Source organism: Antechinus flavipes, chromosome 4 (assembly GCF_016432865.1).
Source record: "Antechinus flavipes isolate AdamAnt ecotype Samford, QLD, Australia chromosome 4, AdamAnt_v2, whole genome shotgun sequence".
NCBI classification, from domain to species: Eukaryota; Metazoa; Chordata; class Mammalia; order Dasyuromorphia; family Dasyuridae; genus Antechinus; species Antechinus flavipes.
This window is the reverse complement of record NC_067401.1, coordinates 428,195,340-428,267,428: the sequence shown is the minus strand read 5'-3', so window position 1 is coordinate 428,267,428 and position 72,089 is coordinate 428,195,340. Positions and strand designations below refer to the sequence as shown.

Below are 72,089 nucleotides of genomic sequence, written 5' to 3'. Positions count from 1 at the left end.
GAGGAAGCTGGTAACCTCCTGTCTCTGAAGGCAGACCCTACAGGCTTCAACAAAATGAGTAAAAAAATCAAAAGGACAATTGATAGTTTCTATACAGAAAGAGACCAGCTTTTCAATCCTGAAGAGACTAACAGCAGACAGTCTTGAGACAATTATTGGTCCCCAATACAAAAGGCTCTCCTAAAAAAGACTATTAAAAACCTTAAAAGAGAACTAGAAGAAAAATGGGGAAAGGAAAGAGAAGCTATGCAAGAGAGTACAGAAAAGGCATATAACTCACTAAAAGAAAAATTTGATAAAGTGGAAAAGAAAACAACTTCCTGAAATGTGAATTGGAAAAGGTAAAAAACTTCCAAGAAGTGCAGGGAAACAGAATTTATGAACTGGAAAAAGAAAATAACTCACTAACAACAACAAAAAAAAAAATTAGTGAAATGGAAAAAAATTCCACGGAGCAAAACAATTCAATTGGACATATACAAAAAAAAAGTTAAAAAAAGCTAATGAAGAAAATAACTCACTAAAAATCAGAACTGAACAAACAGAAATGACTCACTAAAAATCAGAACTGAACAAACAGAAATGACTGATTCATCGAGACATCAAGGATCAGTCAAGCAAAATCAAAAAAATGAAAGATTGGAAAAAAATGTCAAATATTTACTTGGAAAAACAACAGACGTGGAAAATAGATCTAGGAGAGATAACCTGAGGATCATTGGACTACCCGAAAATTATGATGAAAAAAAGAGCCTAGATACTATTTTACAGGAAATCATTAAAGAGAATTGCCCAGAAGTAATAGAACCAGAAGGTAAAATAGGCGTTGAAAGAATTTACTGAACACTTTCTGAAAAAGACCCTAAAATAAAGACTCCAAGGAATATTGTGGCCAAACTTCAGAATTTTCAGACTAAAGAAAAAATTTTACAAGCAGCCAGGAAAAACCAGTTCAAATATCGAGGTGCCACAATAAAGGTCACACAAAATCTGGCTGCCTCAACATTAAAGGATTGAAGGGCCTGGAATCTGATATTCTGAAAGGCAAAAGTACTTGGAATGCAGCCAAGAATAAACTACCCAGCTAAGCTGAGCATTTTTTTCCATGGAAGAAGATGGACATTTAATGAAACAGAGGAATTCCATTTATTTCTAAGGAAAAAACCAGACTTAAACAAAAACTTTGATCTCCGACAACAGGACTCAAGAGAAGTAGAAAAAGATAAAAGGAACTCTTGAGAACTGTGTTTCTGTTGTATATATACACAAAAACCACATGTATAATTTGATTTTACTGATATAACATAAAAAAGGGAAATAGAAAAGGAAAGGGAATAATGTCAGAAAAAGGGAAAAGAGGAGATAAAAAGAGGGAAACTACATGTGACGATGAGGCAAAGGAAAGCTATCATCTGAGGAAACTTAGAGGGAGGAACATTGTGTGAATCCTACTCTCATCAGAGTTGGCTCAAAGAGGAAATAATTGACATATTTGTTTTACAGAGAATCTTCTCTCACCTCATTAAAAAGTGGGAGAGGAAAAGGGAAAAGGAAAAAGAGTAATAAGGGAAGAGTACAAGAAAGGGAAAGGCATTCAAAGGGAGGAGAGAGGGATGCTAAAGAGGGAGAGCTGCGTGATGCAAGTGGGAACAATAGGTTTAATACTAGGGAAGGGGGGAAGGAGGGCAAGAAAAAAAAAAGCATAATCTGGGGATGTTAGGATGGCAGGAAATACAGAATTAGTAATTTTAACCGTAAATGTGAATGGGATGAACTCTCCCATAAAGAGAAGGCAGATAGCAGACTGGATCAAAAGTCAAAACCCTACAATATGTTGTTTACAGGAAACACATTTAAAACAGGGAGATACATATAAAGTAAAGGTAAAAGGCTGGAGCAGAATCTATTATGCTTCAGGTGAAGTCAAAAAAGCAGGGGTAGCCATCTTTATCTCAGATCAAGCAAAAGCAAAAATTGATCTAATCAAAAGAGATAAGCAAGGAAACTATATCTTGCTAAAGGGTACTATAGACAATGAAGCAATATCAGTATTAAACATATATGCATCAAGTGGTATAACATCTAACTTCCTAAAGGAGAAGTTAAGAGAGTTGGGAGAAGAAATAGACAGCAAAACTATAATAGTGGGAGATCTCAATCTTGTACTTTCAGATTTAGATAAATCAAATTGCAAAACAAATAAGAAAGAAATTAAAGAGATAAATAGAATATTAGAAAAATTAGGTATGATAGACCTCTGGAGAAAATTGAATGGTGACAGAAAAGAATATACTTTCTTCTCAGCAGTTCATTGAACCTACACAAAAATTGAGCATATATTAGACATGAACACCTCAAAATTAAATGCAGGAAGGCAGAAATAGTAAATGCTTTCTTCTCAAATCACAATGCAATAAAAAAACACATTCAACAAAAAGTTAGGTATAAATAGACCAAAAAGTAATTGGAAACTAAATAATCTCATCTTAAAGAATGATTGGGTAAAATAGCAAATTATAGACACAATTAATAATTTCACTCAAGATAATTACAACGGTGAGACATCATACCAAAATTTATGGAATGCAGCCAAAATGGTAATAAGGGGAAATTTTATATCCTTAGAGGCTTACTTGAATAAAATAGAGAAAGAGGTCAATGAATTGGGCTTGCAACTTAAAAAGCTAGAAAAAGATCAAATTAAAAACCCCCAATCAATTACTAAACTTGAAATTCTAAAATTAAAAGGAGAAATTAATAATGTAGAAAGTAAAAAAAAAACAATTGAACTAATAAATAAATAAGACTTGGTTTTATGAAAAAAATAATAAAATTGATAAACCTTTGGTAAATCTGATTAGAAAGAGGAGAGAGGAAAATCAAATTAGTAGTCTTAAAAATGAAAAGGGAGAACTTTCCACCAATGTAGAGGAAATTAAAGAAATAATAAGGGGTTACTTTGCCCAACTTTATGCCAGTAAATTTGATACCCTAAGTGAAATGGACAACTACCTCCAAAAATATAGGCTTCCCAGATTATCAGAGGAGGAAGTAAATTGCTTAAACAGTCCCATTTCAGAAAAAGAAATAGAACAAGCTCTTAATCAACTCCCTAAAAAAAAAAATCCCCAGGACCAGATGGATTTACATATGAATTCTACCAAATATTCAAAGAACAATTAGCCCCAATGCTTTATAAACTATTTGAAAAAATAGGGAATGAAGGAGTCCTACCAAATTCTTTTTATGACACAGACATGGTACTGATACCTAAACCAGATAGGTTGAAAACAGAGAAAGAAAATTATAGACCAATCTCCCTAATGAATATTGGTGCTAAAATCTTAAATAAGATATTAGCAAAAAGACTACAGAAAATCATTCCCAGAATAATACACCACGATCAAATAGGATTTATACCAGGGATGCAGGGCTGGTTCAGTATTAGCAAAAACTATCAGTATAATTGGCCATATTAATAACCAAATTAACAAAAACCATATGATCATCTCAATATATGCAGAAAAAGCATTTGATAAAATCCAACATCCATTCCTATTAAAAACACTTGAGAGTATAGGAATAAATGGACTTTTCATTAAAATAATCAGTAGCATCTATTTAAAACCATCAGTAAGCATCATATGTAATGGGGACAAACTGCAACCATTCCCAATAAGATCAGGAGTGAAACAAGGTTGCCCACTATCACCATTACTATTTAATATTGTATTAGAAATGCTAGCTTCAGCAATAAGAGTTGAGAAAGAGATTAAAGGAATAAGAATAGGCAATGAGAAAACCAAATTACCTTGGTAATTTGCAGATGATATGATGGTATACTTAGAGAACCCCAGAGATTATACTAAAAAATTATTAGAAACAATCCACACCTTTAGCAAAGTTGCAGGATACAAAATAAACCCACATAAGTCATCAGCATTCTTATATATCACTAACAAAACCCAACAGTTAGAGTTACAAAGAGAAATTCCATTTAAATTAACTACTGATTGTATAAAATATTTAGGAATCTATCTGCAAGGGAAAATCAGAAACTTTATGAGCAAAACTACAAAACACTTTCCACCAAATTAAATCTGATCTGACCAACTGAAAAAATATTAAATACTCTTGGATTGGGCAAACAAATATAATAAAGATGACAATACTACCTAAACTAATCTATTTATTTAGCACTATACCAATCAGACTCCCAAAAAACTATTTTGATTACCTAGAAAAAATAACAACAAAGTTCATATGGAAAAACAAAAGGTCAAGAATTTCAAGGAATTATTGAAAAAAATAACACCAAATGAAGGTGGCCTAGCTGTGCCAGGTCTAAAATTATATTATAAAGCAGCAGTTACTAAAACCGTTTGGTATTGGCTAAGAAATAGACTAGTTGATCAATGGAATAGGTTAGGTTCAAAGGACAAAACAGCCAATAACTTTAACAATCTAGTATTTGACAAATCCAAAGACCCCAGTTTTGGGGATAAGAATGCATTATTTGACAAAAATTGCTGGAAAAATTGGAAATTAGTATGGCAGAAACTAGGCATAGACACACACTTAACACTGTATACACCAAGATAAGGTCAAAATGGGTTCATGACCTAGATATAAAGAATGAGATTATAAATAAATTGGAAGAGCATAGGATAGTTTACCTCTCAGACCTGTGGAAGAGAAAGGAATTTATGACCAAAGAAGAACTAGAGATCACTATTGACTACAAAATAGAACATTTTGATTATATCAAATTGAAAAGTTTTTGTACAAACAAAACAAATGCAGACAAGATTAGAAGGAAAACAATAAACTGGGAAAACATTTTTACAGTCAAAGGTTCTGATAAAGGTCTCATTTCCAAAATATAGAGAGAATTGACTCTATTTTAAAGAAGTCAAGCCATTCTCCAATTGATAAATGGTCAAAGGATATGAACAGACAATTCTCAGATGAAGATATTAAAACTATTTCTAGCTATGTGAAAATATGCTCCAAATCATTATTAATCAGAGAAATGCAAATTAAGACAACTCTGAGATACCACTACATACCTGTCTGATTGGTTAGAATGACAGGGAAAGATAATGCAGAATGTTGGAGGGGATGTGGGAAAACAGGGACACTGATACATTGTTGGTAGAATTGTGAGCACATCCAGCCATTCTGGAGAGCAATTTGGAACTATGCTCAGGAAGTTATCAAATTGTGCATACCCTTTGATCCAGCAGTGTTTCTACTGGGCTTATACCCCAAAGAGATACTAAAGAAAGGAAAGGGACCTGTATGTGCCAAAATGTTTGTGGCAGCCCTGTTTGTAGTGGCTAGAAGCTGGAAAATGAATGGATGCCCATCAATTGGAGAATGGTTGAATAAACTGTGGTATGTGAATGTTATGGAATATTATTGTTCTGTAAGAAATGACCAGCAAGATGAATACAGAGAGGATTGGCGAGACCTACATGAACTGCTGCTAAGTGAAATGAGCAGAACCAGGAGATCATTATATACCTCAACAACGATACTGTATGAGAATGTATTCTGACGGAAGTGGATTTCTTTGACAAAGAGACCTAACTCAGTTTCAATTGATCAAGGATGGACAGAAGCAGTTACACCCAAAGAAAGAACACTGGGAAATGAATATAAACTGCCTTTTTGTTTTTCTTCCAGGATTATTTATACCTTCTGAATTCAATTCTCCCTCTGCAACAAGAAAACTGTTCGGTTCTGCACACATATATTGTATCTAGAATATACTGTAACCTATTTAACATGTAAAGAACTGCTTGCCATCTGGGGGAGAGTGTGGGGGGAGGGAGAGGAAAAGTCAGAACAGAAGTGAATGCAAGGGATAATGTTGTAAAAAATTACCCTGGCATGGGTTCTGTCAATAAAAAGTTATTTAAAAAAAAAAAAAGCTATAGGAGGGTCAGGTGGGAGGCAGAGAATTTAAATCAAAATTTCAAAAAATGAAAGTTAAAATCTTTTTTATAAATATTTGGAGAATGTTTAATAAATAATATATATTAAAAATAAAAATAAATTCATTCAAGGTCAACATATCCCAAATTGATTTTTTTTATCTGACCCTCACCCTGTCCCTCCGTTCTAGTTCCTTGTTTCTGCCAGCTGTGAAATATTGACCATAATCTTTGACTCTAATCCACATCCAATAAGTTGCTGAGTCTTACTGATTTTGCCTCCATGACTTTTCTTATGTGCCCTCTTTCCTGCTCTCACTCTCTGCCTGCTCAGTCTAAACCCTCAGATCAGATTGGATTATTGATCATCAGATTGTTGTAATTCTAATAGTGGAATTAGTAAACTAACTTTTCTGTTTTACTTTAGAGTTAGCAAAGTGCTTTATCACATTGTTTCATTTGAATCTCAGTCTGTATAAGGTGACTGACAGATGGAAGCTTTGAGATTTGAAGGAGGTTGCCCTTAGTCATAGCATTTTAAGGTGATGGATTTAGAATGTGAAGGAATTTCAGACCAATATGTTCAACTCTCATTTTACAGATGAGAAAACTGAGGCAGTAGGGTTAAGTGGCTTGCCCAGGGTCATGCAGCTAGTAAGTGCCAAAGGTAGAATTTGAATCCAAATTTTTCTGATGTCAAGATTAGTTTCCTTTTTTTTTTTTGCTGAAGTGTGTGTGTGTGTGTGTGTGTGTGTGTGTGTGTGTGTGTGTGAAATTTCTTTCCATTAAAAGGGGAGATTTCATGCTTGAAGAGGTTAGCAATTAGTGGCCTGTAATGGTAACATTAACCCTTTAAGTTGGCATTTAAGGCTCTATTTCCTCTGAATTTTAAGGCCCCACTTTCTCTCATGCTTCAGTTAAGCCAAAAAGACTGTTAGCCAACTCACTCTGTTATCCCTCATTCAGTGTTTTCACAAGGGCCACTCCTTTTTCTTGAGGTGCGACCTTTCTTTTTCTGTTGATGAAATCTTTCTCTTCCTATAAAGCCTATTCTAACTGCTACCTCCTCTGAGAAGCCTTCCTTGATTAAATACCTTGCTTAACTGAAAGTCTTCTCTCCTTGAAATTTCCTTAAAGCAGTTTGGATTCTTCCTCTGCCCCAACATATTCTACCTCATTATATATTATTTAGCATACATATAGTGTCCTCCCAATTGCCTGAAATGGCCTGAAGGCACGGACTATAAAATTTTAAATAATGAGATATTTATAAACATTTTATTTTTTATAAAGGCTTATACATTATCATTTCATTCTTATAATAACCCTTTGAGGTTATTATTATTATTATATTATAGATGAGAAAACAGAGTCAGAGGGGCAAGGGTCCTCAAACTACGGCCCATGGGCCAGATGCAGCAGCTGAGGATGTTTATCCCCCTCACCCAGGATTATGAAGTTTCTTTATTTAAAGGCCCACAAAACAAAGTTTTTGTTTTTACTATAGTTCGGTTCTCCAATAGTCTGAGGGACAGTGAACTGGCCCCCTATTTAAAAAGTTTGAGGACCCCTGGATCCTTTAGAGGTATTCATGGCATTATACTCTTATTTACTGGCTAAAAAATGTCAATGGTCATTGGGGAAGGAGAGCAGTTTTCCCAATAATAAACATAATGGAAAAGTCAGGTAAGTGGCAGAGTATTAGTGCCAAGTGAGAAATGAGATGACGTCTGAATGGCATGCCTTCCTTACATGGAGGATTGATGTTCATGGACTTGGATAGGAGGCAGAGAATTTGGAAATCAAAATAAAAAAAATTAAAAAAAAACCCTTTTATATGTATTTAGAGGATATTTAATTAATATGTTAAAAATAAAAATAAATTCAAAGGCTACATATCCCAAAGTGACTTTTTCACCCGACCCTCAATCTATTCCTCTGTTCTTGTTCCCTATTTCTGCCAGCTATGAAATATTGGCCATCATTTTTTATTTTTCCTTGTTTCTGATCCATATCCAATCCTTTGCTCAGTCTTACTGATTTTACCTCCATGACATTTCTTATATGTGCAGAAAGCAGTGATGAGGTAGAGTATCAAGGCTGATGAGATCTTACAGGATGATGAGGTTTTTTTTTTTTTTTTTTTCCAATAATGAGCTTTCTGGGGCACAATGGAAATGTCAGGGAATTCTTAGGGTAGGTCATCCAGGTGAGAAATAAGGACCCAGGTATTCCTGACTCTTAAGTCTAAAGTCTATCCACTGTCTCTATTCTCTTTTCTATGGGGAAGTCATGAGGAAATTTTTAGGCTCACAACTGATGTTAAGCTCTTTTAGGTAGTCAGTTGCTGAGCTGATGGAAATAAACCGTAAGCAAATCTCACAGATGTGTGAATCACAACAAAGGTACAAATGATTAAGGTTAGGAGAAAATAACTGAGACTTGCTTTGAAGACACTGAGTTTGAATCACCAGATGAAAGTCAGGGAAGGAACTTCAGAGCCTCTTTTAACTGTTTCTTGAAATCACTTGGCCAAGGTGCAGGTGATGTCTGATGGCAATAAATCACCTTATCCTTGAGTACCATGTGGAGAAATACTAATAGACATACATTTGGTGTCTTATGATTTACAAACTCTATTATATTAGGGAGGTAAGAAATACAACCAGTTTCATCCCCATATTACAGATGAGGTAAATGAGATATAAAAGAATGAACAGACTAGCCTGTGACTACACTGGTTGTAATTGCCTGTCAAGATTCAAGTTTTCTCATTTCAGTCCAGAGTCTTGGTATCTCTTCCAAACAGATCCTGGAGATTCTATTAGGCAAAACTGCAAAGAAGCATGGGTGAAAAGATTTCTTTTAACCCTTAAACAATACTCTGGTTGCCAAGCAGATCAACATTGGAACCAGACTGGAAAGACTTTGGGCAAGTCCCTTAATCCTATTTGCCTCAATTTCCTAATTTATACAGTGAGCTGGAGAAGGAAATGGCAAACTCCTTAAGCATCTTTGCCAAGAAAATCCCAAATGGGATCCTAAAGAATTGGACCTGGCTGAATGAAGGAATAACAACAAAGTTTAGCACCTGGAGCTGGTGACATTTGTTTCTTTTTCTAGCAATTACCAAGATTACTGTTTCTAATGTACTCAGTAGATATTTATTGAATTAATGAATATGGATGAAGTTTCTAAAAATCATGTAAGAGTGATCTCCAAAGTGAGAGCCCCTCTAAATTGTATTCCATTTACCTCTTTCCTTATTTAGACATAATCACACCTTCCCTTCACCCTTCATAGACCAACTCTTCTTTTTTCAGCCCCTTTTTGCTTGCTGTGAAAACCTCCAACCTCCTTTTTGCTCTGAGCATCTGCTCTTCAAGGCAGTTTGAAGTCACCATGGCTAAAGCTCCCATTATAGCAGCTGCATGAATATCATTGGGAAATTCCCACACCCAGTATGGGTCTCCCAAATCATCTTGGGGCTGGGGCATGCACCTCTGGGAGAATGGGTTCTATGCTTCAGGACTTACGTAGGTTAATAAAAACGTCTTCCCTCTGCATTGCTGAACTCATTCCATGTCTTGTCCCCCTAACTTCTGAACTTCCCTTGTTTCTGTCTGTCAAGAGCACCACTGTACTTTGTCACCCACTCTGACAATCCTAGGATCACTCTCTTGCCCTCCCTTCCTCCCTCTACATGTTCAGTCAGGCACAGATTTTATTATTTCTACTTCCACAACATTTTTCACATCCATTTCCTTCTCTCCACTCCCACAGTCACCATTCTCATTCAGGCCCTTGTCACCTCTGGCCCACATTGACTGTGTTGGTCTCCTATTGGTCTCCTTGTCTCAAGTTTCTCCAATCCATCTTCCTTACATCTGCTAAGGTGATTTTCCTTGAGAACATGTCTGACTGTGCCATCTTCTTGCTCAATAAACTAGCAATTTCCTGTAACCTTTAGGATCAAATGTCGAATATTCCTTTTGGCATTTAGAGCTTTTCACAACTGATCTTAACATCTTTCTAGCCTTATTATACAAAATATCCTTCCTTTATTCTGTGATCTCCAAATTCTTGCTGTTCTTCACACAAATACAAAAACACAACTAAAATGTAGAAGTAAGAAGAAGCTATTAAGATATGTCCCAAAGAGCCAAATGGCACTATATTGGTGAAAGTGCAAGGTATAGAATCAGGAAGACTCATCTGCATGAGATTAAATCCAGCCTCAGATACTTCCCACCTGGGAGACCCTGGACAAGTCCCTTAACCCTGTTTGCCTCAGTTTCCTAAACTATGCAGTGATCTGGAAAAAGGAAATGGCAAACCACTTCAGCATCTTTGCCAAGAAGATCCCAAATGGGATCATAAAGAATCAGACATGGCTGAATGAAGGAATAACAACAAACTTTAATATATATAGTACTGATAAATAGCACATAGATGCTAGTAAATATTTATTGACTGATTAGGAAGTGATGATATAATTAACTTATACTGGGAAGAATAAGCAATTTATTCTGAAAACTCTGATATAAATCAGAAACAATTAACTTCTGCTTATTGTCTCCTGGGATAGCTTCCTGACTAGAAATACAAACCACTTTTTATGTCCTAGGCACAACTTGGCCAGATTCTGCTTGGGCAGTGGCAGGGTTCCTGACCAGAACAAACTATTCCTCTCTCCTCCTTTCCATAGACTTTTCATAGCAACATGGCAGACTGGACACTTTAGGGCTATGCTGGCACAATTCATCCACCTTGAAACTGGTAAAGGAGGACTGACTATTAAGAGTCAGTTCTTATGACTATAATGTGCCCTTTATTTATGTAAGAACCCTCATGAAAAGGTGTCCTATGATTGTTTCTTGCTTCTTACTCTGTGACAAAGAGGAAAGGCTTTTTGATTGGCTGTCAAAGCAGCAAAGAGAATGCAGACAAAAATTCTTTTGGGGGCAACTTGATGATCACCCTTTCGTTCCTAGCTGTGTTCAGTGAGGAGGATGAATTGTCACTGGTCTGTGGGAGGAAGAGGAGCCAGGGACCATGAATGGATAGTCTTGCTCTTGTTTCTGTCTCTGTTGTTTCTATTCGACAAAGCTGTAATCTTGTGAACTTAAAAAGATTTGAAGGAATAAAGAAAAGAGAGTCCATAGCAGAGTTTGCTGGGAGTGAGCCCTGTGAAAAGCAACAAGAGGGATCCAGTCCAGGAATATGTGGAAGCTGAGATACTGCTTTCTAGAATGAATTATATATTAGTCATGTTGCATTTGAAAATGGAATGGGTGAAGAAAATGCTTTGTAACATTCCTATTCTATTCATGGCTAATATACTTATATCCCTTCTCATTCTCCCCATCTGTGTGATACTGAAATTCTGGATCTTATATCCTTCTGTCCTTCGGAACTTTACCAGATCATCCCTCCTGCTCTGGTTATATTATCCTTTTTTCTTTCTTGACTTGATGAACCAGTTCAATTCTCCATTGTATTCTTGACTCCCTTATTTATTTGTCCTCATGATGATCATGATTTGCTAACTAAGGAGTAAATCCTGGATTACTCTCCCTATTCTTCTGCTGAATGGAATTGGGTGAAATCATGAAACCCTGATGATGAGACCCACTAAAATTTTATGCTAGCTAATATCAACAGACTATTAGCAAAGTAATCCTATGAACTGATTCCCCTAATTGATTCCAATAGCAGCTGTTCCAAAACTTTTCTTCTCTTTACAATTGTAATCCCCCACCCTCTTTTCTGAGGATTTTTGAGACTTTAGTGTCTCTCTTCATCTCAAATCCCTCAATTTTCTTCACTCCAGTCTCTGATGATGCTGTGGCCATTCTGCTTGCCCACGCCCTCTTGATCTGATCTCCTTTTGTCTTCTATAGTAGTTTGCCAATCTCATCCCTTTTCTTTCTAATATTTAACTTCTGCCTGTTGATTAGCTCTTTTCCTTAGGCCTACAAAGATGGACGTGTTTTCTCCTTATTTTAAGAATTCTGGCAAGTTCTAGCTCTTGTCCTGCCAACCAAATACCATTCTATATCTTTCTTCTCATTTCGACTTCTTAGAAAAGTCATCTAACGCTGATGACTTCTCTTTCTCTTCTCTCACTTTTTTTTCCTAAACTCTCAGTCTTCTGACTTCTGACCTTATCAATCAATAGAAATTGCTTTCTTCAAAGTCATCAGTGTTCTCTGAATTGCTGAATCTAATGGTCTTTTCCATCCTCATCATTCTTTACTTCTCTGCAGATTTCTCCTGAATACTCTTTCCTCTCCAGGGAGATTTTCCTTCTTGCTATCTCTCAGTTCTCCCATCTGTCTTATTGCTTCTCATTCCTTTTTCTGGCTCTATGTCATCTCTGTCATGAAAACTAATGGTAGATGGACTCCAAAGTTCTATCCTGGGACCTCTTCTCTTCTTTCTATCTCCATTCTCTATCTCTATTCATAGCTATTTTCTCATTTATTGTTCTAATCAGCTCCCATTGATCCTAAATCCTTCACCTTCATTTTCTTTATGGGCCCTCCTTTCTTTAAAAATACCTCCTCAACCATATTTTCTCTCTCTAATTTTCAATTTCCCCTTATTCCTTAGCTCATTTTTAAAATTGTTTTCAAACATGCCTAAATATTCTCCATCTTTCAAAAAACCTTCATACCCTCTATCATCTTCTTAAATTATCAGCTATGTCTGTCCTCCTTTTACTAGAAAAAGTAATAAAAAAAAAAGCCAACTGTGTACATTCATTACCTGTACTTCCTTTCTTTTTACTCACAACTTAAACCTTTGCAGATTGTCTTCCAACTTTATCCCTCAACTGGAACTGGTCTCTTCGAAGTAACCACAATGGGGGCAGCTAGATGGTATAGTAAATAGAATACCTCAGTTCAAATCTGCTCTCACACATTTAGACACTTATTAGCTATGTGACCCTGGGCAAGTCATTTAATTCTGATTGCCTTGCCAAACAAACAAACAAACAAAACCCCTCAAACTCAACAACAACAAACAAACAGAACTTCCTAAATCATCCCCAAGCCCAAGTAATCAGTGGTGTTTTAATGTTCAGATCTGCCTTTCCCCCCCATTCCTTTCTGTTGAATTTGTCATGTTGACCACTATCTCTTTGTGGCTATTCTCTCTTCTATGGGTTTTCATGACCTCTCTTTCCTCATTCACTTTTTACTTATCTGATCTCTTTTTCTCAGTTTCCTTTGTTATCTTATTTTTTTATATCATTACTTCCCAGTTTTAGCAATTAACTTTAGCTACTAACATCAGCAGTTTTCATTCTGAAAGTGTATAAATAAGTATGTTTATAAATTATGTTATTCCATCTACTAGCTACAAAATCTCAAGTTAAAAAAAAAAGTGATTATGTTTGTGTGTGTTTTGAAGGCTTTAAAAAAAAAATTCTCATCCAATCATTAAACTCCAGCAAAATGGCTGTGCTGTTTCTTGTACTCAATGTTCTTAGTCACTGCTTGATATTTTTCCTACCTATTTCCTCTGCCTGGAATGCTCTTCCTCCTCATTGCTACCTCCTATTTTTCCTGGCTTCCTCCAAGACTCAGCTCCAAGCCCACATTCTGCAGGGTTCCCTTTCCCTCTTCCATTGCTAAATGCCCTCTCAGATTATTTTCTATTTACACTGTATCTATATTTTGTATATAAAAATTTTTACATTGTATCTCACCCATTAGAATGTGAACTCCTTGAAGGCAGGCACCAAATTTTTTGCCTTGTTTTGATTTCCCAGTGTACTAAGGTACCATTCTACTACTTAGTAAATTCTTAATTGTGTGTTGACTGAGAGGAATATTTGGAGACTGCTGATATGAATAGTGATAATGCAGACTTGTTTACCAAATCAAGAAAACAGTGGAATTTAAGAGTTACCCTCTGGAACTTAAAAGAGTTAATTTAAAAATGAAATTACAACTGTACACCATGGCAACCAAAAAGGACTTCTGACTTTGGGAGCTTGGTTGTATATGTTGAAAATATCAATAAATTAGAAAAGGAGTTTAAGATAAAATTTAAGATAAACTTTGATGATACAACTAGGTGTCATGATGTCTAGAACATTGAATCAGTTGTTTTTGTTTAGTTGGTTTTCAATCATTTTTAACTCTTTGTGACCGCATTTGGGATTTTCTTGGCAAAGCTACAAGAGTGATTTGCCATTTCCTTCTCCAGCTTATTTTACAGATGAGGAAACTAAAGCAAAAGAATTAAGTGACTTGCCCAGGATTACATAGCTAATAAGTGTCTGAGGTCAGATTTGAACGCAGAAAGATGAGTCTTGACTCCAGGTCCAGTACTCTATCATACCATCCAGCTACCTGGAGTCAGGAAGAACTTAGTTCATATATTTAACTATTGTGTCTCTGGGCAAGTCATTAAACCTCTAGTTCGTTTTCTCTAACTGTAAAGTAAGGATAATAATAGCTCTTCTTCTAGAAGTGATATTCCAATAATAGAACCATCTTTTAGGGTTGTTGTAAGGATCAAATAAAAGATCTGTGAAAGTACTTTGCAAATCTTAAAGAGCTAGTTAAATGCTAGCTATTATTATTGCTTTTATTATTAATTATTATGCTGAGTTAGCATCCAGGGTAACCCAGAATAGAGTTTTTAATATCATGGGTTCCAGGAATTTGGTTACCAGGGATGCACAATGCATAGCCACCAGCTTCATAAAATCTAGTCTGTCACAAGTGGGAGAGGCAGATGGGGGGAGTGCTGCCTTAAAAAGGTTTTTATGACATTATGTTGGAACTGACCTCTGACAGTAATGAAAGATTAATCTCCCCTAAATCACCCCAAATCCAATAATCTCCCAGGGCGGAGTGTTGGTGATTAAAAGAAAGAGGATGGGAGCAGCTGTCTTTTTGTTCTGTCTGATTATGAACAAGTCCTTGGGCTCAGGTTGATTACCTGGTGGGGTGCTTGGGGGCGGTGGAGAAAGGTGTTGGGTTTCCTAGAACCACAGGGACTGCTTCTGCACAGCAGGTTTGTGTTGAATGCTCCTGCCCATGCAGGTTCAGCTTAAGGGAGATGAGACAGGTTGAATCCATTTCAATTTCTGCCCTTTAATTCTGAGCTGTGGGCTGCTATATATCAGAGGACAAAACACAACTATCAGATGTCATTCTGATCAGGGAGCCATTTTTTCCTTTAAAAAATAGTTATGTTTTTAAATGGACTTTACAATATGAAGTAAATTTGCATATTTAAGTGTATATACAAGTGTATATTCAACTGCCTTCTTCCTGATATTATGACTTCTTCTAATCCTGGGAGAACAAATTATATAGTCAAAGACAGACAAATTTTTACTTCATTGTAGCCAATGTTTAAATGTATCATTTTTAGTTCTTTTTTTTTTTTAAATTGCAGTATTCCATATAGATCCCCTTCCCTAGACTTCTTTTTATTCTTTGTATTTGTCATCCTTTGTGGCAATATTCCATTTCATTGAGTTGATGGATGACAATCTATTGTCAACATGATAATCTATTCCAAATTGTTGAGTATTTAAGTAGCTTCCAATTATTTTTTCTATTATACAGTATGTTCCTATTGCATATTACATAGTTCAAAGTATCTGTAATTTCATTTTTATGGATAGTCCTTCTACCAATGTTGATGGCAATATTATAACACTATAATAATGATGATAAGACTAATTTTATATAACACTTTAATGTTTGCAAAATGCTACTCAACTATTATCTTATTTAATTCTTATAGTAATGTTGTGAAGTAAATGCTATTATTAACATCATTTCTATTTTATAAATGAAACTGAGGCTGAGAGACTTTAAGAGTTGTCCAAGGTCACTAGAACTATGACAACAAAGCAAAACTTTCTGGCAAGCTCTAACAAATTAGAAAGGTTACTACTAGCCTGAGCCAAGCATCAGAGGACCTCCCATAACTCCCACCTAAAGACAACCAAAGACAAGTTTAGGGGGGCTCCACAGTAGATGATTGGTCATTAGGTGATGAATTTTTGGGTCATGGCCACTCATTATGGAAGTATGGAAAGCTTGATGGCAGGATAAAGAGAGTGATGAGTGAATAAAGTCAGGAAGACCTTAGTTTGAATCTTGCTTTAGATATTTAATTACTGGACACATGTTCTACCCATGAGCCATTTCTATATATTTTAATTATATATTGATTCTCTTTATATCATACACACACACACACACACACACACACACACACATATATAATATACTATTTAGTCCTATATATAGAACCCACTGACACACCTATCTTATATGGCTCTCTCTATATATCTATATGCATATATATATTTTTTCACTGTTCTTCTAGAGGCTATCTTAGTTATTCCTTTCAGACTCCATCTCTACATGACTCTATCACCTCTCTCAAATCCCATACACATCTCTGATGATACCCTTCTCCTTACTTTCCCTTCCTGAACAACTCTTTTGATAATATATTGTTGCTACCTCATGTGTACCATTTATTTCTCTCTGGGCTTTTGGGTAACCACATCTCAAGCTTTTCAGAGATTGGTATTGCATGATTCAATAGCCATACTGCATCCCTGAAAGAATATTAAAATTATGTAGACTTTTGTTTCAGGAAGCAAATTGGAGTCACTGGAATTTTTGAAAATGACCCAGTCTGTTCTTCCCATGTTCAGTTCAGGGCCTAGTTCATTGTCCAATGGCAGTATCAATCTGAGATATGTATGCTAATGCATTAGTTGTATATATTTTTTCTTCGACCATATGTCAAGAGTCTACTTGTGAATGGTAGGCATGGATGGGAAGGAAATAGAATCAAAAGAGAGAAACTTCTAAGCTATACTCTAAAAACAAAACAAAACAAAACAAATTCAACCACAATTAGATGAAAAATGCCCATTGACTAGTTCATGATGTGAAATGGGATGGTCAATCCATTCAATTAGTGGTTTGTAGCATGCACCTTCCACTGAATTTTGTGGGTAATGAACTTTTTCAGCCATTTTCTAAGGACAAAGAACTATATAGACATTGTTTTAAATTAAACTTTTTAAATTATTAATGAGCTTGGACATTTTGTCAAGTTTAAATTTGCTATTTTCATTTTTTCTGTGATTGGAGGCAGATTATTCTTATTGCAAAAGAACTGTAGTGATAACAAATAGAAAAGAGACCAGGAAACTATATATCTATATCTATATCTATCTATCTATCTAGATTCCTGCCACCACATTTTGCTCCTACTATGTGCCAAGCACTATATGAAATGCTTTACATATATCTTATTGAATATTTACAACAATCCTGTGAGGTCGAAGCTATTATCTTCATTTTACAATTGAGGAAACTGAGGCAAATAGAGGTTAAGTGACTTGCCCAGGGTCACATGGCTAGTATCTGAGGCAGGTTTTAATTCAGATTTTTCTGATTCCTGAATCAGTACTCTACCTACTGTGCTACTTGGATCTCTATCGATTATTAGATTGCAAACTCCCTTCTCCTCCTCCTTCTCTTCCTTGCTTCTTTCTTTTTGTTAAAATTTTCTTCTCTTCCTTTGTTTCTTTGTTTCTTTCTCTTCCTTCCTTCCTTCCTTTCTTCCTTCCTTCCTTCCTTCCTTCCTTCCTTCCTTTCTTCCTTCCTTCCTTCCTTCCTTCCTTCCTTCCTTCCTTCCTTCCTTCCTTCCTTCCTTCCTTCCTTCCTTCCTTCCTTCTTTTCTCCTCTTCTTTCTCCTCTCTCCTCTTCCTCCTCCTCCTCTTTTTTTCTTCTCCTCCTCCTCTTCTTCTCCCCACCCCAATGTCCAGCACATAGCAAGTACTTAAAAAACTTTATTGAGTGATTGGTTGTCTTCTCTGCACTCATACAGCTGTCATCCTGCTGCAGGCTCTCATCACTTAACTTTTAGTGATGAAATGGCCTCATCAGTCTCTTTGACTCAACTCTCTTCCCTTTCCATTCTATCCTGCACTCAATTCCCAAAGTGACTTACCCAAAGTAAAAGTCTAACTATGTCATCTCCTTATTCAGTAAATTCCAGTGGTTCCCTATTACTTCCAAGATTAAATATAAAATTCTGTATTTCACTTTTAAAGCCCTTGCCTGTTCTGAGTTTCTCAGTATTCTTACACTTTGCTCTCTTCCACATCCTTTAAGATTCAGTAACAGTGATCTTTTTGCACTTCACTTTATTGTGCTTCAGATAATTTTTAAAAAACAAATTGAAAGTTTGTATCAACCCTACATCAAGCAAGTTTATTGGTGACATTTTCCTACTATTGAACATTTAATAGATCACAGTATAGTAGGAAACACAACTTTTATATGAGATGGGAAACAAAAAAAAAGTGTGTATCACATTTTGGTAATTCTCACAATATTTCCAACTTTTTCATTATTGTTGTGTGAATGGGGCTTTTCCCCAGGGTACTGAAGTTTGGAGAGGTTTTCAATCCTTAGACTGTAGCTGGGCAGTTGGGAAACAATCTTTGATTTGTAAAAAATACAGTATTTGTGAAATACAATAAAGTGAACCTCAATAAAAGGAGGTATGCCTATAATTAAAATAGGAAGCTGCTCCTCTGATGAGCCTAACCTTTCTTATGAAACTATGTCCCAGGGTCTGTCTGTTTCCATCTCTTGCAACTGAATTTGTCTTTCAAAGTTAATTTTTGGTCATATTTTGTTTTGGTTATGTATTTTGAGTTATATGTGATTATATGTTTTGAAGCTTATCTGAGGAAAAGTTAGTTTCAACTCTGCTTAGGAGATATTCTTAGTCCTGTCCAAAATCTTTAAATAAAATTGTATTTTTTTCTAATTTCAGGTAAATATAGTTTTTAACATTCATTTTTATAGTATTTTGAGTTCCATATTTTTCTCCCTTCCTCCTTCCTCCCCCCCAATTCATCAAGCAAACAATTTGAAATAGGTTATACATGTGCAGTTAAATTAAACATATTATACATTATTCATGTTGTGAGAGAAAAAAAACAGAATGAAAGAGGAAAACTACAAAGAAAAAAATGAAAATAGTATGTTTTAATCTACATTCAGACTCTATAGTTCTTTCTCTGGATATAGATAGCATTTTCCATCATGAGCCTTTTGGAATTTTCTTGCATCATCACAGTGCTGAAAATTAGATCATTGCACAATGTTGCTATAACTGTGTACAATGTTCTCCTGGTTCTGCTCACTTCATTCATCATCAATTCATGTAAGTCAATCTACTTATCATTTCTTTTAGCGCAATAATACTCCATTACATTCATATACCACAATTGTTCAGCCATTCCTCATTTGATGGACATTCGTTTTCTCAATTTCCATTCCTTTGGCACCACAAAAAGTTAGTATATTTTTGTACTTGTGGGTCCTTTCCCCCTTTTTTATGATCTCTTTGGGATACAGGTCTAATAGTGATATTGATGGATCAAAAATTGCTCACAATTTGATTGTCCTTTGGGCTTAGTTCCAAATTATTCTCCAGAGTGGTTGGATTAGTTCACAATTCCACAAATAATGCATTAATTACCTAGGTTTTCCATGTCTTCAACATTTATCATTTTCCTTTTCTGTCATTTTAACCAATCTGTTAGGTGTGAGGTGATACCAACCCTGATCCAATTCTTAGGAATTACATGACATTGGCTAGGTCTTTCTGCCTAATCAGAAGGGGAACATACATTGACATTCTTCTAGGAAGGTAAGTTTTGAAATACTTGGAATATAGTCAGTATAAGACTCATACGTGGCTTATTGAGAAAGACTAATTCCTACTGGCTTTAATCTTGGATAACTTAATTATGCCAGGATTTTTTTTTCCTCTTAGTTTACAGAGAATGAATGACAGATCACTCACTCCTTAGACTCCTGGACATAGGAGTCTTTTTTTAAAAAATAGTAATTTATTGAGTATATCCTATTTTAAATAACCTTATAGATGAATCTCTTAGGTTGGCACAAAAGATATATTCTGCTTGTTGAACAGAATGATTTTTTTTTATAAAATCATTTTACTAGATAGAACTTCTTTAAATAGCAGAATCAGAGCCAATAATTAATAACCATTTCTTGAATGATGATGTGCTAATCACTGTGTTAAATGCTGGATGTACAAAGAAAGCTTGCCAGATCCCACCTTTAAGGAGCTCAAAATTCAATGAGGGAAAACAATACATTAAAAAGAAGCTTGTGGAAGGGGGGAGGTCGGGCACAGGGACTTGATGAAGCCTTGTAGCCTGGGTAGGAAAATGATCTGAGGAGGTTTGATTTATAAAGTTGAAGTCATCTTTCCAAATGGTGAGTTTCTGGTATCTTACAAAATCCAGGAGGTTACTGGTGTGGGAAATAATGATAGCACATTCCTATAATAGTACAATCCTATAAGTAATTCCATTTACCAAAATTCAATTAATATTGAATACTAATTTTTCAGAATACCTCCATGAGGTACTGGCACTCATATTCCTTTGTGATGGGTGTTAGAGCTCAGTTTTTATTGAGCTCTGTTTGAAAAGATTAGTTAAAAGTAGGGAACAATTAGTAAATTAGTAGAAAGTAATTAGTAAATTATTAGTAAATAAAAGAGGGAACAATGATTGAGATACTTGATGAGAGATATGATTTTTAAGAGTAAAAGAGGGGAAGTAATTCACTGTTAGTCAATAGAGGCTGATTTGTGTTTTTTATTATCTGATGCTATAATCTTAGCAGGTGTAAGCTTCTTTACAAGGCAGGCTTGGCCAAGAGAGTGTTGGACTTGGAGTAAGGAAAGTCTGAGTATAATTCCTCCCTCTGCTATTTACTGGGTGACTGTCTATGGTAAATTAATTTCACTTAATCTCAATGTTTTTATCTGCAATATGGGTATAATACTGCAATATTATTAGATTTAAATGAAACTATGTATGTGAGTTGCTTTTTAAATTGTCAGTTATTGCTTGTACCCTTCAACTCTGAGTTCCTACTGCTAGACTTGTAATTCAAGAAAGTCAATGATAAAAAGAAACCAAAATATTTACATCCCTCTGTGTAGTAATAAAAAACTGGAAAGAAAGTGAATGCCCGTTGCTTGGAGAATCACCAAACAAGTTGTGGTACATTAAAGTCATGCAATATCACTACTATAAGAAATGATGAATAGGATGGATAGAGAAGCATGGGAAGATATGGGAACTGATGCAAGGTGAAACTGGAAGAACCAGGAAAACAATATTCATTATTATTATAATGGTGTTAACAAGAAAGAATAACCACAATAGTAAAATAAGCAAAATTGATATGATAAAATATAAGCCAAGATTGGCTCCAAATAAGATATGAGAAAATACCTTTTATTCTCTTTTTTTTGCAACATCAAGGGACTGTATATAGAATGTTACATATTATGTGGGACTTGATTTTTATGTTTGTTAATATTGTTTAAATGTTTTTTTCCCTCTGCTTTTATTTTGTTATAAGGTATGATTCTGTGAGAGGGTATGGTAGCAACAATATTTTAAACTCCCACTCTTATGTGTTAGATGAGAGTTTTCTTAAAAAATATTGAAGCCTTCCTTGAGACTTGATTGGCCCAGGAAACTAAAGGCTCAAGTTCCCGACCTCGCTTACTAGAGGTTTGAGTATGAAGAACCCGAAAGGACTCTATGCCCGCTTTGTTACTTGTCTAGTAGAGGCATTGTGTACAGCTCAGGCAAGGGACCATGGCTTAAGCTGAATCAACTATGGCTTAGTTAATATCCTTCTCATGTCATTATGGCCAAGTAAAATTTTTCTGTTAATTATTAATGACCTGTGAAAGTCTCATTTTGTCCCAATAAAATGAATTAAAATGAAAAAAGATAAATTATTATTAATCATTAAAATATTCATCAGATTGCTTGGTGTCAGCTGTTTATTATGCCTTTTGACCCTGAGTTCCTACTGCTAGCCTTTTACCCCGAGAAAGTCAATGATAAAAAGAAAGGTTCATATACACCAAAATATTTATAGTGGCACTCTTTGAAGTAATAAAGTAGCAAGTTAAGTAAATATCCATTGCCTGGAGAATGGCCAAACAAATTTATTGTAAATAAATGTCCTAGGTTAGTTCTAATGATCTGGGTTAGATCTAATGATCTTGTGTTTGACTGAAACTTGAATAGGGATTATTTGAATCATTGGTAAGGTCCAGGAAGTTTGTTCAGAAACTGTTCTTATGAGTCAAGATTAAAAAAATTTAAGAGAAAGTCATTTTCTCACAGTGACAGACTTAGTTTTGGTCTCTTCATTTGAGAAGACCTTCATTCTCAAGAGCAAAATTTGCTTTTAAATCAAATGCTGATGACAGTCAGTAAGAAGTAAGGTCAATGAAATATCTGAGTCAGACAATTAAGAACCTTTTTTCCTATCAACCTTTTAGAGGAGGCTATCATCCTATCCCAGAGTTGAATAAATAAACTGGAGTTTTTTGAGCTCAGAGCACTAGGGAACTTTGTCTTCTATGGAAGACATTTTCTCTTTCCTTTCCCACTGTAAAACTTATGTAAATCAGGATTTTTTTTTTTTTTTTTTTCACAAAGAGAATTCTCAGGAGAATTAAATTCTTCCCTGGCTCTTCTCAGTAACTGGGTCAACATGACAGCTTAGCTGGGCCACTTTTTCTTGTATCCATGATTATTTTGCTTACTTATCATCACAAGCTCTATACCAGGAAAGTGTCTTTGATAGGATCATAGAATCATAGATTTGGAACTTGGTGGAATTGTAGTGGCCATTGCATCCAATACTTTTCCTCCCCCATTTTATAGCTGAAGAAACAGGACTGGAAAAATGATGCCATTTCTTCAAGATCAAATAACTACTAAGTGCCTGTTGTAGAGAATCTGTAGCCAGATTTTCCAAGTTCCGATCCATCATGTGATGATGCCTTTCATTTTCCTAGGATTTACTTAAAAGTGACAAAAAAATATACAAATTCAGGAAAAACAGACTAGGAATTTGTTTAAAGAAATTGCCCATTCTTCAAACAAGTATTGTTTTAACTTCATCTTTCAATTAAGTTGCTCATGCTGAGTTTAGCACATCCTAATTCTCTCTAGGTTGAAACCCCTATTTTTCTACTTTCCCCTAGGTCCCAATCCTCTGTGGAGAATGATTTATCTTCCCCATCAGAATATTCCCAAGCTGAATTTGGGACTTGACCACTAAGATCTATTGATTCAGCTCATTTATTCCCAATTCACTTTCAGTCAATCAAAAATCATTGCATTTTCCATATCGGGGGTTATGAGTATTTTGCTCATATTATTTTGTGATCATTTAATTTACAAGTTATCTTCCTTCCTTCTTTCCTTCCTTTCCCCAACAACGAGAAAAGGACAGAGAGAATCAATAATTTTTGTATCAATAAATTAATAATTCTTGATATTAGCAAAATATCAAGAAGAGGCTCAATAATTCTTTATCAATAATAATCAATAATCGTATCAAGGTTTTCCCCCAAGTCTCTATAAGAAAATTCCTTTCATTTCAATTAAATTCAAGAAATGGTTAGTACGGGTCCATCATGTGCAAAGTATTATGTTAGGTGCTAGGGATGCAAAAACAAAAATTTTAAATGGTCCTTGCTTTCAAAGAATTTACATTCTATGGGGACATAGGACATATAAATAGATAAGCAAAAATATATAGTTTTAGCGAGGAGAAGGCAGTACTAACAACAGAGATCAGAAAGACTTGTAGTAGGAAGTAATAACTTCACTAAGTTTGGAAGAAAGCTTAGAAATGAGCATGAGAAGGTTGGGAGGGTATATCAACATATGGAGTAGAAAGCCTGTGCAGAGACATGAAGGTAGGAAATGGGATATGAAGTATGGGAAATAATAAAGAGACCAGTTTGGCTGGCACATAAAGTACATGAAAGGACTAATGCAAAATAAATCCGGAAAGGCAGGCTGTCTTCAGATATGAAGGGTTTCATTGCCAGGCTGAGAAATTGGTATTTTATCTAAGGAACAATAGGGAACACTTGAAGATTTTTAAGGAGAAAAATGACATGGTCAGCTCTATGCTTTAGGAAAATTATTTTGACATCAATTCCTACAAGGGGCTGACTTCTTTAAACTTTATTACATAGGTCCCACATGCCAGTAGGCTTACACAAACATGATTTTCCTGTATTGTTTCAATCTGGGCTGGGAACAATTTTCATTAATGGAAAAATGGTCCTCAAACACACCGATTAGCCCTCTTCAGGTACAAGAAGATAAAAGCCTGATAATTTGAATGGAGTACTCTTCTTAAATGTCTACTCTATCTGTGGCAGCCAATGGGAAAGTCAGGCTCTCTCCCACCTGATCCAATGAGTAATTAAGAGAGTTTAAAAAAAAAAAAAACTGAACCCTTAACATACTAGTGGTGTATTGTGCGGACTTTAAGGGGCATCAGGCAAGGAGATCAAGACATAGCAAGGGGCACAGCCTGACCAGCTGGCCAGCTACTTCTGCTTAGGTTTCATTGGTGAGGGAAGGCGAGGCAGAAGTGGAAGTATTAGTTAGCCTGCCCAAAGAAGTTGGTCAGGAGCAAAGCCATCATGAGCGACCAGAGTTGCAAAAATGTCAGTGATTGCACAGTTTCCCGCCTGCTCAATGTGGTGGAAAGTGAGCTCCAGGCAGGGAGGGAGAAAGGAGACCCCACAGAAAAGCAGCTTCAGATAATCCTGGAGGATGCAGCCCTTTGGCAGAGATTCAAGGAAGTCACTAATGAAATGATTGTGACCAAGAATGGCAGGTGAGTTAGTTGATCCTCTGCCTTGTCCGGGCTGGGCTGGGATTTAGAATACACCTTGAATATTGAATAGGGTCCTTGCAGCCTTTCAAATAGGAACAGTGTGTGAGCTGATTAACCATGGTCATGAGAACTATATCAAAGTGTTCCCCGCCTTCCTTTCCAGCCCCAGGCTAACATAATTAATTTCTCAGACAGCATTGTTAGAAACCTGGGAGAAGACAGTAGTCTGAGTCACCTGTTTGAGCCATGTCAGGTAGGTTTGAGGAAATTGGACAAGGCTATCTATATTAGAAAGAATACTATTTATACTCTGGACAAATTGCTGGAAATCTTAGGGAAAAAATATTCATTTTTTAATACACTCTGAGCAACCTATGCTATTCTGGTTGAGAGAGATAGTTGACTAGATGTAAGTTGAAAGTCAACTTGGTTTTGAACCTGAAGTGTTACCATCTGAGCAACACAAGTTTGTTAAATTTGTTTTTTTTTTTTTTTTTACTTCTTGAGATTGGGAAGTAAAGGACAAGAAGAATTATCTCTATACTTATCCTGTGAGTTTGAGGTAAGTGTTCACTGGAGTTATTTCGGAGGGTATAGTTCTTTGTGACAGCATGGTTCTTGTGATATTTGACCACATTTTAAAATTCCAAATTTTATTAGTTAACAAAATTGGCAATGGTTCTTTATGGCATAGTTCAAGAAAGACCCATTGCTTCTTGAATTGTATCAGAACCAATCTTCATAGGGGATTTCAAGTGAGAATAAGAAGCTTTCACTTCATGAAGATGAAAGCATTATGAAGGCAAATAACTGTCTTGTTCAAATAGCAAAATTGGCACCCATTTTTTAGCTGATGACCCATGGGTCTACTTCTGGACTCAAGGGCTTCAGACATTAGGAAGCATCTGTATTTGTAATAGTTTGGCACTTCCTGGAGTCAGGATGTATGTATGTTTGTGTGTGTGTGTGTGTGTGTGTCTGTGTGTGTGTGTGAGAGAGAGAGAGAGAGAGAGAGAGAGAGAGAGAGAGAGAGAGAGAGACAGAGAGAGAGAGACAGAGAGACAGAGACAGAGACAGACAGAGACAAAGATAGAAACATAGAGAGAAGTAGTATGGGCTAACAGAGAAAAATTAAAGTCAACTAAATACCCAATAGACTATTTTTCCTTGATTGAGATACCTACATTTTAAACCTTTACTTTATATTATGTATATATGTATGTGTATTTATTTATGTAGATACATATATAAATAAAATGGTTTCTTCCTTCTGCCACAGTGGAATTTTGGAACTCAAATATTATTTGTGACTTCTTCAGGAAAAGGAATGAGCTACCTTTGTCATTGGGAATAATGCAATCAGGAGCAAAAGGAATAACAGTCAGGAGTTTAATCTTGCATTTTTGCTCTCTGAACATGGTTAGAAACTTCCCTGGCTCTCTTTCCTCATTTAACTATTGAATTATTTTAAATATTTGCATTTAAGTTGATTTTAATAACCTCTTTTCCTCTTTGTTGATCTGAGTTTATGCATTGTGTTCAACACGTCAAACATTTACTAGCTATGCGTCTCTGTCTAAATCTCTTAATATCTCTCAGCATCAATTTTCTGATTTGTAAAGTATAGAATTGTGAGGATCAAATGAGATAACAAGATAATTTTGTTTTCTCATATTGGAAAGAAATAGAGGACTGGGGAGAACTAGGGAGTTCTTATTCTAATGGTATAGATTCCTGCCCTCCCCCCTCCCCAAGGTATTATATATGACAAATATTGTATCTTTTGATCTTCACAATGTCCCTGTGAGGTTGTTGTTCAAATGATAATGATGACAGTTGGTAAAGTTTGCAAAGTTTGCAAAATACTTTATAAATATTTAGTTTAACCTAATTTTCAGTCGTGTTTCAATCCAGTTTTAGATCTGAGGAAACTGAGACTCAGAGAGATTTGAGTGGTGATCAAGGTGTCACAGAGGATACAGGATTCCAAATCTTTTAAAATTTTAATTCCAAGTCTTTTAATTCCAAGTGTTTCTGGGACACTTCCACTGAATGGGTCTCCCAGAGGGAAAGAATGGTTAATTCATATGTTTCATCAGAAATGAATAAAAACATTTCATAAACTGCTGCAAATAATTTAAATGTTGAATTCTCTATTGGCATTAACTTTTCAGCAGTCTTGTGGCCTTTGTTCTTTCTTTCTCCCTCCTATCAATCATGTCTTTTTTTTTTTTTTTTTTTTGGTAGCCAGGACCTGAAGTAGATGGATTCCTGTGGCCTTTTTTTTTTTTTTTTTTTAATCAATGAGGATTTATGTAGTTAATTACATATAGCTGACATTTATATAGTACTTTAAGGTTTGTAGTTGATGAGTCATTTTAGTCATGTCCAATTCTCCTTGACCCTATTTGAAGTTTTCTTGGCCAAAATACTGGAATAGTTTCCCATTTCCTTCTTCAACTCACTTTACAGATAAAAAACTGAGACAAACAGGGTTAGGTGACTTGCCACGTATCTGATGCCAGATTTGAAATAAGGAAGATGAAAATTCCTGATTCCTTCCCTAGTGCGCTATTCATTGTATCACCCAGCTGCTCTTAGTTTGCAAATCACTTTTTCAAAAATGATCTCATTTTATTCTCATAATAAACCTGGGGGGTAAATACTATTATTAGCCCCCTTTTAGAGATGAGGAAACTGAGGCTAAATGTCTAGTCCAGAACACAGCTCATAAGTCTCTGAAAGTGAATTTGAATTTAGCATCTTCTTGACTCCTGATAAAAGGGGGAAAAATCAACTTCAGGCATTAGTGGCTCAGTGAATAGAGTGCTAGGCTTCTAGACAGGAAGACCTGAATTCAAATTTGGCTTCAGATATTTATCAGCTGTGCAACCCTGGCGCCAAGTCACTTAATCCCTGCCTCATCTCTAAAATGGGTCTAATATAAGATTTACCTTGCAGGGGTGTTGTGAGAATCAAATGAGGTAATATTTATAAAATGTTTTGAGATCCTTACAATGCTATGTAAGTGTTAGTTATTATGCTTGTAATTATTTCCTTTAAGTAGATGGCCTTTTAAAATCAATAAATGGTTTGATTCTACAGGAAAAAAGGTAGTTTTGTTATAAGGGTCAATTTGACTCATATACTAAGAATTAAAATTTTCATGCTTCTGGACTGTTGTTTTTTAATCCCAGCTTTGAAGTCCTTGGCAATTTATTTTACTCTTCCATATCTGTTCTCTCACTTGCTAAAATAGGATAATTCCCATTTTATATTCTATAAAGATTGGAATAAAGATAGGGACTAGACCTAGGACCGAATTAATTTAGGTAATTTCCAGGTGGGCAAACTCAGTCTTCCCCCGCGGGCTAGCATCTTCTCTAAATTTATAGCCTTGGAGAATTGCTTGAGTAGTAGGAAGGTAAAGGACTAGCCCAGAGTGTATTTTAGAAGCAGGACTTGAATCCAAATCTTCTTGACTTGGATGCAGCCTCTTTACCCACTCTTTATTGATTCTCTTTTCTCTGAGGAATAACTAATCAAAACAATCATAAAGTGCTTGGCAAATGAAAGAAAACAGCCCCTTAGCTAGAGGGAAGAATACTGGTTTGGGAGACAAAACAACTGGGCCAGACTTCTGGTTCCAACTTGTGACCCTAGACAAGTCACTCACCTTATCAAGCTCCATTTTCTTCACCTGTAAAATGGATGAAGTCATATTTGTGCTCCTGCCTGCCTTCTAGACATGACTGGGATAAAGGGGCTTGTCAGCCTTGAAGTATTATGTAAATACAAGTAAATCTATTTTGCAGATGTTTTCTTACATGTAGGTTTTAGGGTAGTTTTCCAAATTCCAGATGTATCCTTTGAGCAAGTGGAATAGAAAACAAATAGAATGGAAATAAATAGAATTTATTTTTGTTAAAGGGAATGCTATCTCCTTGAAAACACTGGATTTTTTGGCATGAAGATATATTAAAGGTTTAAAAAAAACAGCAATATGCTGAGGCGAATATTTTAACATCGAAATTAGCCAGAATTTATTTTTAATCTTCATTTTTTGAAAATGTCGAATTGCAAATTTTCTCCCACTCTCCCCCACCCCCTGAGAAAGGAAGCAATATATCATTAATACATGTGAAGTCATGCAAAATATATTTCCATATTAACAATGTTGCAAATAAAATAAAATAAAAAAGAAACATAAAGAAAGTGAAAAAAAGTGAATCATTGTGTTAATCAAGTTGTTAACCAGTTATATCTGACTCTTTGGAACTCCATTTGGGGTTTTCTTGGTGAACATATTGTAATGATTTGCCATTTACTTCTTCAGATCATTGACAGATAAGGAAACTGAGGCAAACAGAATTAAGTAACTTGTTCAAGGTCACACAGCTAGTAAGTGCCAAATTTGAGCTCATCTTCCAGATCCCAGACCCATTATCCTCTAAAAATGATGAAAGAAATGGAACCACGAGAACTATCCACTACACCATCTCTTGCTAAGTCATAGTAGCTGAGTCTTTCCCAGTTGATGGCAATATTATTCTTACTGAAAATTTGATATTTTATAACAGGGTTTCATCATCCCATGGGCTGCCCAAGGCAAACTATTAAATGTTTGTTCCACAAACATTAAATTCTTGCTTTGTGAGAGGGAACTGTGACCTGGTAAAGAGAGAGCAAGTCTCCCATTACACATGGAAAGTTTAAAAAAAGAATAATGTGACTTTTCTTTTAAGTGTGATGCAATTGGATTGATTCTCGAGAAAATTTACAAATAGAACTGAAAGAATAGAAAACATGATAATAATATTTATATATCTCTTTAGTTTGCAAAACACTTTATAAATATTATCTCATTTGTTCTTCACTAGAACCTTATGAAATAGTTGCTATTATTATCTCCATTTTATAGATGAGGATACAGACACAGACAGAGGGAAATGATTTTCTCAGGTTACAGACAATAAATGTCTGAGGATGAATTTGACCTCAGTCTTCCCAATTCCAGCTCAGCACTCTCTCTCCTTTGCCGCCTAATGGTCTTAAATTGTTACTGAACCTAAGACTATGTCAAGTAAGAAGTAGAGCTGATACTCTGGCCCAAATCTTGAATCCAAAGTCCAGTGCTCTTCACTATCAATATTCTTTTTTTTTTTAATTTGGTTTTATTTCACTTTCTATTTCAAATTCTTTTGTTCTCCTCCTATTCATTTACTGAGAACTTAAGAAAAATGAAATCCATTACAAACATGTATTACATTACATAACATGCATTACAAACATGAAAACAAATTTCTGCACTAGTCTAGTTTAAAAAAGAAAAAAAAGAAGAAAATAAGCTTTAGTCTTCACTCTGAGTCCATTAATTCTTTCTGCAGATGGCTAACATGTTTCATCATGAGTCTTTTAGCATTGTGATTAATCATTGTATTAATCAGAGTTACAATTCTTTCAAAGTTATTTTTACAATATTGTTATTACTGTATAGATTGTTCTCCTGGTTCTACTTATTGCACTTTGTCTCTGTCAATATGTCTTTCCAGTTTTTTTTCCTGAAACCATTTCTTTCATCATTTTAGAAGTACAATAGCATTCCATCATATTCACATACCATAACTTGTTCAGCCATTCTCTAAATGATGGACAGCTCCTCAGTTTCCAAATCTTTGTTATCACATGCTTTATTACTTATGCAATTCACTTGACTTTTCTCCAGCCTCAGTTTTCTCAATGGTAAAGTAGAGATAATAATAGCATCTGATGGGTATGAGATGGTACCTCAGAATTGTTTTAATTTGTATTTTTTTAATCATTAGCGATTTAGATCATTGTTTTGGTTTTTTCCCCATGAAAACTGACTATTCATATCCTTTGACCATTTATCATTTTGGTTCTTAGTCTTGTAAATTTGACTCATTTCTATGTATATTTTAGAAATGATTCTTTTATCAGAAAAACTTGTTGCAATATTTTCCCATTTTCTGCTTTTCTTCTGATTTTTAGCTACATTGGTCTCATTTATGCAAAAACTTTTTAATTTTATGTAATCAAAATGATCCATTTTACCTACTGTGAGCCTCTCTATTGTTTGTTTATTAACTCTTTCCCTATCCATATATCTGATGTGTGATTTCCTAGACTTAACTAGTTACTCTTTATGTCTAAATAATGTTACAATTTTGAGCTTATCTTAGTATGTGATATGAGATGCTTATATGTACCTGGTTTCTACTTTCCAGTTTTCCCAACAGTTTTGGACAAATAGTGAATTCTTATATCACAGCTAGGTTACTGTGTTTATTGCTTCTTTATATTGTGTATCTAATCTGTCCCACTGATTAGCCTCTCTAAATCTACCCAGTTCCAACTTGTTTTGATAATTATAGCTTTGTAGTGTAGTTTGAAGCCTGGTACTACTGGGTCTTCTTCTTTTCCATTTCTTTGTCACTGATTATCTTGATTTTTTTTTACCTTTTGTTCATACTTTTTAAAAAATTGTTTTTGTTGTTAATATGGTCAATTATGCTTATATTTTCCCTCATCTTGAACCAGCCTTATATCCATGGCATAAAGCTAGCCTGATCATAACAAATAATCTCTGTGACACATTGCTGTAATCTCCTTGTTAGTATTTTATTTAAAATTTTTGCATTAATATTAGGGAAATAGTGTATAGTTTTTCTTTTTCTGTTTTGACTCTCCTTGTCTTAGGTAGCAAGACCATATTTGTATCATAGAATGAATTTGGTAGGATTACTTCTTTACTTATTTTAAAAAATACTTTTAGTACCAGAATTAATTATTTTAAAAATTATTTAATAGAGTTCATTTATAAATTCATTTGGTCCTTTTAAAAAATAATTCATTTATGACTTTTAAATTTCTAAGACAGGGTTATTTAAATATTCTATTTCCTGTTTTGTTAAACTGTACAATTTGTATTTTTATAAATATTTGTCTATTCATTTTATTAAGATTGCTAGTTTTATTAACATCTAGTTGGGCAAAGTAGCTTTATTTTATCTTCAAACTTTTTCCATAACTTTCTAAATAGCTTTCATTTATTTTCTCCATCTCCCCCCACTTTTTTATCTACCATTCTTAATTGATTTTTTAAATAACTTTTTTGGGGGGAGCTTTTTTTTTTCCAGCAGTTTTTGTTAGGCTTGTGCCTAGTCTGAATTTCCCCCCCTTTCAAGGCTTTTCTTATAGATGTTTTCAAGTCATTATCTTCTTTTCTCTATTACTACCACAATAGTTCTTCTTTGGTTTGTTCATTCTTCTAGCCTACTTCTTGACTTTGGACTATATGAGTTTTTGAGGGATTTTTTTTTTTTTTTTTTTGGTTCTGCTCATTTTTGGTATGGGTCTGGAGGATGTCTGACTTGAGCTTCTACTGCTTTCATAATTCAGTTTTGCAAGTTTTCAGTACTTCCAAAGTGATGAGATTTGGGAAAAGGTCTTCCTGGCAGATTTTCTAGGCTGTAGAGGAGGTGTGCTAGAAGAGCTAGGCTATATATATATATATATATATATATATTTCCTTTCATTGTGTAATCCTGACTCCTCTTTATCAATATTCTGCCTTCCTGAACTATGAATAACCTTCAGTATTGTATGTAGACAGTGTCTGAAATGACCCTATCACTGAGAGGAAAAATGAACATTTTTTGGAAATGTACATTTCAAATACTTGATTCTCAGCATCTGGAGATTGAATCTTCCCTGAATCTTCCTTTGTTGGAACCTCAAGGAAGCTTTACTGCCCATCATGTGCCTGCCAGTAAAGAGAGTATCAAGGATTTTGGCAGCTTCCCAACCAAACTGCCACAAGTGTAGTCCAGATATCATCCTCTTGGAGGTACAAACATCACTAAGAAAGCAGCACAGGATTTTAGTACTTGAGTTGGAGGTTAGCCAGGTAGTGAGATGAATTCTCAGAAATGATGCTGGGGTAGGTGAAGTTCAATAACCTCAACATTTTAGGAGCTCTGTTTCATACCAAGCTTGGGAGTTGGTCCCCTAAGGGCACTGGGTCAGCACATAAAAGCCTACACCCTTCCCAAACATTAAAACCCAGAATACTTTAGAATAGCTAGAGAGCTGAGGCTCCCTATGTAAGCTGGGATAGGAGTAGCTCATTATCCAATATCTGGAGATAGGCAGAAAAAAATAGAGTATATTAAATGGAAGGTAATATGAAAGTTTTATAAAAATACACCACATAAAAAATTATGAGACCATATAGCGTAATCAAAGTGCAATCAGAAAAAAGACATATATATGTGATGTATGTATATATGTATATGTATATGTATAGTTATGAAACTCTATATTATATATGTATATATACTTATGAAACTTAAGTAAATATATACATATTATGAATATGTATATATATAACCTTTGGCTCAAAGAGATTCATGCATGGGACTCTCCTCAATGGTATAGATCCACTGATTACCCAGTGCCCTGTGCCTGAGTGAGAGTTGGTGAGAGAAGAAAGATATTAGTCTTTTGGTTTCCAGTTTTGAGAGAGAAGTCATACTATTCTAGACTCTCTTTGGGTTCCTGGGAAAAAGAACTCTGGGAAGAATCTGATGTGATTTCTATCATTGTGTACCTGTGCTAAGTAGAAATGATACAAAGAAAGGCAAAAATGATTTTTGCCCCCAAGAAGCTTACAATCTAATGAGGGAGACAATAGCTAAACAATTATTTACAGACAAGTTATATATTTATATACAGGATAACTTAAAAAATTTAGAAGGAGACAAATCAAAATCACTTTTTAAAACTTGTTAACTTATTTGGTTCTATTTGTTAAAGGCAAAAGATTTTATGTAATACTTCTTAGTTTGTATGGTTATTTGTTAATATCAATAGATATTAAGTTTATTCTCTCTGTCTCTGTCTCTTTCTCTGTCTCTGTCGCTCTCTCTCTCAATTAGGGTTAAGTGACTGCCCAAGGTCACACAGCTAATAAAAGTCAAGTATCTGAGGCTGGATTTGAACTCAGCTTTTCCTGACTCTGTCCATGATGTCCACCTACCTGCCTATTAAATTTCTAATGAAAAGAAAGCTCATTGTAGACTTGGACCAATATACTAATGCTTAGAGGGAATTTGAAAATACAGTTTTATTCTCGATTTGTATTCCTATTGTGTAAACTAAAAACAATGAGGTTTGCCCTGTTTTTCTCCTGTTCCTGGGATCCCCTACATTTTGTACATTTGGGATAATGTTGACAATGAGCCCACCAGAAAAGAAGATTTGATTTAGAAAAGATGTTCTCTTTCTTCTACCACTGAGGAGATATATTGGTCTTAGGCTATGTTTTTATATTCTTGCCCTTCTACTCTCCTGCTACAACTAGGCAGATGGGATTAATGTGAGGAAGGGAGATTTTTTGTTATGTCTGATTTTGGAACAGATTTTAGATGAAATTTCAATTCCTCACAGGCTGTTTTTCTCTGGCAGCAATCTAACTGGTTGGGGAGAAGAAAGAGAGCACATGTGAAGAATTACTTGATCTTTTCTCTTCTCATTTAATTAGGGTAGTTTGAAGCTCAGAGGTGATGTTATCCATAGCTGCTTTCCATGTGTATATTTCATTTTTATCCATTCAGACATCTTTATGGGGCAGACAGAACAGTGTTTGACAGTACCATATTAGGAATTAGTGGGAATTCGGGGGGGGGAGGAAGAAATGTGACTAGGTTGGGGTCAATGAGATTTTGCCCAGGGTACCAAATTTTGAGGATAAAATAAGGATAATAATAGCATCTAACTCCCAGGATTTCTTTAAGGATAAAATAAGATAATATTTGGAAAGCACTTTGAAAACCTTAAAGTGTTATACTAGTCAATAAATAAACATTTAGGCACACTGTGCTAAGTGCAGGGCATGCTAAAGGAATCAAGACAATCTCTGACTCCAAGAAGTTTATAATTTATGGGGCAGATAGCAAGCTAACAAATATGTACCAACAAGCTCTACTGAGGATAAATAATAAATAATTAAGAGAGAGAAAGCACTAGAATTAAAAGAGTTTGAAAAAAGCTTATTTTATTTGGGACTTGAAGCCAGGAAAGTCAGGAGGCAGAGATGAGGAGGAAGAGTATTCCAGGCATGGAGATAGCCACAGAAAATGCCCAAGGCTAGGAAACAGAATGCCTTGTACATAGAACAATTATATAAATAGTGGATGCTATTAAGAATACCATCCATCATAGTTATTCATGAATGTGTTTTAATTTATACAGTATTTCATAATTTAAAGATTTAAAAAAAACTTGTTACATGAAAATTAAGACTATAAACTACAAAAATGGTGCCAAATGCTTTGGTCATTGGCAGTAAGAAAAAATTATTTATATATAAGTACACATACAAATATATATTATGTAAATATATGTGTTTATACATACACATTTACATATGTATATGCATGCATGTATGTACATGTATATGTATGTGTGTATATATTTATATATGTTGATACTGAGTTGTTTCAGTCATGTCCAGCTCTTTCTGACCCAATTTGGGATTTTCTTGGCAAAGATACTGGAGTAGTTTGCCATTCCTTTTCCAGTTCATTTTATAGGAAACTGAGGTAAGCAGAGTTAGGGACTTGCCCAAGGTCAAGCAGCTAATAATGTCTGAGGGCAGATTTGAATTCAGAATGATGAATCTTCCTATCTCCAACCCCAGTGCTCTATCCACTATACCCCTATATCTCTCTCCTTCTCTTGCCAGAGAGTCATCCCTTATAACAAAGACTGTGGTGGGAAAAAATATTTAGCAAAACCATTTGATATAATGAAAAAAATCTGACATTATATATATTGTTCCATGTTTGTGAACTCCCCATCTCCACACAGGAATTGAGGGGAGTATAACATGCTGCTATTTTTCCTTACTAGACAATAATCTAGGTGAGCAATGTAATGATAGAATCTTAAGAGTTTGGGAGGGACCTTAGAAATCATATAGTTCAGCTGTGGACAATAACAGCAATACTATACAATGATCATCTGTGAATGACTTAGTTATTCTCCGCAATATAATGATCTGAGATAATTCAAAGGACATATGAAAAAAAATGTTACCTATCTCAAGAGAAAGAACTGATAAAATCTGAATGCAAATGGAAGAACACTTTAAAAAATTTTACTTTTCTTGGGATTTTCTGTCTGTTTTCTTTTACAACATTACTAATATGGAAATATGGTTTGTATGACATGACCTATAGCAGAATGCTTGCCTTCTCAATGAAGGGAGAAGGGAGGGAAAGAATTTGGAACTCAAAGTTTAAAAACAAAGAAGATGAAAATTATTTTGATTTGTAATTAGGGAAAATAAAAGGTTAGTGTGTTAGAAATAAAAATTTTAAAGTATGTATGTATATATGTATGTGTGTGTGTATATATATATATATATATATGTATGTGTGTATGTGTGAATATAAATCATACAGTTCAGACTCCTATTAAGTGTAAGAATCCTTTCTATAATGTCCCTGAAAAAAAATCATTTAGTGTTTACCTGGTATGGGATATGGGCCCATCACCAGCCCTATCTTGACTTATGTCTTACCACTGGATTCTGATGACTCTGGAGGAAAATGTGAGGCTAAAGATTTTGTACAAATCTGACTCACTTAAACCAGTTCACTCACAAGTCAAGATATCATCCTTAGGATGTCATTTGTCCTCTTCAAGAATGGAGGATCTACAACAACAATAACAACGACAACATGGGACTCACTACTTCCAGAGGCAACCCATTTCATTGCTGGACAACTCCATTTATTAGAAAATTCCTCTTTATACTGAGCAAAAATTTGTCTTCATTTTCTATCTATTGTTACTAATTCTGTCTTCTAGAAGGGGTGTCAAACTCAAATGGAAATGGGCCCCCCATGGACTACATATAGATTTAGAAAACCATGACATTACCTATGTTGTATTTTTATTTATTTTGTTTAACATTTTCTGATTGCATTTTAATTTAATTTGATTTGACCCACCGAACATGTTTGATACCTCTTCTCTAGAGCTAAATAGAATAAATCAAAAGCATCTTTCACCTGATAATCATTTAAATACTTAATTATTTTATCTTTTCTTTTCTTGAATAATTAATTGTGAGGATGTTGAAGGAAGTATCTGAAGGAGGGATAGTTTCAAAAAGTGTGGGGAAAAAAATCATAGGCCTTTTTAACATTAAATTAAGGCAACCAAGTCCATTTCATCAACTACTGACTTATTTGCCTGCTTTCCCATCTATATAAATTTCTTGTGAGAATATTCTAAAAATTCACATAGGGTTTCTTTGTAGGAAACGGGCATGATTTTGAAAATGATATTTTACAGTAGACCACATCTTTATTATCACACAGTCATTAGAAAGATTTGGAGAATACAAGATTCCTGTGTCCTTATTTTTGTTGATCATTAAAAAAAAAGTATTTGATTTCAAAGAGCAAAAGACTGCTTAAAAGACTCTTCCTGAAAGATATCTCCCTTCTTTCCAATGACACTATTTAAGATTTCTTGAAGGAAATAATAAAAATATATTATATTAACAAAAGCTAGTGAGTAGTAAACAAGATTGGAATTTGCAATATTCAACCTTTTAGGTCTCTTCTAATCTGACATGCAATAACTGATTCTAAGAGAAAGGCCAGAAATTTTACAAAGTCCATCTCAGTGAACTTCAGTGAGACAAAAACTAAGTCATCTCTATGGATTTTGCCAGTGCTGTTGGGGACTCATTGTTAATATTTAAGTTTAATCAGAATAGGCTTCCACAGTTTGGTCTATGATTCAGCTCAATGAATGCTGAGCATTCTCTGTGGAGAATTTTATTAGACACTGAGGGTAAAAGGGAAGTTATTGTTGTTTAGCTATTTTCCAGTCACGTCCAAGTCTCCAGTCATATTTCTTTATTCAACTCATTTTACAGATGAGGAAACTGAGGCAAACAGGGTTAAGTGACTTGTTCAGAGTCACATAACTATTAAGTATCTAAAGCTGGATTTGAATTCAGAAAGATGAGTTTTCCTGTGTTTCGGTGCAGTGACCAATCTGTGAGCAGCATGAAAAAGCTCTAATTCTATTAAGGGAGACAAAGCCAATTTAACAAATATATTAAGTATTGTGTGTACAATAAGGTGAGAAGATATCACAATGAGTGGGACAGTTCTTTTATGGCATAAGTACTAAAATCCATTAATTATGCCAGGCCCTAATATCTCTTTACCAGATGAAAAGCTAGAGGCAGGAGGAGGGATGCTGAATTTAATATCAAAGAAATGGATCTGAATTCTATCCATTAATTAGGTAGTTTGGGAAAGTTCTTTACCTATATAGGAGTGAGTTTCCTCTTCTCTAAAAAATTAGAGAGATTTGATCAGATGGCATCTAAAACCCCTCCCAATCCATGATTCAAAGAATATGCCCCCCTTCCTCTTTTCCATCTTGTTAAGCTTTTCCAGTGTTTGGTGAACAAGACTTGCTTCATGGCATTTTTTTCAATGACATTTGGCTATATTTCTCGCCTAATGTGCATCAATTTGCCCTATTAATATCTTCTCAGGACTGATTTTTAGGTCATGCAATATCTGAGCACTTAGATATTGATCTCTTGGCCACTTTGCTGTTGCAAGGAATTTAAAACACAACCAAAAAAAAAAATTATGTAATTTTTATTTTTACAAGGCAATTGGGGTTAAGTGACTTCTCTGGGGTCATGCAGCTAGTAAGTGTCTGAGGCTGGATTTGAACTCATATTTTCCTGATTCCAAAGTTAGTGCTCTACTTTTTCTATGAAAACTACTTGGGTATATAACTAAATCAGATCTGTTTTTTTTTTTTTTTTTTTTTTTTTTTTTTTTTAATTATATTTATTTTTTATCCGTAAGGACACCAGGTGGAGCCATAGTGCACAGAACCCTGAGTCTGGAGACAGAATTGATATCAAATCTGGTCTCAGGCACTTCCAGCTGGCCAAATTACTGAATCTCTCTGCATCAGTTTCCCCTTCTGGGGATAAAAATGGCACCTACCTTTATAGGATTGCTGTGAGGATCAAATGTGCCTGCCACATAGTGAATGCTATGTATTATGTTATTATGGGCACTAAATACAGTTAAGAGAAGTAGATGGGCAGAAGATCTGCCATTTGCATTTGACTATGTGACAACAGGCAAGTGGCAACTTCTCCTTATCCTCAGCAGCTGTCTGACAAATTTAGACAAGATTTAAAGAAATTGCCATTTTGCCTTAGTGGAAGGGATTTCCACGCTAGAAGTCCTCGACACTGAAAAAAACCATAGGTTGGGCCCAAAAAAGGGAGAAAATTGGTGAAATGTGTCATGATTTTATGCATACTATTTGTTAGAACTGAATAAGTAGTTATTTTACACATACTCTTTTCTTTCTTATTTTCTTTTTCTTTTTCTTTTTTTTGTTATATTGTTATAGATATTCCTTGAATCTATTATATTATTTTGAGAAAATGCTTTTTTTTCTTAGATTTTTTATTTGACTTGATTTTTTTTGTCAAATTCACTTTCTTTGCTCTTATATTTGCTACTTTCTCAGCTTATAGCTGGTATACCTTTTATATTTATATAAAAAATATATTTTATATTAAGAATTCAGTTCTTAGTTTATGATGTTACGGTTTTTTTCCACCCCTAAAAGCAAATAAGTTGGTGTTGGTGGCTATTGAGTTGGAGAAGAGGACACTGAGGCAAACAGAATTAAGCAATTTGCATAGGGTCACACAGCTAGTATCATGAGGTCAGATTTGAAATTTGGTTTTCTTGAGTCCTCCCTCTATCCATTGTGTCACCCTATAAATAAAGAGTATAAATGGCTTATTTTTCTATCTTAAAATATAAATTAAAATGTTAATAAACAAGCAAAATAACAGAACAAGAAGCCTGTTTTTATTTTAAAAGCCTTGTTCTCAGTTAAATATATATTTTTAAGCTTGATTCCATGGTTTAAAAAAAATTGTAGAGCCTTTCCAAAGTCATAATGTTAGAGTATATTATCCTGCTAGAACTTTTGACTTGAGGCAGCATGATGTGGGAATGACCATGATTTAACAAGTCACAGCTCTGGTTCTTAGCTTAGCCCTTAATTAGTGGGGTAACTATGAACAAGTTCCTAACCTTCATTTTTCCCATCTATAAAATGAGTTGGTTGAATTAGGTCAGAGGTGTCAAACATGCCATTTAGCTCAACTTTATCAAGTGTAACCAGAAATAAATTAAAATGTAATTGGGAAATAGTTAACAAAATACACAGCAACATAAAGTATATTTTAAATAATGTGTATATATAGATATATATGTATGTATATATACTACATATACGTGTATATGAGAGAGAGAGAGAGAGAGAGAGAGAGAGAGAGAGAGAGAGAGAGAGAGAGAGAGAGAGAGAGAGAGAGAGAGAGAGAGAGAGAGAGATTGTTATTTTAAAAGTCAATGTAGGGCAGCAGCTAGGTGGTGCAGTGGGTAGAGCATCAGCCCTGAAATCAGGAAGACCTGAGTTCAAATCTGTTCTCAGACATTTAACAAGTCTTAACTGTGTGATCCTGGGCAAGTCACTTAACTTCAATTACTTCAGTAAATTAAAAAAAAGTCAATGTGGAGTTGCAGGGATCCTTATGAAGGGTTTTGTAGTTCCTGATTCTGTTTGAATTTGATACTACTTGCCTAGATTTCCTCCAAGATCCCATCTACAATCTACAAACCCGGCAAGCTCTTTCTTTCTCTAACATTTCATGCTTCTCTGTTCTCTTGAAGACGCATGTTTCCTGTCTTGAAGATCAGTGTAACTGGGCTGGATCCCAACGCCATGTATTCTTTCCTGCTGGACTTCACCCCGACTGACAGTCACCGGTGGAAATATGTCAACGGTGAATGGGTGCCAGCCGGCAAACCCGAAGCTTCCAACCACAGCTGTGTCTACATACACCCAGATTCTCCCAACTTTGGTGCCCACTGGATGAAAGCCCCTATCTCCTTCAGCAAAGTGAAGCTTACCAACAAACTCAATGGAGGTGGGCAGGTAGGACTGAAAGAGTCACCAATCAAGAAATATCAAGGGTGCATTTAGGCAATTAGAGGGACCCTCACAGAGCTCTTATTCCACAGAAGCCAATTATTCCCTGGAGTCCAAATGTAAACAGGAATAAACAGCTCTTAATTGGTGCTTTCAGATTTTAATGGACTTTCAGATGTTAAGGGAGAGTGAGTGAGAGAGAGGGGTGTAGTGCAGTAGTTTACTTAATCATGGGGGCCTTTTCATAGTTTTGTCTTGTGCACTGAGGCTTTTATATAGGACTTCAGTTGAGGGGGAAAACATTGTTTGTGAGTATTAGAGTTTTGCTATTCCCCTTGTTTTTTTGTGTAAGTGGCATGTTGGCAATAGGTAAGTACCTTAATAAAAAGCTGTCCCTGAATGAAATAATTACAGCTTCCACTTTGGATAATTATCAATAGAATATTCAATCAGCTTTGGTTTTCAGAAGAAGAAAAAGAAAAAAAAACCCTAAACAAAACATCCCTAAATTAGGAATATTCTCTTTAAGGCTATCAGAGTGCTAGAAACACTGTGTTTGAAAAGTGTCTGTGTTTGAAAAGTGACTAAAGAACTTCAGGGACAAGGTTCCATTGAGGCTGTCCAACTACTTTTCAAAATTGATGCCATGTTGTCTACTGGTGATAAAAGAATCCTAACCAGAGATTCTGATATTTGAGGCAAAGATGTAATGAAAGGTACTGGGAAGTAAAAAGACCTTTAACCATAGTGTGTAAGCTAATGAGCAGCTATATGTATGCACCTGCACATTTATATGCTTATGTATATATGTGTGTATTGGGATGTATAGATAGAATCTCAGAGTTGGCTCTCTACCTACTGTGGGACCTGTTCTATTAGCACCTTCTAAATTTTGGTACTCTGCGATATAGACCCAGTTGTCCTGCCCAAGTTATGGCTCCTCTTTTTCAGGAGAAAAGCCATTCTCGTTGTTGTATTCTGTCTTCTCAAATTACTTTTAATTGTATTTTAGCTTTTATTCCCTTTCACTCCTAATAGAAAGTAAGCTATTTCCTACAGGTTAGAGAGTACTAATTTTTGCCTTAATTACCATCCATTTGGATTAGTACACACTTCACAGAGATCAATAACCAAGAGATTAATAATCTTTCTCTTTTTTTGTACAAAATGACTAATATAGAAATTGTATATGATTGCACATATATAACCTATATCAGATTGCTTATCATTTCAGGGAGGGAGAGAGGAAGAAATATAATTTGGAACTCAAAATTTACCCCTTCCCCAAAGAATATTAAAAATGATTTTTACATATTCTTGGGAGAAAATAAACTATTATTTAAAAATTAAATTAAAATATTATTTTTAAAAGAGAAATTAATAAACATTTGTCAAATCCAATTAGATTCAATTTACTTTAGTTCTCTATTCTTCCCCTCTTCTTCATAAACTTTACAAATGTGGGAAAATGAGGTTCAGGAGGGGTTAATTGGCTTGCTAAAGGATCTGAGCCAAGACCTTTAAGTGACAGAGATCAGACTTATATCTAGGTCTTGTGACTCCTGATCTGGTATTCTGTTTTCCTCTAACTCCATTGCATTTTCTTAACCACCAAAAAATATGTGCTTATCTGGGAGAGATAGAGAAATACACACACACACACACACACACACACACACACACACACACAGACACAGAGACCCAGAGAGAGACAAAATGAGAGACACACAGAGACAAGACAGAGAGATAGAGAGAGAGAGAGACAGAGAGACAGAAATAGAGAAACAGAGACAGAAACATAGAGAGAGAGAGAAAGAAGGGGGAGGGGGCAGTTATCAGGATCTTGTGATACAATAAATAAATGCTGGATTTTGAGTTAAGTGCCTTGGATTCAAATCCCAGATCTGATTATTTATGAATTTTGTGACTGGGCAAATCACCTGTCTTCTTATCTGTAATAAAAGGGGCATTAGACTAGATGAGTTTTAAGGTCCTTTACAACCCTGAATCTTTGATTTTATTTTCTTAAATAATGATTTCCTAGAATGTAACAGGTAATAATAAGGAATTAGGTATAGTGGACTAAGCTTTAATAATAATATCCTTTAAAAACAATAATAACTTTTTATTTTTCAAAATACATGCAAAAGTAGTTTTCAATATTCATCCTTGCAAAACTTTATGTTCTAAATTTTTCTTCCTCCCTTCCCCTCTCCCAGACAGCAAGTAATCCAATATAGATTAAACATGTGCAATTCTTTTAAACATTTTTACATTTATCATGCTGCATGAGAAAAATCAGAAGGGGAAAAAATAAGAAAAAAAATAAGCTAGCAAACAACAACAACATCAAAAAGATGAAAATATTATGTTATGTTCCACATTCACTCTCTATAGATGTAGATGGCTTGTCCATCACAAGTCTATTAGAATTGCCCTGAATCATCTCATTGTTGAAAAGAACCACATTCATCAGAATTGATCATTGTATAACCTTGTTGTTGCTGTATACAATGTTCTCCTGGTTCTACTCACTTCACTTAACATTAATTCACGTAAGTCTCTCCAGGCCTTTCTGAAATCATCCTGCTCATCATTTCATATAGAACAATAGTATTCCATAACATTCATATACCACAATTTATTCAGCCATTCCCCAATTGATGGGCATCTATCAGTTGCTACAGAATTTTTTACACCTCTAACTCCATTTCCCTTTTTATGATCTCTTTGGGATACAGACCCAGTAGACATTGCAGAATCAATAATAGTATTGATGCTAATAAAGTATGCATCAAGGTTCTTCCGGTTAAGATGGCGGAGAGGAGGCACACAGCTGCATAAGCTCCGCGCTTTCTCTCACTATCCATTTCATTACAAGCCTCTGAATTAATGCTTGACTGAAAAAAAACCCACAAATAGTTACCAAGAGAAGCCATCCTTGAGATTCGCCAAGAAAGGTCTGTCTTTACTGGAGGGCTGGGACGGTTTTAGATCGGGCGCAGGCGGCGGGCAGCGGCAGTGAGAGCACGGGAGCAGACTGGAGAGGGGGTGGGGAGTGATCGCAGCCGTCTCTGCGGGGAGAGCTTTGCTACAGGTTTGGATACTTTGCCTTGGCAGCAAGTCAGCAGCCCAGCAGAGAAGCTAAAAACACCGGGGGTGAAGAACACAACCCCAAACAGCTGGAGTCTCCCGGGACCTGGCCGCCCCCCCCTTCCCCCCCCTCAGTGACTCAGCACGCTCTGGGCTCAGGCGCACACAGTCCTGCTAGTGCCTCACTGCTGCCCCCTGCAGTCTGGAGAGGAAGCTCGGTAACACACCCAGCCCCTCCCCCAAAGAAAGACTCCAGTTTTTTCTGTTTTTCTTGGGTAGTTTGTCTCTGATTATTAGACAGAATGAGCAAGAAGCTGAAGAGGACTTTAACCCTTGACAGCTTCTACACAGATAGAGAGCAGACTCTAAATCCTGAGGAGACTAAAAACAGGCAGTCCCCAGGTGAATCCCCAAAGGATGAGAGCATCTGTTCCTCAGCACAGATGAACCTCATAGAAGTGATTAAAAAGGCTCTCACAAGGGAGCTAGAAGAAAAATGGGGAAAGCAGAGTGAGGCTTGGCAAAAGGAGAGGGAAGCTTGGGAAAAGGAGAGGGAGGCTTGGCAAAAGAGCCTGGAGAAGTCAGTTAAAGAGAGAGTGGATAAAGAAGTAAAATCCTTGAAAAATAGGATTGGTGAACTGGAAACAGAAAACAGCTCTCTAAAAAACAAAATTGGCGAAATGGAAAAAAATTCCACAGAACAAAAGAACTCAATTGGACAATTAGAAAAAGATTTTAAAAAAGTGAGTGAAGAGAACACTTCACTGAAAATCAGAATTGAACAAGTGGAATTGAATGACTCGAGGAGACAAGAAGAATCAGTCAAGCAAATCCAAAAATATCAAACAATGGAGAAAAATGTGAAATACCTTCTGGGGAAGACAACAGACCTGGAAAACAGATCCAGGAGAGACAATCTGAGAATCATTGGACTTCCAGAAAAACATGATGAAAAAAAGAGCCTGGACACTGTCTTCCAGGAAATTATCAAAGAGAACTGCCCAGAAGTCATAGGAACAGAGGAAAAAATAAACATTGAAAGGATTCATCGATCACCCACTGAAAGGGATCCTAAAATCAAAACACCAAGGAATATAGTGGCCAAATGCCAGAACCCTCAGATGAAGGAAAAAATATTGCAAGCAGCTAGAAAAACCCAATTCAAGTATCAAGGAGCCACAATAAGGATCACCCAGGATCTGGCAGCATCCACATTAAAAGATCAAAGGGCCTGGAATATGATATTCCAAAAGGCTAAGGAATTTGGTATGCAACCAAAAATAACTTACCCAGCGAGAATGAGCATCTTTTTCCAGGGAAGAAGATGGACATTCAACGAAGTAAGCGAATTTCATCCATTTTTGATGAAAAAGCCAGAACTTAACAAAAAATTTGATCTACAAATATAGAACTCAAGAGAAATCTAAAAAGGTAAAGATTAATCTTGGGAACTATATTTTGACTATATAGATGAATAAAGAATACATGTATACCTTGTTCTAGAAATTGATATGGAAAGGACATTGTATCAGAAAAAGGGTAAAGTGGGGGTAGTACATCTCATGAAGAGGCATAGGAAACCTATTATATCTGAGAGAAAGAATGGAGGGGGATGAATATAGTGGTATCTTACTGCCTTCAGAATTGGCTTTAAGTGAAAAATCTTAAGACATATTCAATCTATAGTGAAACTTCTCCCACCTCATTGAAAAGTGAGAAGGGAAAAGTGAAAAGGGAAGGAATAAGCTAAGCGGAAGGGAATACGGGAACTGGGAGGGAAAGGGGTAAGATAGGGGGAGGAACTCTAAGGCGGGGGGAGGGACACTAAAAAGGGAGGGCTGTGAGAAGCAAGTGGTGCTCACAAGCTTAATACTGGGAAGGGGGGGGGAAAGGGGAAAGAAGGGAGAAAAGCATAAACCGGGGTTAACAAGATGGCAAGTAATACAGAATTGGTCATTCTAACCATAAATGTGAACGGGGTAAACTCCCCCATAAAGAGGAAGCGGTTAACAGAATGGATTAAAAGCCAGAATCCTACAATATGTTGTTTATAGGAAACACACCTGAAGTGGGGAGATACATGCAGGTTAAAGATAAAAGGTTGGAGCAAAATCTACTATGCTTCAGGTGAAGTCAAAAAAGCAGGGGTAGCCATCCTGATCTCAGATCAAGCTAAAGCAAAAATTGATCTAATTAAAAGAGATAAGGAAGGGCACTATATCTTGCTAAAGGGTAGCATGGATAATGAAGCACTATCTATATTAAACATATATGCACCAAGTGGGTAGCATCTAAATTCTTAAAAGAGAAACTAAGAGAGCTGCAAGAAGAAATAGACAGTAAAACTATAATAGTGGGAGATCTTAACCTTGCACTCTCAGAATTAGATAAATCAAACCACAAAATAAATAAGAAAGAAGTCAAAGAGGTAAATAGAATACTAGAAAAGTTAGATATGATAGATCTCTGGAGAAAATGTAATAGAGACAGAAAGGAATACACTTTCTTTTCAGCAGTTCATGGAACCTATACAAAAATTGACCATATATTAGGACACAAAAACCTCAAACTCAAATGCAGTAAGGCAGAAATAGTAAATGCATCCTTTTCAGACCACGATGCAATGAAAATTACATTCAACAAAAAACCAGGGGAAAGTAGACCAAAAAATAATTGGAAACTAAATAATCTCATACTAAAGAATGATTGGGTGAAACAGCAAATCATAGACATAATTAATAACTTCACCCAAGAAAACGATAATAATGAGACATCATACCAAAATGTATGGGATGCAGCCAAAGCGGTAATAAGAGGAAATCTCATATCTCTAGAGGCCTATTTGTATAAAATAGAGAAAGAGAAGGTCAATGAATTGGGTTTGCAACTAAATATGCTAGAAAAGGAACAAATTAAAACCCCCCAGTCAAACACTAAACTTGAAATTCTAAAAATAAAAGGTGAGATCAATAAAATTGAAAGTAAAAAAACTATTGAATTGATTAATAAAACTAAGAGTTGGTTCTATGAAAAAACCAACAAAATAGACAAACCCTTAGTAAATCTGATTAAAAAAAGGAAAGAGGAAAATCAAATTGTTAGTCTTAAAAATGAAAAGGGAGAACTCACCACTAACGAAGAGGAAATTAGAGCAATAATTAGGAGTTACTTTGCCCAACTTTATGCCAATAAATTCGACAACTTAAATGAAATAGAAAAATACCTCCAAAAATATAGCTTGCCCAAACTAACAGAGGAAGAAGTAAATATCCTAAACAGTCCCATCTCAGAAAAAGAAATAGAACAAACTATCAATCAACTCCCTAAGAAAAAATCCCCAGGACCAGATGGATTTACATGTGAATTCTACCAAACATTTAAAGAACAATTAACTCCAATGTTATATAAACTATTTGAAAAAATAGGGATGGAAGGAGTCCTACCAAACTCCTTTTATGACACAGACATGGTACTGATACCTAAACCAGGTAGGCTGAAAACAGAGAAAGAAAATTATAGACCAATCTCCCTAATGAATATTGATGCTAAAATCTTAAATAAAATATTAGCAAAAAGATTACAGAAAATTGTCACCAGGATAATACACTATGACCAAGTAGGATTTATACCAGGAATGCAGGGCTGGTTCAATATTAGGAAAACTATTAGCATAATTGACTATATCAATAACCAAACAAACAAAAACCACATGATCATCTCAATAGATGCAGAAAAAGCATTTGATAAAATCCAACATCCATTCCTAATAAAAACACTTGAGAGCATAGGAATAAATGGACTTTTCCTTAAAATAGTCAGGAGCATATATTTAAAACCATCAGTAAGCATCATATGCAATGGGGAAAAACTGGAACCTTTCCCAGTAAGATCTGGAGTGAAGCAAGGTTGCCCACTATCACCATTATTATTTAATATCGTATTAGAAACACTAGCCTCGGCAATAAGAGTCGAGAAAGATATTAAAGGAATTAGAGTAGGCAATGAGAAAACCAAACTATCACGCTTTGCAGATGATATGATGATATACCTAGAGAACCCCAGAGATTCTACTAAAAGGCTATTGGAAATAATTCATAATTTTAGCAAAGTAGCTGGCTACAAAATAAATCCCCATAAATCCTCAGCATTTTTATACATCACCAACAAAACCCAACAGCAAGAGATACAAAGAGAAATTCCATTCAGAATAACTGTTGATACCATAAAATATTTGGGAATCTATCTACCAAAGGGAAGTCAGGAATTATATGAGCAAAATTATAAAAAAGTCTCCACACAAATAAAGTCAGACTTAAATAATTGGAAAAGTATTAAGTGCTCTTGGATCGGCCGAGCGAACATAATAAAGATGACAATACTCCCTAAACTAATCTATTTATTTAGTGCTATACCAATCAGACTTCCAAGAAAATATTTTATTGATCTAGAAAAAATAACAACAAAATTCATATGGAACAATAAAAAGTCAAGAATCTCAAGGGAATTAATGAAAAAAAAATCAAATGAAGGTGGCCTAGCTGTACCTGATCTAAAATTATATTATAAAGCAGCAGTCACCAAAACCATTTGGTATTGGCTAAGAAATAGATTAGTGGATCAGTGGAAAAGGCTAGGTTCACAAGACAGAATAGTCAACTATAGCAATCTAGTGTTTGACAAACCCAAAGCCCCTAACTTCTGGGAAAAGAATTCATTATTTGATAAAAACTGCTGGGATAATTGGAAATTAGTATGGCAGAAATTAGGCATGGACCCACACTTAACACCATATACCAAGATAAGATCAAAATGGGTCTATGACCTAGGCATAAAGAACGAGATTATAAATAAATTAGAGGAACATAGAATAGTTTATCTCTCAGACTTGTGGAGGAGAAAGAAATTTGTGACCAAAGATGAACTAGAGACCATTACTGATCACAAAATAGAAAATTTTGATTACATCAAATTAAAAAGCCTTTGTACAAATAAAACTAATGCAAACAAGATTAGAAGGGAAGCAACAAACTGGGAAAACATTTTCACAGTTAAAGGTTCTGATAAAGGCCTCATTTCCAAAATATATAGAGAACTGACTCAGATTTATAAGAAATCAAGCCATTCTCCAATTGATAAATGGTCAAAGGATATGAACAGACAATTTTCAGAGGATGAAATTGAAACTATTACCACTCATATGAAAGAGTGTTCCAAATCATTATTGATCAGAGAAATGCAAATTAAGACAACTCTGAGATACCACTACACACCTGTCAGATTGGCTAAGATGACAGGAAAAAATAATGATGAATGTTGGAGGGGATGCGGGAAAACTGGGACACTAATGCATTGTTGGTGGAGTTGTGAACGAATCCAACCATTCTGGAGAGCAATCTGGAATTATGCCCAAAAAATTATCAAAATGTGCATATCCTTTGATCCAGCAGTGTTTCTATTGGGCTTATATCCCAAAGAAATACTAAAGAAGGGAAAGGGACCTGTATGTGCCAAAATGTTTGTAGCAGCCCTGTTTGTAGTGGCTAGAAACTGGAAAATGAATGGATGCCCATCAATTGGAGAATGGCTGGGTAAATTGTGGTATATGAATGTTATGGAATATTATTGTTCTGTAAGAAATGACCAGCAGGATGAATACAGAGAGGACTGGCGAGACTTACATGAACTGATGCTAAGTGAAATGGGCAGAACCAGGAGATCATTATACACTTCGACAACGATATTGTATGAGGACATATTTTGATGGAAGTGGATTTCTTTGACAAAGAGACCTGAGTTTCAATTGATAAATGATGGACAAAAGCAGCTACACCCAAAGAAAGAACACTGGGAAACGAATGTGACCTATCTGCATTTTTGTTTTTCTTCCCGGGTTATTTATACCTTCTGAATCCAATTCTCCCTATGCAAAAAGAGAACTGTTCGGTTCTGCAAGCATAGATTGTATCTAGGATATACTGCAACATATCCAACATATAAAGGACTGCTTGCCATCTAGGGGAGGGGGTGGAGGGAGGGAGGGAAAAAAAAATCGGAACAGAAACGAGTGTCAATATAAAGTAATTATTAAATAAAGATAAAAAAAAAAGAAAAAGAAAAAAAAAGTATGCATCAAGTTAACTCAACAAACCCTCCTCACATACAAGGCATCGTGTGAACAAAAGATTAAAAAAATGAAACTATCATTGACCTCAAAAGAAGGAAATGAGCATTTATATAGTACCAATTATATATCAGGTGCTTTTTAAATGCTATTCCATTTGATCCTCATGACCATCCTGGATATTGGTGCTATCATAATCTTTATTTTATCATGGAGGAAACTGAAGCTAAGAGAATTTAAATGACTTATCTAGGGTTGCACAGTTAATAGCTGAGGCTACATTTGAATCCAAGCCTTTTCTGAATGGAAGCCTGTCACTCTATCTACCATACCACTTAAATGTTTCCACTCAAGGAGGTAAACGTCCATATCTTAGCCCCAGGGCTTTTTTTCCAATTGTACTACAAAATAAACATGAACCTTTTATTCGGGAAACATTTATTAATCACTTACTATGTAATAATAGCCGATATTTATATGGTATTACCTGCTATGTGGCAGTACTATGCTAAGTGCTTTACAAATATTATCCCTTTTAATCCTCACAACATCCTTGTGAGGTAGGAGCTATTCCATAATCAAGGAAACTAAGGCAGACAGAGGTTAATTGCTTGAGGTTAGATTTGAAATCAGATCTTCCTCACTTTAGACTTAATGCTTCTTCTATTGTATCATTTAGCTGTCTTCTTATAATTAAAAAAAAATAAAAGAAATTACAAGTCTGACTTTCTCCTTCCATGGGGAAAGCAGGCATAGTAAAATAAGTGAAATCAATCTTCTCTGTACCTCTTCTTTAAAAGGCTGCTACTTGCCTTCAAAGAGCAGTTATTTGTAAGGTTACTTTAATTGTAAAGTACTATGTGAGAAATATAACCGAGCACAAGGGAGGCCTTCACCACTAGTGGCTTTGAATGAAAATTCTCTACTGCTGTAGTGAACTTCTTGGTGAAGGGTTTGAGTGATCCAATATGTGATGGAGCTACCTGGATTTCTTTCCCTTGATAGCCCAGTTTTTAATCTACTTTTCTGTTTATCTTTCTTGATCTTCTCTTTCTTTTTTTCTCTCTTTCTCCAACAGATAATGCTGAACTCTCTGCATAAATATGAGCCCCAGGTTCACATTGTTCGAGTTGGCAATACTCATCGAATGGTGATGAATTGCTCCTTTCCTGAAACTCAGTTCATAGCTGTGACTGCCTATCAGAATGAGGAGGTAGGTGGGTGTAGCCTGTGCCCCTTTTATTTCCATGCCAGGAAGATGTAGTGATGGCTCTTAGGGATGACGCTACATCATGTGGCAAAGGCACCTAGCTGAAGGTAAGATCTAGCAGAAGGTAAGATCCAACTGAACAAGAAAGATCATGTGTCTTTCCTGAAGATCAATCTAATCAAATGAGAAAAGTTCATCACCAGAAGACTGGCCACAGATGATGATTTTTTTTTTTTTCACTGTCTATGTGAGGGTTGAGATCTGTGTCAGTGAAAGGAGTGTTCACTCCTGGAAATCACAGCTCCTTGAATCAACAAAATAAGCAGGTTTCTAAAATTCAAGAATGTTTCTTGGATATTAGGGGGCAGAGAGAGATAAGACTAGTGAAGGGTTTGAGTGATCCAAGAGAGGTATGTGACCGAACTTAAACCTGGATTTCCTTTCCCTTGTCAGGCCAGTTTTTAATCTACTTTTCTGTTTATCTTTCTTGATCCTTTCTTTCTCCCTCACTTTCTCTAACAGATAATGCTGAACTCTTTGCATAAATGCAAATGTCTGAATTTGAACCTAAATCTTTCTAAGCCCAAGACTTTAAATCCAAAGTCTTTTGCCCACACCATGTTATTTTTGGGCAAATTTCTTCACCTCTTACTTGATTTCATCATCTGTAAAAGGAAGTTGGACTGACCAATCAATCTCTAAGGGTTTCCCTGGAACTAAAGATCTCTAGTTCTGAGTGTAGGGTATAAATATCTGAACATAAGGCCATGCTTGACTTACCCATTAGGATGAATACCTTTCCTCTCTTTTCCTTACCCTGACAGTAGCTGGAGTAGCATCCACTTGCTAGTTGAGTCATTGGAAAGGCACAGCAAAGCACCAGCACTGCCACAAACCCCATTAATCTTGGTGAGACAAGTCAATGCAGGAGGTATATCCTTTGCTCAGTTACTTAGTGTAGGCTTATAGAAATCAGTACAAAAAAGGTTTGTTTCTCTAAGTTTTCAAAATTAGCCTGTCACCCTCCAGTGTGAAGTAACATTATTTTTATTTTACTAAGTATCAATTTGCCCAAATAAATAGGTAAGTGTTACAGGATAGTTTTATCTAATGTATCTAAGCTGGGGTGTAAAGAATCTGGGGGCCAGTCTTTGTTTCCTCCTTGTGCCTCATCTTTTAATATTGAAGTCTAGGGTAAAGCTGCAATTTTCATTTTTTCCCAAATATCATGGATGAGATGTGACCATCTGCAGGCTAGAGAGAAGGTATTTGGTAAGAGAGAAGTTGAAAGTTAGTTTCACAATAGTTCAAGAGAGTAAATACAGTATCTGGTTTATACTCCAGCCTACCTTAGGCAGTTGAATGAATAAAGCCCAGAGCTTAGGTTTAGGAAGATTTGAGTTCAAATTCAGACACTTATTAACTTAGGCAAGTCATTTCATTTCTGAAGCTTTCTCAACTGTAAGGAGGGGAAAATAATAGCACCTGCCTTCCAGGACTGTTGTGAAGATCTAATGACGTAATAATTGTAAAGCATATAATGCCATAGTGCCACACAAGCATTTATTATTTTCTCCACTAATGCTGGTTTATTTTTATTTTTGCAAATCCAAGATAACAGCACTCAAAATCAAGTATAATCCATTTGCCAAAGCTTTCTTGGATGCCAAGGAACGGTGAGTAGATGTTTATGATCGCAAGGAAATCTCAAGTTTAAATTCTGCAAATGTAGAATCTGTGATTATTTTGACAGGAAGTATCTTAGACCTTACCTTTGGATCATCTATGAAGAAAGGGCTTGCTAAGCTAGTTAAATATCAGTATGGTTGAAGAGGATGAATGATCTTTCAAGTACTTTTAAAGCCCCTATTTAAATAGAAATCACTGATGTAGTAATTCCAGATTTTTAATTTTTTCCTTAATAACAGACTATCAAGACTTCTATTTGGAAATACTTTGCTAGTCCAATTTGAGTATGCAAGTAGGTGTTTGACAGTATTACATAATTCAAATTTTTGAACTCAGTTTTTACTTAGTCTTAATTTGCATCAATTGCCTAGGAAACTTGGGTAATGGGAAATAGTATGATGTAATAGAATAAGCTCTGAGGTTCCAAATAAAGTCTTAGCTCTTCTGCTGTATGACATTAGGTATATTACATAACCTTAGTCTCAATTTCTCCATCTATAAAATAAATATGCAATATAATAAATATAGTATAAATAAATATAAATCTATAAGATAAATTATGATATAAATCCAATTATTTTGGATAATTTGGATATTTGGATAATAAATCCTATTAATTTGATTTTCTCTTACTGTTCTAAAAATGATATGATTCTCTGAAGTCTCTGTTAACTGGACAGAAGGCCTGCAGAAACCTCTGGATTTGAATGTTAATTTTCACTGTGAATGTATTCCATTTCTGCCTTTCTTTTCCATTCTGAAAAAAAAAAAACAATGCAAGAAAATTCTCCCTGGGGCTACAGTGTGTATATTTGTGTGTGTGTGTGTGTGTGTGTGTGTGTGTGTGTGTGTAAATTAGTAAACATTCATTAAGCTCCTACTATTTCCCCATGTTGTTCTGGAACTACAAGAACAAAAATAAAAAATTTTCTGCCTTCAATGACCTTACAGCAGTCAAACCATACCTAGGAAGGTGAATTCCCCTATAACATACTCAGTAAGTAGCTCTCCAGGCTTTGCTTGAAGACCTCCAATAAGGGGAACCCACTGGTATCTAGCTCCAATTATTAAGATTTTTCCCTCAAAATCAAATCCAAGTCTATCTTTTTACAACTTATATCCTTCCTTCCTAATCCCCCATCCCTAGGGCTAGGCACTGTGACTAAGAAAAAAAAAAGAAAAGGAAAATGCTAGGGTGCCATAGGAGTGACATATGGTACAAACTAGTATCTATTAGGGCAAAGGAGAAATTAAGACAAAAAACTCTAAGAAAAATGAAGGAGAGATCATTTTTTAATTTGAAGAGATGAAAATTACATTCACAGAGGGGATGGTACTTAAATAACACATTGTTGAAAAGTAAAGGATTACTCCAGCCAGTGCTGGAGTATGCGGGGTATGCTTGCTCATGGATAGAGACAGGAGACTATATAATGACCTTAGGGTATACTAGTTCACTTTGGCTGGCTTGGAGAGTTTGACAATGGGGAGTAATGAGAAATAGATTGGAAAAAAAGGAATTTGTACTTTATCTTAGAGGCAATAGGGAACCCTTGAAAATTTTTAGGAGGTCACATGTAATGGGGTGATTTTTTTCTTGCATTTTTTTTCTTTGCACTGGACTGGACTGCAAGCTGCCTGAAATTTTGGGCACAGAAACAGCAAATCATTTCAAAAGTGATGTCATTTTGTTACAAGATCAGCAACAGGGACATACTTGACAAAAGCTGCTGAGATCCTCCCTATTTTACTGAGAATTCTTGCAACAGAGCACTATGGAACTCTTGGGACTGTAACAATTTCAATGGAAGTGTCTGTGGATAACTGAGAGTTGTATGTGCTCTATTTTGTCCATAAAATTAAATTAATGCCCTGGTTGGGATAAGTGAGAGAGAAGCACCTGGGAGAATGTTTGGCATATTGGTAATGGGTGGGGATAAGGGGGTACCATGAGTTCTTTTAGGAAGAATCCTGAAGAATGAGGAAATCAGATACCATTCTTTTTCTTCTTTCAGAAACCATCCAAAAGATGCTCCAGAAGTTATCTCAGAGGGTCAGCATATTACATACTCCCACTGTAAGTTTTATGGAATGTTTACAAGTCATAGATAAATGTAATCTAGAGGAATTCTCCCTATGTACTCAATTGAATAAGTTGTTTTGATTGATTAAGGTAAAGTAAAACCTTCCAACAGGGCCCAATTTAGTATTCTGCCAATTCAAGGACATTTATACCTTTTCCAGAACTCCTAGTGATGTCTAGAGTTTTGTCATCTTGAAGATTAATGAAGGTCTGGGAGCAAAAATTACTAACATGGGAGATCTTGATGATATGACTATAAAGTAGAGACTCTTAACTTTCTTTATGTCATGGGCCTTTTCAACAGTGATCCAGTGAAATTCATGAACCCTTCATCAGAAGAAGATTTTTAAATGCATAAAATCATATACAAAATGTTACAAAGGAAATAAATTATATTGAAATATAGTTATCACAATATTAAGATTAAAAAAAAAAACTTTAGAGACTCCAAGCTAAGTAAGAGCCTTTAAACTCTAAGATTTACATGGTGATGAGATTAGGAGTCCCCAAAGTGCTTTCTGGAGGGTCCCTTCTGCTTTCTTTGCTTTTGCTATTTTAACACTAGTCTTGAGCTCAGTACAGTTTTCAGATGACAAAACCAGATCCATGACTTTGATATTCCAATATTGCTTTAGTTTTCCCACACTTGTCTTGGATTCTACTTCTTAATATCTGTAGCTTGGTTTTTAAAAAAGTAAATCATAAATAGCATCATTTTGACATCTCAGGTAAGATTCAGTGTGATGTAAAAATGGCCTTAAGACTTGCAAAGAACCTGAAAGATTAGAGAAAGCAGTGAATGAGCTAAGTTGGTAATGCTCTTTCTCTTTTTAGAGGAAGATCCCAGATTTTCAGGCAGTTTGAATTGACTGATGGTAAAGATACTTCTTGTCTTTGGTGAAAGGGTATAGGCTGAGAATGAGAGACCGTATGCTATCACACTAGCCTCAAGCCCTGTTCAAGTTCGGGAGTATAAATATATGTTTGCAGAGTAGATTTAGGAGATTTTGTTTTGGGTGTGGGAGATTTCTTTTATCTGGTTGATAGGATGATAAGAAACCTTAGGGTTCTACCTAAGGTCCATGGTGACTCCCATCTTTTAGAGTGTTCTTCAGTCTGAGAAGCCCAAAGAATAGGACATTATTGAGTAGGACCACTTCTGAGTTTTAGGTTACTCTACCTAAGGAGAATTAAATCAAACTGTAGTCTAGTGTGCTTCCCAAGGTCCAATCCACAACAAACTACCTTCTTATTACTCATCTACTCAAGAACCGGGATGGCAGTTACCAATGCTACTATTGTAGCTTAGTAACCATCTTTTTCTCACTGTTACCAAGTGGAAGGGAACTTTAAAAAACAGTAGCAAAAAAGAAAGGACCATCATGGGCCTTCTGAATGGCCACATCAAAAACTACCTATTGAATATTTCAAACTGGATATCCTGGAGCTATCTCAAATTCAGTCTGTGCAAAACAGAGGTCATTATTTTTTTTCTTTTCAAACCCATCCTGAGCAACCCCCAGCCCAGTGAGTAGGACTTTGCTCTGATGGGCTCAAATCTGGTTTTCTGATCAATCATGGGGCAGGATATTTAACTCAAGCTGCTCCTGCTTTGCTTCTGGTCCATCAGACCCTTCCACCCCTCCTCGTCTTCCCACTTCAATCACCAAATAGCAGAGAAGGGGAAACCAGTGATCTTACTAGGCAGTGGAAAAAATTCCTGGTTCCAATGTCTGAAACGACAGCAGCCACTTCCTAAGAAGAATTCCTTAATCCTAGGGTCACTGCAAATTCTCTCTGATGTTTTTTATTTAATTCCTGTTCCTCTCTTGAGGACGAGGGGTTACAAGACATCATACTGAGAGCTCCTTCTCTATGCTGCAGCCCCTAGAGGGTTTTCCCTTATTTAGACCTGCACTACCACTTCTGGTTTGAGGATGCTTAAGAGAGTCACAAATTTCTGCTTCATCTCTCTAGACCCTTTCCTTTTGTGACTGGTCATTCCAAAAAATAAAAGGGAAAGCACTTTGCTGAAACAGTGCTTAAATAGATAAAGAAGTATGATACAAGGTAAATGTGATAGGGGCAAAGGGAAAGATCAAGACTTAACTCCAAAAAAAACCTAGAAAGAGAACTGACATTTTCATCTGGGAGATAACTAGTTAGGAGACATCAAGAAAGACTTCATGGAGGAAGTGGCATCAAAGGTGGGTCTTGAAGGAAGAGCAGGATTCAATAAGCAGAAATGAAGAAGGAAAGGTATTTTAGGAGATCCCTAAGATGAATGCAATTGTGGGTTTTTTTGTTTCCTGTCCTAAATTAGAGTGGCCATTTAATCAGTGTTCTAATATCACTTCAGGAATGATAGCACAGTCTGAAAGACATCTCCATTGATGGATTTTTTTCTCAATAATATTTTATTTTTCTAATTACATGTAAAGATAATTTTTAACATTCGTTATTTGCAAGACTTTGAATCTCCATTTTTTTCTCCTTCCTTCCTCATCACCCCCCTTCCCAAGGCAGCAAGCAATTTGATATGTTATACATGTACATATGTTTTAAACATATTTCCATATCAGTCATGTTGTAAAAGAAAAATGAGAACAAAAGGGAAAAATCTACGAGAAGGAAAAAGCATACAACAAAAAAAGTGAAAATAGCATGCCTCAATCTGCATTTAGTCTCCAAAATTCTTTCTCTGGATATGGATGGTATTTTCCAAGTGATGGGTATTTTCTAAAGAGACAATATGTGAATGCTTTGCATTTATAAATATTTGTATAACCTTACATATATTGTGGTCCACATAAAAGTTCTATCCGCTATGCACAAACATCAGGATTCCCTCTTATCTATGTTTCATTAATCTCAGCAAAGCACTTAATATATATGTCTCCCAAGTTTCTTTTAGGAAAATGAGTGTTTTATCTGGTTTATTTGGCTCAAGTCAGAGATGACTGCATTTTTATCACAATCAGCTCACTTGCAAAGTGACATTGTTATTGTGCTGCTTAGGAATGGTTTTAGGGAATCTTGTGGATTTGGTAGAGAGGGCTGATGAAGAATATCGAACCATTTTCACACAGGCCAATTTTATTAGGAAATAAAGGAGATGGTAGAATTGGGTAATTGACACAGAGAAATATAATAATATATAATAAATATATTATATAAATAGATATGTTGTAAATTATATTAATATAACATTATATTAGAAATATAATACAACATATAATTGTGTACATAAATACAAATAAACATATAATTATGAATGTAATTTGTGAACTACATGAAAGCAAGGGATTCTACTCACCTAATCATGCAAAGGGAGAGATACACCCTTCTGAACATACCCCATCCTCCCGGCTTTCCCATTTCTCTCCCTGCCAATGAATATGTGTTGAATGGAATCATTACATAGCTTGCCATCTAATTTGGGGGCTAAAACATGTTTTTGCTTTCTTTCTTTGTCTTTTTCAGTAGGAGGTTGGCTTATTTCTAATCCAGATGCAGTGTGCACATCAGGAAACTCCAACTACCAGTACCCTGCTCCCCTGCCTTTGGCTGCTCCCCACTCCCACCATGGCTGTGAACACTACTCTGGTCTCCATGGACACAGGACAGCTCCCTACCCTCCTCCTTACATGCATAGAAACCATTCTTCCTCAGGTGTGTGACCTGTTAATGATGCCCAAGGGCAATGGGGATAAAACAAACAGATATGTATGAAGGAAGACTGAAGTTAGCAGCTTTCTCCCTCACCCCCTACCTGGTATTTTTTTCAGCAAAAAACACAACCCCCCCCCAACACATACATATAGATATATTTAGTAAAATATGATTGTTCTGAAAAAATACCCTATAGTTATGCTCACAGTATTTAGAGAAATGTATATTTATCTTTTTTTGATTGTGAAGGGACTTGCTCTAGGCTGATTGATGTCAATGATAATAACAATGATAATAATAACTGATAATTATTTAAAACTTTGAGATTTGCAAAGTACTTTATGTACATTATTTCACTTGACCTCAGCAATTGTGAGGTAGATACTATAGACGTTATTTCTATGTTATATTTAGGGAGACACAGAGAGTTTTAGTCACTTGCTCATGGTGCCATAGCTAAGGAAGGGTTGAAGATGGGATTTGAACCCATTTTTTCTAAATCCCATACAGTACTATGCTTTGGATAGTTTCAGAATACACATGGCTGACTCATGGAGCATTCCCATTTAATTCATCATGTGTCTCCTCTATGGCTACATCGATTGATGGGAACTTACAAATTTGGGCACTAGAGGCTATAAACATGGTCTCTGGGAGGTAGTAGACCCATCGAATGTCTCAGTCTTGGTATGATTAATGCACACCCAGGCTTTGCATTTCATCCTGGGTTTTACACTTTCTTGGAAGTCAGAACCTCCTTTAAAATTCTTTCCATCCATAAGACTATGATATCAATATTAAAAATTTATATTTATATAGTGCTTTAAGTTAACAAAGGGTGATCTGGTTTTTGTAAGTAGTGAAAATGTTACTGTCCCCATTTCAGAGTTAAGGAAAATGAAGTTCAGGGAGGTTAGAGTAAAATGGCTAGTTATTATTAAAAATTGGGGCTCACACCCAGACATTCTGACTTCAAAAGCAGAGCCCTTTCCACTTCAGCCTAGTATCGTAGACTTAGAAACTGAAAAATGACTTGAAGATCATCTAGTCCAACACTTTCATTTTAACAATTGAACTCTGGGGAAGTGAAGTGATTTGTCCAAAATAACAAAATAAATGGCAGAATTAAAGCTCTAATCCAGGACCTCAGGATTAAAATCCAATGTTTCCCCCCTACTCTACTGCAGAATGCTGGAGAATACATGCAAGAACACCAAACTTTAAGTACTTTTGTCTTGCTTTTTTTTATGGATACTATTATCTTTCCACAAATACAGGTTTCCAATTGCTTAAAAGAAAGAATCTCTATTTCTTAAAACTTAGTCTATTGCTTCCTGCTTTGCTGATTACTCCCATAGAGAAACTGTTTAAACCTGAGAAAGTGTAGCAATAGAATCCAAATTGTTACATGGCTTTACTGTTACATAGGCACTAAATTCTTTCTTCCTTCTCTCTCTCCCTCCCTCCCTTCTTTCCTTCCTTCTTCCCTCCCTCCCTCCCTTCCACTCTCCTTCTCTCCTTTCCTTTCTTCCTTCTCTCTTTTCCTTCCCTCCCTTTCTTCTCTTCTTTCTCTCCCTTCCTTCCTCTCTTCCTTCCTTCCTTCCTTCCTTCTTCCTTCCTTCCTTCCTTCCTTCCTTCCTTCCTTCCTTCCTTCCTTCCTTCCTTCCTTCCTTCCTTCCTTTTCCTTCCTTCCTTCCTTCCTTCCTTCCTTCCTTCTTTTCCCTTCCTTCCTTCCTTCCTTCCTTTTCCCTTCCTTCCTTCCTTCCTTCTTTTCCCTTCCTTCCTTCCTTCCTTTTCCCTTCCTTCCTTCCTTCCTTCCTTTCTTTCTCCCTTTTCCCTTTCTTCCTTCTTTTTTTCCTGGGGAAGGGAAAGAGAGTTTGGACACAAGAAGTCTTAGCTGAGCTGTTTATGACTCCTGGGCACAGCTTAAGGAAATTCCAATTGTACTTTGTTCCTAAATGAGTCCTGAAGTATAAAAAATCTGATGTGTCCGTAGCATAAGGCATGATGTTCCAGTTAGTGATAATGTCATTAATCTTATAAGCCCTCTATCTGCATCCTGAGCCCAATTATTGTAATTTCCCCAAAGTGAACTTGATAGAGAGCTCAAGCAATAGCCTGCAAGTTTTTTCTGGAAACAACAGCTGGACTTCTCTATCCTCCACTCCCCATGCGCTCTCAGTCCCCCATACCAACGGAGCAGCCTCTCCCCGCCCCAGGTAAGGCCAATCAAGCAGAGCATGTGCACTTGCTATTATGGAAATTTCCATGGGCACTCTGGATGTGTAAGCGGATTCATTGCTTAGAAATCCAATCATGGACCCCTCCTTGCTAGCTGCCTTCGCTTCCTTTCTCTAGTATCAGAAGTTGGCTTGATCTAGACCCTAATATTGACCATGGTGGGAGAAGGGATGGAATTGAGTAACTGAGGTGAAGGTGGAGAGGTCTTTCTTTTTCTTCCCAGAAATTGGAAAAAATATGGGCTCACTGCTGCATTCTGCTTTATTCTGAGTCAGCTTTAAGCAGGAGGATGGGGAGAAACTCAAGTCTGAACTCCTTGTCTTCAAGTCAATCTAAGGCATAAAATCCTCCAGGATGTCAGATGGAGATTGACTGAGAAAAATGTGAGAATTAGAAGTAGAAGGTAAATTATAAATTAGACAACCTTCTTCTTTGTTTTTTTCTGAATTGTCAGCAAGCCAACTTCTTTACTCTTGCCTCTTCCATGGATGTGAACAAAAAAAGTAGGGTCTAATAAGAGATCCTTACCATACTGGCAATATGTGTAATTAGAATATCCCAAATGAAATACTAGCCAGGATAAACTACACCAGGGATGTTTTACTCATTCATTCATTTACTTACTCATTTACTCGGTAGTTATTTATTAAATGACTGCTAAGGGAAGAAACTTATAGTAGGTGCAAGAATTTTGAAATTTAAGAAAAGCACAATAAAATATACCAAGAGCAAGGAGCATAAAGTCTTGATGTAACTCAGAGAAGATAGAAAGATAGCAGTGAGAAGGAAGTAAGAGTGTCTGGTAATTTCTCCCCCATAGGGAGTAATGATGTGCATTGAGATAAGTAGACTTACTAAAAAAAAGTTAGGAACATGTGGTGGAATATGGTTTGGGTGATCAAGATTAAAGGAGAAGAAGGTGGATAAGACTATGGGAGGAAATGAGGTAAAGAAATTTCTCTGGAGGGAAAGACTATGAGACACTAGGATGGGCAATGAAGGGAAGCTAATTTTTTTTCCTGGACATTAAGAGAAGTATCAGTTTGCCTGAGATAAAATATAAGCCGGGAGAGCAAAAGGATGGGTTAGATTACTTCTGGAGTTTCTTTCCAATCATAGGACTGACAAAATGCTTTTCTGCATTGGGATTATATATATGATGTTAATTATCTAAGTATAATAACTACAACCCAATCAACAATTAACAATTAACAAATATTTATTAAGCAACTACTATGCACCAGGCACTGTTAGAAAAATAAAAGAAAAATAAAGCAGTTCCTTTCCTCTGGAAGCTTATATTTTATTAGAGGGAACAAAAGTATGTACAAAATAAAGTAAGAGTAATTTTTGTAAGGAGGACACACATCTGGGAGGAATCAGGAAAGACTTCATATAGGACATGGCACTTGTTTTGAAGGAAACTAGCTAGATATTGAAAAGAAATTCTAGTGAAGTCTTGAAGAAAACCCGATACTGAAAGACATGGCAGTCTATAGGCAAAGCAAAGCAAAGTGAAAGAAAACACAGATACAACACAATTCCCATAAATTCTTTCCATGTTATTACTTGGAAATGTCTATGGGGCCCATCCATGCTATCAATATGAAAAGTGTGGCTACAATAGATATTAAATAGAGCATTGGTTGGAGGTTATCATAGGTTCTAGTTTCATTATAGCTCTAAAAATAAGAAGACAAAGCAAGATGTCTAACTCCGTGACACGGTCATGGCAGGAGAAGCCAAATTTACCAGCATATGCTCCATGGGATATATTTCAACATAAACCCAGCTACCTAGAAAAAGCAAGTGAGCCTTCTTTTTCATGCAGGAGAGGGACTGTGGGGCTTCTTAGAACCAGTCTCACATGGTCAAGCAATGGCAGAGCTGGTTCCATGACCCTAACACCCAGTCCACTGCTCTTTCCACTGTACCACTCTGCGCCTTTTGGCTTTTCTAAATCCATGACAGAGCTAAAGTTAGAAAAAGCCAAGGCTCTCCCTTCCTCAGTCTGTGCTTTCCATCATGCTGCTTGTGTTTCTCTTTATGCTTTTGGCAGGCTTGTTGCCATCCTCCATCTGTAGTGTGCCATTAGGACTTACTCTTCATGGTGCTGTTTTCCCCTGCAGTCACTACCCTTGCCTATGGACCATCAGTAACAGCGCTGGGAGTTCTGCTGACCCAGGCCCATCTGTGCATTCCAGCTCTTCGGGCACATTTCTCCTAGGCAATACAGCTCTCTCCCCACCCTCTTCCGTGACCCCCATCCAAGTACCCACTTGTGCCAGCATGGATACCATGGGGGAGTCCTCCCTCTCCAGCATTGCTGTGTCCACATGGACATCAGTAACATCCCATTCCTTCTGATGAGGGGAGGGGGGAAATATTTTCTCAAATCTGAAAATTAAGACCTGGGGGGGGGCATATACTGAAACTATATCTGATGAATCCAAATGGATCAGACTGCAAATGATTCTTTCTCTTTTCTTAAAGGAGACAAATTATCTCGCTGAGGGGAGAAGGAAGATTAGTACTCTAACATTGGGATGAATTGGGAAAGCTGGAATGAGTATAATAAGTTTTTTGAGTTAGGTTAATATGTTAAAATGTTAAAATTACTTTAGGCTTCCCCTTTCTATGCTCAGAACAGATAGGGGAGACTAAACTTCAATTATCTTTTGAAGACAAAGTAGTATGGAGAGTTTTGTGTGTGTTTGTGTATGGGAATGCTGCTAGATATTATTGTTAGTAATTTATTGGATATTTTTGGCCAAGTTTTTCATGAGTCAAGAGGAATAACTATAAAGAATTATAGTTCTGAAACTCTGGGGACAGTTGCATTTTAGGTATATCCTACCTAGTTGTATGCATTTCAAACATTTTTCTCTCAGATTCAATCCAATAGTTAAGATAAGGCTGATTGTGTACCATTTCCTTAACTTTTTCTTTAACTGTTTTACTCCTACAGAGTTACTGTTAGTACCAGTTACTCTGTGAACTAAGTGGTACAGTGGATAGAGAGCTTCTCCTGAAGTCAGGAGTTGAAATTTAGTCTGAGTTCATCTTCCTGAGTTCAAATCTAGCCTCAGACACTTGATAGCTGAGTGATTCTATGTAAATCACTTAATCCTCTGCCTCAGTTTCCTTATCTGTAAAATGAGCTACATAAGGAAATGACAAACCACTGCAGTATCTTTGCCAAGAAAATCCCAAATGGTGTCATGAAGACTTGGCCATGACTTAACCTCTTCTCTGACTTGTTTATTCATTTATTCAACAAAAATTTTTTTGAGTGAATTCCTTATGCACCATGAATAAGTGAATGCTCATAAACAAAGTATGCTGGGGCCAAGGGTGCTTATTTGCATTTGGCTTTGAGGATGAAGATCCTAAGAAGGGATATTCTGAACTTACAGTTAGAAAGGGAAAAAAAAATAATCAGTTATCATTGATATCAGTGTGTCAGGATGAGGAAGGAAAAATGAAGTTAGAACTGGCTAGCAAAGAGGAGGAGGAGAGCTCTGTCAAATGTATCCCTGTGAGAGTGCAAATTTTGGAACCTAAAAAAATGCTAAATGATGGTCCTGGGCTTCTCATCTGAGCTACAACTGAAGCTTGTTATTCCTGGTATTATTTATTCCTAGTCTATTGTAATAGCTTTGAGGACTTAAGATTTTAAAAAAAATATATTCTTTTTTTTTTTTTTTTTAAACCTTGCAGTCCCTTCTCAATGACTTCCCCATGCTTCTGGCCACCAGGAACCTTCCCTTGTAACAAGGAATTATTTTTAAGCAAAACAAACCCACACATTGGCCATGTCTGGAAAATGCTTCCTTATGACTTCCATTGTCTTTGGAGTTAGGAGTAATCAATAATGCTAAAAATAAGTCTTTATGGGTATCTTTTAATGCACATAAAAAAGGAGGCTTGTATTCTAATCTATGATACCTCAAATTATGATGTAGAAGGCAGTGGAAGATGAATTTAGGTCAAAAGAGATAGAGATACCTGATTCCGGAGAAACAAAGTTATATCTAGGTGGATTTCAATTCCTGGAACCTTGGATGCAATGATCTTTAGCCTACAGCAGGGAGAGGAATAGGGCTGATGGACTACAAGAGGCAGGGTCATCTAGAAGTGGCAAAACCATTTTTTATTTAGGTTCTCATCACATCTCCTACTTTGGTAGAAGTCCATCTAGTCATTTGCAACACACAACAACAACATCAAGAAAGGAAACTGAGGTTGTCATCTCCGGATGATGGTTTCAACCTGCTTTATTCTGTATTCCTTATTAACCTTTTGACTAAGACCACATTGATGAATTGGAAATTCAGTTTTTTTCTTCACTTTCACTTTAACTACTGGACATATGAATAAGAATAAGAGGCACACAGGATTTAGGATCATAGATTCATGGGTGGAAGGAATTTTAGAGTTCATCCAGTGCAGTTCCTTCATTTGATAGCTCAGGAAATGAAGCCCTAGAGAAGTGGCTTAGGTCACACAATTATAGAATAAGAGACTGAATTTCAACTCATGTCTCCTGATACCAAATCCAGTATTTTCTCCATTGTTTGTGCCACTTTGGTTATAAATCTTGTCTCCTCATTTCAAAGTCAATGGTTGTTTATATCACTTGCCCCATTCATTGCACAAGAAGAATGATTGCTTTTCTTTTTATCTTCTGCACTTAGCATTGTACCTGACCTACAGTAAACAATAAATGATTTTTGACTTACTTTCAAGCTGGCTGTTCTTTTAAATCATTTTTATCTAATAAAATTCATTGATAATTTATTTTATTTAGGATAATAAACATTTATTTTAGAATTTTGGCATTGCCACATTTTTAATGGCTTCTTTGGGGTGATAAAGTCCCATAGCAGATATGTCCCAGCAAACATATTTATTGAATCACATTCTATCTTACTCCATGGTATCCAAGGTATGGCATGTCCTCTGTCCAAATCTGCTTACAGTCCTGAGTCTTATATATACTTTTTCCTCATATAATCAATGCTAAAGAAAATCAATCTATGCCTTCATTGGTCACACAGTTCAGATGCCTCAACATCAAAACGGATTGCTGTGTTCTTCCCTTCCGTCTGAAATAGGAATCAGTAGTCCCACAATATTCCTCTAAGTATGGAAACACACAAGCCTTCTCCCATACAAGTACTGGAAAATAAATACCTGAAAAGAAAATCCATAAGCCTTTATGTCTGATGAAGTAGAATTATATCTAGTGGAGCTGCTGGTGATGGTAATATCCATGTGTCTCATATTTCATAGCCTTTTCCTTTGTAAAGGATGTGTATGTGTGTGTGTGTGTGTGTGTGTGTGTGTGTGTGTGTGTTTGAGGAAGTGGGTCTCCTGGAAAAGGACATCATCTGAGGTCACTGATTGATGAACAGTAGGGGAAAGGATGAATCATACCCTTTATTCCCGTTGATATACCAGTGGTTGGATCATCCCAAGGCTCACCTATGTGTTCCTCCAATCCCTTTGTGCTCCAGACTAGCCTCTCTGGGCGATGATTCATCTCTTTCTCTCTCTCAGCTGAATTTGTTTCCTTGCTCCAGGTGTTAGAATTCCTAGTGATGGTTCTGTGATGGATTACTAGTGCTGCATACACACCCAAGAGGTACCAATTGTAGCTAAATCTGCTCCCTCCATGTTCATGAGTAAAGCCAAAATGCTCCATCCTTAAGATGGAGGGGACCCATTTTGAGGGGACTAAAAGGAAACCACTTTTCAATTGTTCAGACTTGGGTCCTCCAATAGGGTAAGAGTTCTGCTTGGATGCCTGGAAATTTCTACCTTTAATTATTCTTAAATTGTTCAGAACTTAACTAGTCTTGAAAGAATACCATTTTTCCAAGTTTTTGCCATTTTCATTAAGCTGTGTCACCTAGCTCTGGGTCCCTTGTCAAAAAAATCTGTTTTTCAGTTCAATTTAATTAACATTTTTACATGCCAATTCTATTTGACACTATTTTTTGAATGCTTATGCATACCTGAGTAGCTGAATCCAGTGTGCCCAGTGTACCAAGACAACTTTTCATTGGGATGAAACCTGGTACAGTGGAAAGGACTATTAGAGTTTGAGCTCGCATCCCTGTGTGATTTTGGGCAAGTCACTTAACCTGTAAAATAAAAGTAGTGGACCTCAAAGTTCTCTTCTGGCTCTAACTTACAATTCAATGATTTTTTTGAGTGTCCTTGAGGCAGGAGCAGTGTTCTTCCAATGTTCCTCAGTGTTATTGGAAGAGTCCATTAAGATATTATTAGTGCAGAAATCGTACAAGGTGGACTTTTTCTAAGAGCTGTTCTGTTTGTATGTTGGCTTGCGTGACTTCAGTGGATTGTGTCCTTCTATTGCAATGGTGGGATTAATCAAGTCATTATCATCATCATCAAACATTTATCAGAGCTCCAACTATCATGCATTTAAAGAAGGTATCCATCATGCTTACTAAATACAATTAGGTCCATATTAGAATCTTTTTAGGGGCCCTCAGGCCCGGGAGGGACCAACTTCTTGGACCCAGGATACTTCACAGGAAGAAATTCACAGCACAGCAATTTCTTAGTTTTATTGATGAGATCAATTTGGTTTCATAAAAACAGCAAAGTAAGCATTAGCCAAGGACAAAGCAACTTTCATTGGTAAGTGTAATGTTCTCTTGTTGGATTTTCTTGGGGGTCTCTGGAGGCAGCCTTCGTTTCAGTTCAATAATCACCACAAGTACAGCCAGGGGTTAAAGTCCAAGTCCTTTATTGTCTCCTTCAAAGTCTTATCTCCTTCACTTGGGGCTCAGCTAGTTTTCTGGGGGCCTTCCGGAGTCTTGGTTTCAGTGGAGAAGTGAAGGAGGAGAGCCTGCCACCAAGGTGGTATGAGAAGGCTTGAATCTGTCTGAGTCTAAGGCTTGTACTCCAGCCTTTAGCCTCCAGCCTTCTGTCCACCTGTCTCTCCGAATGTCTCTGAATCTCCCTGGCTGAGGCTTCTAGTTTATAAACCCCACACTGAGTACAAAATAATCTTTATATCACTAGGAAACCATTATTTGTTGTAGGATTAAATCAATACTAAACTAGATTTAACCATTGTCTCCTCAATTCTACTTAGTACCTTGTTTCAAGTTCTGGCCTATAACATTATTTGTTGTAAGATTAAATCAATCATACTGAACCATGCTAAATTAGGTAACTATTGTGTCTATCAATTCCACTGCTTTAGAACCTTATAAGAATCCTTTGTTTCAAATTCAGAGTTCTAGCCCATAACAGGTAAGAAAAAAAAAAAAGATTTGCTTATTTTATGACATGGATCTAGAAGTCCTGATTTTGGGACAGTATCTCCCTCTTTTTGCTTTTTGCTTCTTTGTCTAGCTCAAATTCCTGGATCCAATCTTGCCTAATGGGAGGCAGGATTTCTTGAATAGTTGTGTTCTCAGATTTGGTTTGTATTAACTCCTCACTCAGATCCCTGAACTCCCTAATCTTTTATGCATTGATTCCAAACTTAACTTCCTCCTACCTGTTTAATGCAAATTTACCACTCAATGACTTTCTGGCTTCCTAATCTGTTCCATGACTCTGGGCTAGTACCTCTTGTCCCAGACATTATCACTGCTTCTGCCTGTTAATAAAAGAAAAGAATTCACTCAAGTTATTCAGGCCTAGTTTGATTTGTTAAAACAGAAAATAATCAAAACTAGACCTGAATAGTGGGAGAAGTATCTAGTATGTGTCAGACACCATTTTAAGTGCTTTCCAAAGCACTAGATCTTCATTACATCTTATTTGATCTTCACAGCAATCTCTTATTCCATTTTGACATTTGAAAAAACTGAGGCAAATAGAAATTAAATGACTTGTTTACTGTCACACAGCTAGTGTCCGAGGTTAGATTTGAAATCAGGTATTCTTGACTTTATGAGACTCTATCCTATCCTACCACCTTTCTGTCTTTAGAATAAGAAGCCCTATAATCGTTTTGGATGAAAGCCAGACAGGAAGGGGTTGGAATTTGAGTTTTACTCCATTCTTGATTTTATATATATATATATATATATATATATAACTTTCTTTATGTTTGTTTTATACTTGAAATTTGACACTGGCTTTTATAAGTTCAGTGGCCCTAATAATTAGGTTCTCCGGAAGGAGTTCATAAGTATTGGGGACAGCCACCTGGAGTGAAGTAGGGAGGGTTGAAGAACAAAAGAGTGTGGGATATTAGGCTAGTAAATACTAAAAGGATTGAAATAAATTTGAGTCCTGGCAAGTCTAATTTACTTTTTTTTAAAGAGTGGTGTGAAGTAGAGATGAATCCAGCACATTAAAATTAGGCAGAAATGAAAATAGCACCTTCTTATTTGGGGAAGAGTCTTCGTGTGGCCCCTCAGCCAGTCTCATCTCTTGCCCTATAGTTCTGTAGTAATTCTCTTCCCACAGCCCACCCCATCTTTGAGCCTGTTCACTTCTGGTCTCTACTTTTTGATAGGTTGTGTGTTTTTCAAAAGAAATCACCAATAAAGCCTCAAACTTTATTGAAAATCACAATATAATATCAACAAACCATCTTTGTTTGCATTAAAAAAAAATCTTTCCTTAAAAAAAGCAACACCACTAATTGAATATTATGGTGAGTACTAGGATTCCATGATGGTTTTTGCTCAAACAACTCTTGGGGCGAAATCCTTAATTTATTCATAAAAAAGAATTGAAACAAGATTTGAAAAAAGATGCTTTCAAACCTAGAGATAAAATCAATTTTTTTTGGAAGATGGAGTCCTTTGGAGTGGAGGAGGCAGTTCATCTGGTTCAGGTGACTTGGATTTGTCAGGAGTAGCTAACTGCTTTCTAATGATTATTTTATTTATTCTGAGCATATGCTTGAAGAAATATGTTATGTTTCTCCAGTGCAAAGAGCTCTTTATTTGACAAAGAAAAGAGAAGCAAGAACTGAGTAGCTATATTTTCTCTATGTGGTCAATTATCCTTGTCTCATCCATTTTGTGAAACAGCTCTTTTCTTTTCCTCGATGAAAAACAAACCCAACAGCCACCTTTATTCTTGTCCTAATTTTTCCTTGTCAGCCTTAGCTTATTCTGAGCTCTAGTACCTCTAATATTGTTAGCCCCATCTCCACAGGTGCCATGCTATCCCATACCTATGGCGTAAAGAAATCTGCTATGGGGCTAAAAGAGGAAAAGAAAAATCAAAATGGAAACAAAATCAGTCCAAACAATGTGACAGTTCCCTGAAGGAATGACTGAAACTTCCAGAGTCCCAGGAAGGACCAAATCCCGGGTTTAAATGATCAAAATCTTTTCAGTTCACAGTGAGTGACTCAATGTAAAAATGTTTCCAAAAGCAGAAGTTTCATCAGGGCTTTAACAAAGATAATGATACTTTCTGTGTGGTCAGTAGTTTTTATAACAAGTCAGGAAGAATTGCCTTGGACCACTATCCACTCAATGCCCATGACTCTCCATCCTTGGGAGACTAGAATGGGGTGATGGTAGAGGAAAACTTTGCCCCATGAGAGACTTCTGAGGGACTACCCCATTCTTTTCTAGGGGTTCATATTTCCATAAAACAATGCTACACACTGGTCAAATAATCACTGTATGCTCTATTGGCCACAACGTGGAGAGATCCAGCAGTTTTACATCACAGTGAGTGATAAACTACAATGAACCTTTTTGCCTCTGGGCTTCCACTGTTTCTGAAGGCTTATCTCTTGTCCATGGCTGCTAGGAGTTGGGTTTCTGCCCATTCTACCCACTATCTGCTGCCTCTGAGACCCATATCTGTCTGCTACCCATTATTCTTTTTGGTGACCATGTGTTTGACCTATATCCTTGCCCAATATCCACTGCTGTCTACTGCCCTAAGGTCTCAAATTCTATGGAGTCAACATTTTATAATTGCAGAAGCCGGATACTTCCCTATGGTTATGTAATTATAGTGTGCTAGAGCTGGGATGTAAACTCAGTTTATGGCACCAGTTCAGCAATCAATCATTAAAAATTTATTAATCACTACTTTGTTCCAGGCACTGTGCTGAGGCCTTGGGATATAAAAAGAGGCAAAAGACAGGTTTGGTTGAATATTCTTTCCACTATACTGCAATGCTTAAGTGGAGTCATCTCTAGAAAATTAACCTTTCCACTTCAGTGGAAATTATGTACAACCAGGTTATTTCTCTAATTGTTCAAGAAAAGAAGTTTGTGTTGTTATGAGGGAACTAGTTACCTGGCTCTCTGTATATAAGATCATTTCTCTAGAATCTAGATCATTAGAAAATATTCTTCACTTCATTCCATTGAGATATTCATTTGATTCCATCCCATCCTGTACTATCCCATCGTGTCCCATTTTATCCAAACCCATCCCATCCTTCACCATCCCAGGACTCTATACACACTAAGCCTATGGATTATCGGGATTGGGATATAACTTTTCATTCAATTCATTGACAATTGTTATGTGCAGACAAGATACAAACAATATAAATTGAAGATCATTATTGAGAAAAGCACCAGGATTAAGGGGAAGGGGAAGGACTTCTTGGACAAGGTGGAATTTTAGCTGAGATTCGCAAGAAGCCAGGAGAGCAAGCTGAGGAAGGAGAAAATTGTAGATATGGAGGAACAGTCAGTGAAAATCTGGGGAATTGGGGGATGGAGTCTTGTGGGATGACCAGCAAGGAGACAGTCTCACTGCACTATAGGGTATGTGGAAGAAAGTAATATTTAACAATATTAAAAAGATAGGAAGGTACCAAGTTGTGAAGGGCTGGAGCTAAGTGATTTGCTCAGGGTTATACACTCGGTATATGTTAGTTTGTGAACTTAGGTCTTTTGCATTTTGAGTTCTCTAGTCACTTCACCATTTTGCCCATCATCCAATTTAGTTGCAAAAATATGTACCGAACAAGGAAGTAAGGAGAAATATGGAGGATGAACATTTAAGAGTGATATAATTTTAAAAGGTAAAGACTATTGCATAAAAGGAGCTGAGATTGGTAAGAAAAGCTAAAAGTGACTTTTCTGGGGAGAAGATTGGTTCTTGCTGTTGTTATGTGTCAAAATAGGAGTCTTGAAGCTCAGGATAGGTGGGACCTACAGCTGAC

General features: G+C 36.1%; 1 protein-coding gene across 1 annotated transcript; it reads left to right on the top strand.

Moving 5' to 3' along the window:
• Window positions 1–24,151: 24,151 nt before the first annotated feature.
• TBX19 (T-box transcription factor 19) lies at window positions 24,152–65,688 on the top strand. The gene is made up of 8 exons (XM_051999007.1): window positions 24,152–24,736; window positions 40,573–40,837; window positions 51,124–51,258; window positions 52,870–52,931; window positions 54,960–55,021; window positions 58,511–58,699; window positions 60,789–60,918; window positions 63,070–65,688. Exons 1-8 carry the CDS (start codon window positions 24,540–24,542, stop codon window positions 63,305–63,307), a joined length of 1,278 nt encoding a protein of 425 aa, XP_051854967.1. The 5' UTR covers window positions 24,152–24,539; the 3' UTR covers window positions 63,308–65,688.
• Window positions 65,689–72,089: the final 6,401 nt, after the last annotated feature.

Excerpts from the sequence above, each read along its gene's own strand:
- TBX19 (XM_051999007.1), top strand. The coding sequence starts at position 24,540 with ATGAGCGACCAGAGTTGCAAAAATGTCAGTGATTGCACAGTTTCCCGC. Across the intron at positions 24,737-40,572 it reads ATTGTGACCAAGAATGGCAG|ACGCATGTTTCCTGTCTTGA; the intron begins GTGAGTTAGTTG and ends GTTCTCTTGAAG. Across the intron at positions 58,700-60,788 it reads TAGAAACCATTCTTCCTCAG|TGAACTTGATAGAGAGCTCA; the intron begins GTGTGTGACCTG and ends ATTTCCCCAAAG.